At 34.2% G+C, this 72089-nt stretch overlaps 3 protein-coding genes and 2 long non-coding RNA genes across 5 annotated transcripts; 1 reads left to right on the top strand and 4 right to left on the bottom strand.

Annotated features, from left to right (window-relative positions):
- Positions 1-862: 862 nt before the first annotated feature.
- LOC123557542 (uncharacterized) lies at positions 863-6251 on the bottom strand. The gene is made up of 2 exons (XM_045349053.2): positions 5597-6251; positions 863-5426 (listed from the first exon to the last, which is right to left on the bottom strand). The coding sequence occupies exons 1-2, from the start codon at positions 5844-5846 to the stop codon at positions 4519-4521; spliced, it is 1158 nt and encodes a 385-aa protein (XP_045204988.2). The 5' UTR covers positions 5847-6251; the 3' UTR covers positions 863-4518.
- Positions 6252-14386: 8135 nt separating this feature from the next.
- On the bottom strand, positions 14387-42192 carry LOC123557540 (uncharacterized). Its single transcript, XM_053543865.1, has 5 exons — positions 42139-42192; positions 20112-20202; positions 19382-19447; positions 18012-18153; positions 14387-16553 (listed from the first exon to the last, which is right to left on the bottom strand). Exons 2-5 carry the CDS (start codon positions 20145-20147, stop codon positions 15316-15318), a joined length of 1482 nt encoding a protein of 493 aa, XP_053399840.1. The 5' UTR covers positions 20148-20202; positions 42139-42192; the 3' UTR covers positions 14387-15315.
- A 4102-nt stretch (positions 42193-46294) lies between these two features.
- Positions 46295-48448, bottom strand: LOC128557498 (uncharacterized). Its single transcript, XR_008371191.1, has 2 exons — positions 46996-48448; positions 46295-46650 (listed from the first exon to the last, which is right to left on the bottom strand). It is a non-coding gene; the product is annotated as an uncharacterized LOC128557498 (long non-coding RNA).
- Positions 48449-49629: 1181 nt separating this feature from the next.
- Positions 49630-51957, top strand: LOC128557497 (uncharacterized). Its single transcript, XR_008371190.1, has 2 exons — positions 49630-51121; positions 51640-51957. It is a non-coding gene; the product is annotated as an uncharacterized LOC128557497 (long non-coding RNA).
- A 13609-nt stretch (positions 51958-65566) lies between these two features.
- On the bottom strand, positions 65567-68641 carry LOC128557496 (uncharacterized). The gene is made up of 2 exons (XM_053544891.1): positions 68372-68641; positions 65567-68236 (listed from the first exon to the last, which is right to left on the bottom strand). Exons 1-2 carry the CDS (start codon positions 68619-68621, stop codon positions 67860-67862), a joined length of 627 nt encoding a protein of 208 aa, XP_053400866.1. The 5' UTR covers positions 68622-68641; the 3' UTR covers positions 65567-67859.
- Between the last annotated feature and the right edge of the window lie 3448 nt (positions 68642-72089).

Here is a 72089-nt window from a genome sequence, read left to right as displayed (position 1 = left end):
TAGGATAGCGTAAGTGGGATGATAGGATAACGTAAGCGGGATGGTAGGATAGTGTAAGCCGGATGATAGGATAACGTAAGCGGGATGGTAGGACAGTGTAAGCCGGATGGTAGGATAACGTAAGCGGGATGATAGGATAATGTAAGCGGGATGGTAGGATAGCATAAGCGGGATGATAGGATAATGTAAGCGGGATGATAGGATAACGTAAGCAGGATGATAGGATAACGTAAGCGGGATGATAGAATAGTGTAAGCAGGATGCTAGTATAGCGTAAGCGGGATGATAGGATAGCGTAAGCGGGATGATAGGATAACTTAAGCGGGATGGTAGGATGATATCGAGTTTTCATCATCGTGGTTCATCGTAGTTTCGTGATTTCGACTTTCATCATTGCGGTTTCGATTTTCATCATCGTAGTTTCGTTATATCGACTTTTGAGGTATAGGGTTCAGGAATAAAAATCTCGATGCTCCAAACGGAACACTGTAGAAGCCAGTTTCCCTTCTTTTCTAATACTTAACACCAGCGAGGGAGCTACATGTATCTTGCTATCACATGGCGTGGGAGCGAATCCACGACCTATCGCATTCAAAGCCGTCGCTGTGCCACTAGTCTTTCTCATATATAGAAACGACTTTAAGATAACTTACTTCGTACATTTTTTCAGCCGAAATGAATTCATAATTCAGCAACCAATAGACACGTTTCCTTCCCTTATATCACGCAGATTTCACCAGCTCACTTGATATTATACCTATGGCTTTACTTTAAAGATGCGCCACAAAATAACTGTATTCTTTAAAAATTCCATTATGGTAATTGTAAATGCTTGCATGAAAAAATGAGAGTAACAACTAACAAGTATCTAAATTCAAATTAACAGTGACATATATAAGGCCAAGACAATACAATGTGTTTAGTGTCTAAATATGTTATTGAATTAATTTAGTAGTTTGCACAATGCTTGATATTTTAAGGTGAGTTTAGACCACAATTTATTTTACAGTATAAGATAGTTAGTGTTCTATATTTTGAAAACTTTATTGAAAAGTGATTGACTGAATATTTGTGCAGATGAAGTTGTGAAAACACATTAATTCAGGGAGGACCTTAATTGTACATCTGTCATCTTGTTTACAAGAATTAGCAAAATGATGTGCACGAAATTCATGTGAAAGGAAAAAGTAGGTCACTAGGATGTCAGGACTCTTGCTTGTTAAAATTTGGAAGAAAAAAAATGGTGGGAAAACCGACGTTACAGTTTCGTCATCATCACTCAATCATATGACACAAATGTCAAAACCCTAGCATCGCTATCTCATGAATTTTGTCCCCTTTTAACTTAGTTTCGGTTGAAAATTTTGGGACACTTTCACTCTATCTCTGTTACAGAGATAGAGTGAAAGTGCAGTCTGTTATTACTAAATGGGTTTTCATCACTCACATCATATGGCAAAAGGTGAATTACTCTGTCAGAAATATTCATTAAATTGTGTCCCTTTTATAGTTCGAAATTCTGGTTACATTTCGTACACACATTGACTTTGTAATCACTAAATGGATTAACTTTAGTTGTTATCCCACATAATCATCCAAGAAGGGGGTATTATTCACTCCAGTGATAGCTCTAGTTTCCTAGGCTATTCAAGCATCGAAATTGTCGAGGACGCTGTCTCTCTAGCATCTTTTTGTTTAATGCCCACTAGCTGTCTTTAATGAAGCAAAACTTTCATCAATATTGTTGCATGCATCGTTAAAAGAAACTTCTTCCTTTCAGTACGCCTTTCAGTTAAAAGTGTTCATATGAAATGTACTCAATCAAGGCGTTGTAGTTCTAATGTCGTTTTGCGGTTAGTCAAATGGAAGTTTCTGCGTTGCCATGCCTTTTTTGTTTAAATGAATCTTACTTCACCAGGTCTAACTATTCTAATGGGACCAGCCAGGGAACCACCCGGCTGCGTTAGAGTGGTTTCAATTTTCATATTTGATTGGATGTACTTTAAATAGGAACTTTTAATATTTTCAAAACAGTATAATTAGGTCTGAATTTATCGTCAAAAACGATTTTGATTATAAGATTCGGCCATTTTGATACAAAAAGTTCTAAACTTAAAGGATATCTTATTTAGTATAAATCAACATTTTTGTAAAATTTCAAAAAGATTATAAGATTCGGCCAGTTTGATACAAAAAGTTCTAAACTTAAAGGATATCTTATTTAGTATAAATCAACATTTTTGTAAAATTTCAAAAAGATACTAAGAACGTATCATTGGCCAGAATTTTACAATGGAGAAATATCAATCAACATTTTTAAAACTGAAAATAATTCTACTATAACGCCCGTAGATCTTTAAAATGATGTAAAACTGAATCTTGAATAATAACAAAACCGCAATTCACGAAAACCACATTGAATAATAAAACAATTCTTGAAAACCACATTGAATAATAACACCTCAATTCACGAAAACTACACTGAATAATAAAACAATTTTTGAAAACTACATTGAAGAATAAAACAATTCAATAAAACTACATTGAATAATAAAGCCGCAATTCACGTAAACCACATTAAATAATAAAACCGCAATTCACGTAAACCACATTAAATAATAAAACCGCAATTCACGTAAACCACAATTCACGTAAACCACATTAAATAATAAAACCGCAATTCACGTAAACCAAATTAAATAATAAAGCCGCAATTCACGTAAACCACATTAAATAATAAAGCCGCAATTCACGTAAACCAAATTAAATAATAAAGCCGCAATTCACGTAAACCAAATTAAATAATAAAGCCGCAATTCGCGTAAACCACATTAAATAATAAAGCCGCAATTCACGTAAACCACATTAAATAGTAAAACCGCAATTCACGTAAACCACATTAAATAATAAAGCCGCAATTCATGTAAAACACATTAAATAATAAAACCGCAATTCACGAAAACCAACATTGAATAATAAAACAATTCAAGAAAACTACATTGAATAATAAAACAGCATTTCACGAAAACCACACTGAATAATAACACAATTCAATAAAACTACATTGAATAATAAAGCCGCAATTCACGTTAACCACATTAAATAATAAAACCGCAATTCACGTAAACCCCGCAATTCACGTAAACCACATTTAATAATAAAACCGCAATTCACGTAAACCACATTAAATAATAAAGCCGCAATTCACGTAAACCACATTAAATAATAAAACCGCAATTCACGTAAACCACATTAAATGATAAAGCCGCAATTCGCGTAAACCACATTAAATAATAAAGCCGCAATTCACGTAAACCACATTAAATAATAAAACCGCAATTCACGTAAACCACATTAAATAATAAAGCCGCAATTCACGTAAACCACATTAAATAATAAAGCCGCAATTCACGAAAACCAACATTGAATAATAAAACAATTCAAGAAAACTACATTGAATAATAAAACCGCATTTCACGAAAACCACACTGAATAATAAAACAATTCAAGAAAACCACATTGAATAATAAAACAATTCAAGAAAACCACATTGAATAATAAACAATTCAAGAAAACCACATTGAATAATAAAAAAATTCAAAAAAACTACATTGAATAATAAAACAATTCAAGAAAACTACATTGAATAATAAAACCGCATTTCACGAGAACCACATTGAATAATAAAACAATTCAAGAAAACCACATTGAATAATAAAACAATTCATGAAAATTACATTGAATAATAAAACCGCATTTCACGAAAACCACATGGAATAATAAAACAATTCAAGAAAACCACATTGAATAATAAAACAATTCAAGAAAACCACATTGAGTAATAAACCCGCAATTCATGAAAATCACATTGAATAATAAAACAATTCAAGAAAACTACATTGAATAATAAAACCGCAATTCATGAAAACCACATTGAATAATAAAACAATTCAAGAAAACTACATTGAATAATAAAACAATTCAAGAAAACTACATTGAATAATAAAACAGCAATTCATGAAAACCACATTGAATAACAAAACCGCAACTCACAAAAAATCACATTGAATAATAAAACCGTAATTCACGAAAACCCCTTAAACAATAAAACATCTATTCACAAAACTCCTCTAATGATAAAACAAAAATCTACGTGAGCCTCTTCTGGATTTGGTTGATGAAACAGTGACAGTTATGATACTGATATACTGTGCCGTCTGCACAATGATATTGGTTTCTATTGTACTGTAAGGTGTTGATCACATAATGGACATCCTTGGTTGTCCGTCTGAATTAATTTTCTGATAACTGAAGTTCATGTTATTCCAGTTCATTCTGAAAAATAACATCACTAACGTATTTCGTCACTTGCGAATTGATTACCATTATTATCTTCAAACTCACCACGCGATGGTGTTCTTCTTTCACCGCTTGTTTCGTTTTCTGAAGTTGGAAGACAACAGCAACGGCTATCACTTGAACAAGAACCACAGCTAGGCCTACAAATCCTGCAGTTATTCATACAATAATATGTTTATTGTATTCTTTAAGTAGCATAAGCATGCGAAAACCATCAATTAACCAACCGATACCCAGACACCCTAGGGTACAAGCATACAGGATTCCCCATTTCTTATTCTCAAGATAGAAATGATGAAGTCCGAATATTCCGAATGGAAACCAGTACAGGTATGCTTCATCCGGATATTTGTGTTTGTCTTTGGCGGCGTAACGTTCGTATAGAACTGGAAGTCTAAACACATCAAAAACCCAACCGAACCCGAATAGTCCCAAAGTTGCAACATAAAATCCACCGTTCAAGTATCTTTCTAAATAAAAATGATGAGCTCCAAAGAGTCCAAGTGGGGACACACACAAAATGCACGCAGTGACTTTTGTTGTTCCGTAGTCACTTGTTGGGTCATTCGAAGCTTTGACGAGACCCTTCATTCTAAACAGATCCGTAATCCAACCAATCGTGAATATTCCTAATGTAAATGTATAGACAATTCCTAACAAATAATTTCCTAAATAATAATGGTGTGCACCAAAAAGTCCGAAGGGAGGCATCGCCATTATGTACGAAGTTACAATGGATTTCATATTCAATCCGACATTCCGTACTAGTCTTGGCATGCGGAACAAGTCAACTATCCATCCAATTCCAAACATTCCGAACGTAAATGTGTACACCAAACCCAAGCTTACATTGCCTAAGTAATAATAATATGCTCCAAAAATACCCAAGGGAGGTAACGCTAATATGTAGGCGGTTCCGAGAGATTTTTCCTCTGTGTGAGCATTGTGGTTTTTTACGAGATACTTCATTCGGAACAGATCTACTATCCAGCCCATGGTGAACACTCCAAGTGTACATGCGTAGAAGATGCCAAGTTTCTTGTTGCCAAGGTAAAAGTGATGCGCACCTAGAGCAGTAAAGAATGAACTAGTTTACATATTTATATTGTATATATTTGACTTTAAATAACTAACACTAAACTGTTAAACTAATATATTATTTTATCACAGAGTTATTCAAATATGTAAAAAAAAAAAAAAATAAAATAAACGGTATAATAATCAACATTTAATTTACCAAATAGTCCTCCTAACGCCCCTATCAGATATCCGTCGGACACCATTTTCACTTCTGACTCCTGTCTGTTTGCATGTTTCACTAACCACCGCATACGTATCAAATCATATATATATCCGAGCCCGAATAGACCCAGTGTACAAACATACAAGATACCGAACCCTTTCCGTCCCAAATAAAAATGATGAGCACCGAACAATCCGAATGGAATCCCTAAAATGTAGGCCTCGGCTAATTTCTTTTTACCCATGTTTTAATTTCCAGATGCCGAAGAAACTCGAAATTCCTTACAATACATTAATATGTCCACGAGACAAATCATAAGAGTCCTGTATTTACTGCTGCAGATATTTTTAGTTTGCGCACGCATTTCACTTAAAACTCATTAAACTACGTTTTACAAAACTTGTCAAATCTTTAGTATAAAAACTGTCATATTTTCAAAAACATTATACAATATATGAAAGTACTTATATGAGCAATAAACTTGTAAACAAAGTAAACTCGAAACTATCTTGAACTCTTCTCAAGCTCCGGTAAATCCTCTTGAGTTTTTTTTTAAGTGTAAAAGAAACTTAAAGGAGACGAAAGTAAAATCTCTATAATAATTGTGTTTTGATATATTCGTCGTGTGCAATTTACAAAGAGGATGAATTGGGTCTATATTTATCGTACTTTCTTGTCAATACACAAAACAAGCACGCATGCGCAACCATTTTAATTGACACTTTACGTTATCTACCGAGTCAAACCTGAATAGAAAACGTGCATACTGGTTCAGAGTTCAGGGGCACAGAGATTGGGTGCGCATGTTTTTGTTCGTGTTATAACATCTGCATAATCCCACCGAATTATCACGTTGAAATCCGCAGATACCGGTACTATAAAATGAAACTAAGTATAGGTATGAGGTTTTGATAACCGGGCAAAGCCCAGTTATCAAAATGTCTTACCTACTTATTGGCAAATATGTGGGGGTGAAAAAATCTGACCTTCCTAATCAACCATAAAATTGCTGTTGTCAAATTTGTGTGATATTTTCACACTTCATAATATCAGTTTGTCACTGCATTCCTGTAAAGTACACCACAACAAATGAGTCTGATAAATAAATTGCCTTTATGACTTGATTGTGGTCTTATCATGACCTTCCCATTTAAATCTGTCAGTTAAAATTACGAAATAAGAACCGGGTTCTTACTGAATTTTTGGGGAATCATGAAGAATTAAGAAGCAGTTTGCAATTGCCGCCGCGATCAATAACATTCGTGAATGTTCTAGCATAAAACATGTATAAAAGCTAAATCAAATGAATATATTGTCTATAAGCGTTTATTTCTACTCACATCTGTTTTCATCCACAACGCTATTGGATCTTATAGTGTAAGCAGATGATATATAGGATAGTGTAAGCGGGATGATAGGATAGCGTTACCGGAATGGTAGTATAGTGTAAGCAAGATGACAGGATAGCGTAAGCAGGATGGTAGGATAGTGCAAGCAGGATGATAGGATAGTGTAAGCAGGATGATAGGATAGTGTAAGCGGGATGATAGGATAGCGTAAGCGGGATGATAGGATAGTGTAAGCAGGATGGTAGGATAGAATAAGCAGGATGATAGGATAGCGTAAGCAGGATGATAGGATAGCGTAAGCAGGATGATAGGATAGTGTAAGCAGGATGGTAGGACAGTGTAAGCAGGATGATAGGATAGTGTAAGCGGGATTATAGGATAGCGTAAGCAGGATGATAGGATAGCGTAAGCGGGATGGTAGGATAGAATAAACAGGATAGTAAGATGGATGATAGGATAGCGTAAGCAGGATGATAGGATAGCGTAAGCGGAATGATAGGATAGCGTAAGCAGGATGGTAGGATAGTGTAAGCAGGATGATAGAATAGTGTAAGCAGGATGATAGGATAGCGTAAGCAGGATGATAGGATAGCGTAAACAGGATGATAGGATAGCGTAAGCAGGATGGTAGGATAGTGTAAGCAGGATGATAGGATAGCGTAAGCAGGATGATAGGATAGCGTAAACAGGATGATACGATAGTGTAAGCAGGATGGTAGGATAGAATAAGCAGGATGATAGGATAGTGTAAGCAGGATGATAGGATAGCGTAAGCAGGATAAATGGATAGCGTAAACGGAATGATAGAATAGTTTAAGCAGGATGGTAGAATAGTGAAAGCAGTATGATAGGATAGTGAAAGCAGGATGATAGGACAGTGTAAGCAGGATGATAGGATAGTGTAAGCAGGATGGTAGGATAGCGTAAGCAGGGTGATAGGACAGTGAAAGCAGGACGTGAGAATAGTGTAAGCAGTATGATAGGATAGTGAAAGCAGGATGATAGGATATTGTAAGCAGGATGATAGGATAGTGTAAGCAGGATGGTAGGATAGCGTAAGCAGGATGATATGACAGTGAAAGCAGGATGGTAGAATAGTGTAAGCAGTATGATAGGATAGTGTAAGCAGTATGATAGGATAGTGTAAGCAGGATGATAGGATAGAGTAACCAGTATGATAGGATAGAGTAACCAGGATGATAGGATAGTGTAAGCAGGATGGTAGGAAAGTGTAGGCAGGATGATAGGACAGTGAAAGCAGGATGGTAGAATAGTGTAAGCAGTATGATAGGATAGTGTAAACAGGATGAATGGATAGCGTAAGCGGAATGATAGGATAGTATAAGCAGGATGATAGGATAGTGTGAGCAGGATGGTAGGATAGTGTAAGCAGGGTGATAGGACAGTGAAAGCAGGATGGTAGAATAGTGTAAGCAGTATGATAGGATAGTGTAAACAGGATGAATGGATAGCGTAAGCGGAATGATAGGATAGTATAAGCAGGGTGATAGGATAGAGTAACCAGGATGATAGGACAGAGTAACCAGAATGATAGGATAGTGTAAGCAGGATGAATGGATAGCGTAAGCGGAATGATAGGATAGTGTAAGCAGGATGATAGGATAGTGTAAGCAGTATGATAGGATAGTGTAAGCAGGATGGTAGGATAGCGTAAGCAGGGTGATAGGACAATGAAAGCAGGATGGTAGAATAGTGTAAGCGGAATGATAGGATAGTGTAAGCAGGATGGTAGGATAGCGTAAGCAGGGTGATAGGACAGTGAAAGCAGGATGGTAGGATAGCGTAAGCGGAATGATAGGATAGTGTAAGCAGGATGGTAGAATAGTGTAAGCAGTATGTTAGGATAGTGTAAGCAGGATGATAGGATAGAGTAACCAGGATGATAGGATAGTGTAAGCAGGATGGTAGGATAGCGTAAGCAGGGTGATAGGACAGTGAAAGCAGGATGGTAGGATAGCGTAAGCGGAATGATAGGATAGTGTAAGCAGGATGGTAGAATTGTGTAAGCAGTATGTTAGGATAGTGTAAGCAGGATGATAGGATAGAGTAACCAGGATGATAGGATAGAGTAACCAGGATGATAGGATAGCGTAAGCAGGATGATAGGATAGCGTAAGCGGAATGATAGGATAGCGTAAGCGGAATGATAGGATAGTGTAAGCAGGATGATAGGATAGTGTAAGCAGGATGGTAGGATAGCGTAAGCAGGGTGATAGGACAGTGAAATTAGGATGGTAGAATAGTGTAAGCAGTATGATAGGATAGTGAAAGCAGGATGATAGGATAGTGTAAGCAGTATGATAGGATAGTACAAGCAGGATGGTAGGATAGCGTAAGCAGGGTGATAGGACAGTGAAAGCAGGATGGTAGAATAGTGTAAGCAGTATGATAGGATAGTGAAAGCAGGATGATAGGATTGTGTAAGCAGTATGATAGGATAGTGTAAGCCTTATGGTAGGATAGCGTTACAATGATTTACTTCTTTCTCCACATTAAGTTTGGTTATTTATCAGGATGTACAATAAATCATGGCATAAGCCACATCATGATGTCAATAGTTGGTTTAAAGCCAGTCATTACTAAACGGATGTTAGTCCTATATATTGATATTGCTATCACTGTCATAAAAAGAATGCCCTTCATTACACATTATATTTTTGAATATATGCATACATGTTATTGCATTAATATATACTTGCTTAAGTGAATTTTGATGTTAAATTCAGATATCATAAATATGAATATTTAAGATACCAAACACTGCAGTAGTTCTTCTACATGTAGTTTATAGTTTAATGCAATGTAATATTATTTTCTTTGCCCTCTGAAGTATAAATTCTATACACATTCGTCAGATGAGATAAGATTTTGCTTAAAGCCTGGAAAATATACAAGCCGTCATAATAAGCTAGATTTTGCAAACACAGTAGACGTCTAGATTTTGCTTAAAACACAAAGCCTATATCATAGAAATCCTTCCTACTTTTCATTACATTCAAATGGATGTCAGACTTTAAGTTTATACAATGGACATCGGTTCCCGCCCTATCTCACATCAATTAAATATATATCATTCTATTTTTGTTTTTGTATGTGTTCAGACATCTAAAATGTCTCTGAAGTTAAAGTCAAATTCAAACAATGCAGTCAAGAACGGATTCCATTAGTTTGAATACCAAATAGAACACAGACCTCACTGACATTGACATTGGCCTGATGCCGACATAGCACTACGGGTATCTGCACATACATGGTGCCATAAAGCAAAAATGGGGAAAAGGACGATAACAAATGTGAGGTGCCATTTCAAAATTTTGCAAACAAAAACAGATAAACCTTGTTGAAATACTTCTTCTTTCTACTTTTTTAAGAAATAATAATAGATCTCATTTAAAGATCTGTCGTTGAATAAAATCATTGACTTGAGTTCAGATGCGAAGGAATTAGATCACAATGGCACGCATTTGGACGACAATGATTTTATTTTAACAAAGGGAATCACTGGTTGAGATATATCATTTTGATTCTAATCTATTATCTACATCTTTGAAGATATAAAACATGCAAATATATTTTTTTCTTTTCTTTTTTCAGCGGACCGCCATGACGTTTGATGCTATGACGTAATATGACGTAATAATTGTACATCGGGTGTGTTACATTATAACACACAGTTTCAGTATTCTTTGTTTGATAGGGAAATACGTCCAGTTATATACTACGAAGAACAACGGTAAATGAACTACAAAAAATCTAAATTAGAAATACGCCTGAGTAGAAGTAATTAAATACTTTTTTGGAACATTTATATTCAAGGAAACCTAATCACACCAGCAGAATGACAAAGACTTTTGCAACAAATACACATATGCAATGTAATTTACTGATGTGTATCAAAAATATGATGAGTAGGGAAACAGACATAACATACATGACCATTACGCACGCGCAAAGACAGGTTAAGCACATTTTCTTAAAACTATCAGCGAGTCGCTTTAAACCATATACAGTCAAACCTGTGTTAAAGACCACCTCTGAACAGAGACCACCTGGCTCTAAAGACCATATGTTTTGTTTCCACATTTTATTAAACGTTTACAATGTATTTTAACCTGTTAATAAAGATCACCTCCAAATAAAGGCCACATTTTGGCTTTCCCAAGGGTGGTCTTTATAAACAGGTTTGACTGTAAAGTCAATGTTCACTGCAACATTACAAACATGTCAAAACCTAGTTCCTAGTATTCTTGTCTATTTTGTCATGGGTTGTGATGAGACACTTTGTGTGACTTGCATGAACTTAGCCTGAGCAGTCAGAGTAGCCAGGGTTAGCGTTAGGGTTGGTTTCTGGCTACTCTGGCTGTTCTGGTTGCTCTGGCTAAATTCCCACACATCTTTGTGTGTTCTATTTTTGTCTGGTTATGTTTATTGTTCTGCGGCAGTTTATGGTCTGGAAGGTAGACTTTGTTGTAGATTGCGTTTCTTTCTGTTCCTTACATTGACCATATAAGTACAATTATAATAGATTATGTTCGAGGTGACACCTACCGTTACACTGATACTGGACCAGTTTATTAATGCTTATTTCTGGTAACCGTTATATATACAAATATAATGAATATTATTTTTTGTTACATACCTATTTATGTACTGATTCCGGGGACGCAGCCTTACACTTGACCTTTAGCCTGCTGTCGGCAAATGATTTTGCCTTTGTGACCAGTGCAGACCAAGATCAGCCTGCACGTCCGCGCAGTCTGAACATGGTCTGCACTGTTCGCTATTAAATCAGTAAATTTTCAGTGAACATCCCTTTGAATAATAAGTGGTAGAGCTATGACCAAAACTGAATGATGGACCAGTCCATCTTAGAAATTTAGCAGGGTAAGGGTTAAAATATGATATCAGGTTATGAAATATTTGATTTAGTCACTGGATAGCCAAGAATGTGTACATTTGTGCTTCCAAGACCAAATCCTCGGCGTAAAGTCGCCGTTTCACTTCAAATACCTTTATCATAATTCTTCCGAAGGGCTATTTCACTGCATCTAATACGAATATATCCAGTGATAAATGACTACAGAGAAATCTATGTATATTTCTATAACAGCATGTTGAAAACATTGTTCGGTATAAACACGACTCGTCTAATTGACCTAAATGCAGAGACCTTGCAGAATTGTTCCACCTTTTGTATCATGCTTACATGAAATATTGATATGTTTAAACCTTAACTGTTAGGAATGAAGTCCAAAGTTTAAAACCATAGCTGTATCTTTTTCAACTTGTTGTTCGACTCTTCCTATTGTATATTCCAGCGATCACCACATGTATGAAAGTGCAAACATGTGGCTTGTTGTAGAGACTTACTCTAAAATAGAAAAAGTGGAAACTCCACAGGTCGCTCAACACAACAAAAACGAAAATGTTGCAGGCTCGGTTTGATTGAGCCTGTTCACGCCCTCTAGCCCCGGGTTGAGCAGAACTCAAAATTTACACCTGCTAAAAGTACAAAAAAACAATTTAGAGTCATCCGCAGATGTGTTCATACGGCGGTGCACATGGAACCTTCAATGCTACACTAGTGTGTAATTCCATGAAAAGCGGCGTATGGTCCCCAGTTAAAATAATGGGTTTGCCCTAAACGAGAAAACAATGAGCAGAACTAAACAAACTGGAATTTAGAAAGGGGATCTGACATTATGGAGCCTGCACTAAGCCCTCTTTACACAAAGAGTGAAATTGTTGAATGAAAATCGTTTGTCAATCATAATCCTGTGATTCCTGTCCATGTTATATCAATGCAACGGAAAAGTAAGATATCTAAGTATATTACCTCAGTCATGCATCTAACAGTCCTTAAATTGTTTTCTTTCATTTTCTTATATTTGTAGATATTTTCCCATACTTTGACGCATATATATTGGAAGCAGAGATTATAATTCTGTTTCCAGCAATGGATTACTCAACATTTTAACCTTGTGAAATTCTGTGGGTTTTAACTTTTATAAAACTTGTCTGTTTGTTGACATACTTCACCACAAAAAAAAAATCACACTTTTCCTAGGGCATTAAAAGATTTGATCTTTACATATTTTTATTTTTATTTACAAAGTGCTGATCTTTGCAGTAATTATGCATAACTTTTTGTCTAGAGGTAAAACGTACATGGTTTGCAAGATATACTATGTACACATTTGCCTAAGCCTACCATAAAGTTTAAGCGGATCGAGTCGCCTCCCTTTTATCCAAACATTTTACCCAGCATCTTTTATTTCAGCTCAAATAACTCTGAAAATGCTGTTTTAAATATTTTTTTCAGACTGTGTACTTTTATGCAGTTAGCTACACATAAGTCTAAAATTGGTAGTGCGTTTTTACATCAAATGCCTACTTGTTGATTGTACTCAAACAGATCAATGTGTTTGATTATCAATAACCTTAATGGACATTCCAATACTTACATACGATTTGAATGGAAACATAAAGAATACTTGCCGTAATTTAAGTTACTTAGCGGCAACTGGGTTTTCCTGGATTCTGTACTATTATAACTTCCAATTTCCCCACATGAATCAGAGGTGGAGAGGGAATGATTTAAAATGATTTAAAATACATCTTTCATCACTTGTAATGGAGAACATACGCCTCGCCCGGGGATCGAAGTAACGACCTCGCGATCCGTAAATCTGCGCCCTTCCTATTTCCTATAGAGTGCAGACAGAAAATTCTGATTCACTGTGCATTGTATTAGTAGACAAACTATATAGTTCTGTATTTTCTGAAAAATATTCACCTTATTCAGCTGTAACCATGTAGTAAACAGCACATTTATTCATCATTGCAATGGGACACGTTGTCTCTGTTTGTAGTGACGGATGAATACATGTGAAACTATAGGATAACCTTTATTAACTGAATCTACTTTTCTGATTGCCTTCCGCTTTGGCTGCTATTTTGCAATATCAAACGTATTATTAACTGTCTAAATCGCTAAAATCTTGTTGTTAAAAGCTTATTATTTGTCAGAAAACCAAAAACAACCACAACTGTTCAACTCTTACATGTTGGATAGCTGTCGGTTGGTTCGTTCAGTGCAATATATTGAAAACCTTAAAACGTACATAACATATCATTAGAAGTATGTTGTCTTTGAAATTCATTTTATTCAATATTTATCGTCAGGGAATGATCAGTGATAATTCATATACATAACGACACATGCGATCTGTATGCCATTTTCTTTTGACGTATTTATTCGCAACAAAGTTGTCAACACAGATGTCATATACATCATATATAATTCCAAAGCTTGATTGGACAATGAACTTAGTAACCGTTTACACCAAGAAATTGTCAAAGTTCCTTTCTTTCATAACCGTGGTACGATAAGGATAAACAAGAGAACAGAAGCTTTTCATTTCTACAAGATTTATTGACAAGTTTTGAAGTTACCATTAAAACTCAATTTAAGCGTTAGTATAATTTATAATAATTTCAATCATTTTCAGAAATTTTTGAAATAAAAATTCAAAATAGCACATTTGACTTTATTTATTGTTCTATTCCATGAAATTACTCTGGATAGTTCAGTAGGAATGACAGCAAAACTTTGTTAAGGACAAAATACCGGGTATGTAATGTTTAGACATAGAATTGTATTTGTCCAGTGATATTTAACAAAAAGTTCTTCACTTTCAAGTGTGTCCAAGATCTTTACTCTCTTTAAGCTCTGCAATACCTTGAATCTGAAGACCTCAGTCGTAAGTATATGCCAAACAGTTAAAAACAGTATTTTAGACGTCAGCAAACTAAAGTTTATCTATCATTCAAAATCCTATCATCACATTGTAGAAAATCCTGAAACTCATTTGCAGTGTTCATAACCCTCGTCAATTGTAGAAATCCCTTAACCCTTAGCCTGCTGGCGGCGACTGGTTTTTGCCTTTGCGACCAGTGCAGACCAAGATCAGCCTGCACATCCGTGCAGTCTGATCATGGTCTGCACTGTTCGCCATTCTGTCAATAATTTTTTGGTATGCACCCCTTTTAACAGTTAATGGTACTGTCCAAATTGAATGATGGACAAGTTCATTATAGAAATTAAGCAAGGTAAGGGTTAAAGATCACTAGCGATGTTTATAAGCATCATAATTTGTAGAGCATGGGCATCATCGTCTGTAGCTGTCCTCTAAAGTTCACTGACAATGTTCATAATCATTTTTTAATTTGACACTTGTAGCAGGCCCTAACTTCAATGGACAATGTTCACAAAACATTATTTGCAACAGTCCTATTATGTTCATTGTCAATGGTCTTAAGCAACATCATCTGTAGCAGTCCTTAAATGTCATTGGCAATGTTCATAAGCATCATCATTTGTAGTTGTCCAAGACAAGCGCTGTTATCAGACTGATGCGATTTTCCAATTTTCATAAGCTCATTTTCAATAAAAAGTACAAATCGTGATATATTGATTTGTGGGGTTTCGAATATGTTCTTTTTTACGTCTGGAAGAAAAATAGTACTGACTCCTCCTTTGCGTTTTTTGTACAGATCTTCTAGTTTATCACAAATGTCGCACAGACAATTAAATATGTAGACCTTTCCCATGCAGCTATTTGCATGCCTCAATAGTAACGTTTTTAAGATGTATGTTTCAACAATTCCACCACAGTTTTCAACTGCGAAGAGAAATTTCAAAATTCTGTAGCACCGCCGATGCGATGCAGATATCTTTCGCATAAGTTTTACCTCCGTTGTAGTAAAGGTATATTTGAAACCATCTTCTCCTTCTCCGTATACGATAAAATGCGTATCCTCCTTTAGTAGATCAGGTATAAACTCCTGGCACGGCACATCTTCTAGTTCTATAACTTCTGTCACACCTCTTCTTTCTAGGGCTAATGATGCATCAATAGATATTTGTAAACGCTCGCCCTGCTTTGGAATCCATAGGAGTTCAAAAGTGAAAGCTGGCCCATTACTTGTAAACTCAAGATCTGTCTCTGAGTTAGACAATTTTCCCGACGGTGTATCAATGTCAACGTTCCATTCACATTCTGCCCAAGTAAACGAATGCATGTCAACAAAGTCCAACCAGTTGCAAACTGTACCATTGTCCTGCCACTCCTCAGTCTCAGTTGCTTTTGCATTCCACCATTCTAAATTTCTGATCTTAATATGCGCATGAGGTTTGACATCAGCTATGTCTTCACAGTCTTTCATACACCTGTCTACGCTTACATTCTCTTCATTGAAATACTTCAGAACAAGGATGAAATCAAACTCATCTGGTTCTTTCAATCGTGTTCCTTCAGCAAAGCTTCCTACGGCATGCTTGTGGGAAACTGCCAGAAGTGGATATTTTTTACCAATGTATTTTCCAAAGCTGTCTACTGCCTTACCGACTGCATCTTTTATGTCATTGACTTCAGTATCTGAACGCTTAAACATTAATTCTTCTCTATCTAAGTAAATCAAAAACTCGTTTATCCTCTCAAGTGCTTTGTCTGACAGATTTGCAGCATCAAATGACACGGACTTCTTGTCAAGTTTTCTCGCAGTAGAATTTCCTAGACCTAAAACACATATAAATATATTTCTGAGTATCAAATCTCTTGAAATAACGCCACTGTCATTATGTTGGCTAATTTACCTTTAATGAGTCACTTATTGCAAAATTTTAATCTCAATATCAAATCAAAATGATTATCAACTACAGTAATACCAAATTCACAGAAATAACTCATTCTTGACTTTCTATATACGTCGATGTATGGATGGCTAAATGATATAATGATATTATAGTTCTCAAAACATGTCAGGACAAAAAAAGTATGATGAAAATAATCGTGTAAGTTTGGAAGAGGAAATGGAATAGAAATGCACATATTGCTAAAAAGATTTTGTTTTGTTTGCTTGTGTTGGGTTTTACGCCGTTTCCAACATTATTTCAGTTAACGGTGGGCAGTTAACCTAAATAGTGATCCTGGATTCTGTACCAGTACAAATTTGTTCTCTGCAAGCAACTGCCAACTTCCTCACATGAATCAAAGGTGGAGGACGAAAGATTTCAGACACAATGTTGAGGCATTTTATGATCTGTGGCAGTATATAGTAAATATATAAGTGTGTTTCAACAAGTTTGTACCCATTCAAAATTCCAGTGTCTTTGTTTATATGTGCCCTTTTCCCATTAATGATCATTCATTTTACCAGCTAACAATCATTTTTCTTTGAAACACGTCTAATTTGATGTAATCCTTTGACAATATTGGATTCAATGAAAAAAATGAAAACTCATATTATTAATAATTCTGTATTATGTGCTACACGCTGTGATAAATATCTTTCTTTTACATCTTATTTAATTTTGACTTGAAAAGATAATAGATGGAAATGACCCACATTGAATGAAAAGTTTTGTTTTAAAAAATCCTCTGTGTATTTTTATGTCATTTAAAGACAAAGAACAATTTTCTTTCTTGAAACATTTGCTAATGAAAAGCATGCAAACAGTAAGTATCTCCGCATTAACTGAGGCCCCGACATAGTTTCTTTCTTGCATAGTAACTAAAATATGAACGATTGAAAAATATGGAATAAAATATCTTATTTAAATATTTGTCTTCATAAACAGAAAAAAAAACTTGAAAAGTTAAAATGTTTTAACAGAACTGGAGTGAAAAGACTTCTGTTAGATTGCTGTTTGATATACCTTCACAGTTTTGTTTTCTGATAAATGAAGTGAATGGTGTTATGTAAATGTATATAACATTTAAATACATCCACAATACATTCTCTACAGCCTCTTATGTAAAATAAAATGTGAAATGAATTCACTTATGTGCAGTAGATCAAATAATCTCATATTAATTGAATTCAAAGCGATTTTACTAAAAGATGTTCTTTGTCACAGGCATTTTCATCCGCAATTATGCAACAATTAGAAATTCTTCAACTTTATAAGTTATTAAATCTTCCATAAAGGTCGTAACAGTTACAGTGAAAAAAAATCATGAATGAAAGTAAAATACCCGAAGATGCGACTGATGCCATTGCGAGTAATTTCGGATCTGTTTGCACTGAAAGTTCGACGGGACCGGATCCCTGTATCACTGGTTGGAAGATGTTAAACGAATTCGGCTGATTATTCGTCTGTGTATAGCTGCTGTTTGACTACAATTTGGAAGGTAAGTAGTTTATGGCTGATATCGACAAATTCAACACAAGTTTAAATTAAGGTATTGGATCCCTAAAAGCAATGTCTAAAAAATGGTATTTGCTTGGTATATTCTTAAAGTTGACCATGTTTCGCACGGTGTTGCAAATTTTAAACAACTTTTACCGTGCCGTTTTTTGTAAATTTTGTATAATTTATGGTATTTCCTCAAGCTCAAGTAGAGACAAATTTCAATGTGATGGCCACTATCTAAAACGTTTGCAGAGAATTCATTACAGCATTAATTATGATAAAAGAAACATCAAACCATTGTTAAACAATTATAAAACACAAAATAAAACTGTAAAAATCATTTTTTCTAGGGTGCCTCAAGTAAACAGATTTAATGAGACAGAATTCTAACTCCAACATTGAAAAATTAAGGTCGAATCCTGTGGGTCTGTTTTGAATTTTGCTCATTTCATTAAAAAATAACCTTAGGGCAGAAGTAAAACATACCTGCATTTCTTCCACAATATGTAATCTAAAGAATGAAGGCAAAATATAGAACTTTTACCGCATGTAACTCAGTATTTTCAAAGATGTCTAACTCTACCCATCCTGATTCAGAGGTAAATTCACTTTGAACAGCAAGAAATCGCTTATAAAATGAAATTTTTCCACTTTAGTACAATACATCCATAATAAGTCTTGAAAGAAGTAAAAACTTACTAGAAAAAAAGGAAAATATGAAAAAAAAAATTTTGGTCCCAATGGGGCTTGAACCTATGCCCCCCTGAAAATTGCAGTCAAAGTAGGTTTATGGTAGGAATTGAATACTCTTCAAAAAGGAGGTACTCAATTATGGGTCCAGTACCTTAAAATAGATTATTAAGGTTATTTTACCAGCAATTTGTTTTTGGTATTTTACAGTTGCTAAACTGTGTGTTTGTTTCATTCGTAACTTTGTATAACATTATCTTGAGATATAATTATTACATACTATACATCAAATATGGTCTGCCGAACAGTTGTTTTAGTTTTTTTTTCTCTAGTAATTACATAATATGGATGTAAGAGCAGTATTACAAACAATTTCTGTTTCGTTTCATTTAAAGTTATAGAAGAAATGTATTTTATACATGTACTTGTATGCATTTTAGCTGTATGATTATTTGAAAACTTGTGATGTGACAAGGGATAAAATCAAATTAAATGAGAAAAATAAACTTAGGGTAGAATTACCACTGGGAGATAGCCATGTACAGGCATACTGACTTGTCGAAAGCTAAGCAGGGCTGTTGGTTGTTCCTGAAATGGAAATTATCTATATGGTTTTATGGGTTAAGACACCCAACATGTTATTATCACAAATGAATGTGAGGCCTAAAGTGTAATCGAAATTGTCTATACTTGCAGATTCATAATTATCGCGTTAGTATAAAATACTAAATACTGAAGAAATATAAACTAGTGTTGATTTTTTTTTTAATTTTCTCATGAAGGCATCTTTTTAGAAATAAAGAAGAATTGAACACATCCGATTGCTCTCCAATTGCTTTTTGATTTCAGTGAACTATAAATGCAGAGTGTAGCTTGAACGAAAAGAAAATTTAGAAGACTAAGACTATTTTTTTGACGTGATTTAACCAAAGAAAGAATACAGACTGAACAAATTTGACTAGGTTAAAACTGGATGACTAATCACTAGACTGATAATAAATTCATTTCTACACTTCCCCATTTTTTTGTCGAATTCAATTTCACAGAAAAAAAAAGTCAGAAATCAAATAGATGTATCAATGTGTGTCCGTTCAGGCTTAAGATGGAATGCGCCCCCATATTTTTTGCATGCAGAAAATGCTACTCAATGGTACAAAATTCAGCGAAATAAGATTGACGCAACAGCGTCTTCAAAGATGAGCATAATAAATACTGAAGGTAAATTTTTATTTATAAGTAATCTAATACTTACAGTCGGCGGCCTCAGCGAAGAGTTTGCACAACCCATTTTCTTATTTCAGGATATGAATTTTATCAAAATGTTTGCTTTCGTCAATGTTTCTGAAATAAGATATACAAGTGTTGCAATTGATGCTTTGTCGTTTTTACTTTTTATCATATGCTGGATTTAGTTGTATTCTAACCATTTTAAGATTTTCTTTTATATAAATAATGAAGGATTTTACCGTGTATTGCCTTGTCGATTTAAACACGTTTCGCAAAATGATCTCCGGTTTTCTCCGTCCATTTACGCCTAAAATGGATCCCAGATTAGTAACCCTTCCTGATGTAATTCGAACGTGTTAAGGTATTAGGCCCATAATAGAGTACCTCCTTTTTGAAGAGTATTCAATTCCTACCATAAACCAACTTTGACTGCAATTTTCAGGGGGGCGTAGGTTCAAGCCCCACTGGGACCAAATTTTTTCCCCTTATTTTCCTTTTTTTCTAGTAAGTTTTCACTTCTTTCAAGACTTGTTATTAATTTATTGCATAAAAGTGGAAAAAATATCATTTGATAAGCGATTTCTTGCTGTTCAAAGTGAATTTACCTCTGAAACAGAAGGGGTAGAGTTAGACATCTTTAAAAATACTGAGTTACATACGGTAAAAGTTCTTTATTTTGCCTTCATTCTTTAGATTACACGGGAGGGTTCCAACATATGTATTCCCAAATGGGCACCGCTTAAAATCATATGTTGTGCTTCCGGTAGTACATATGTGGTAAACATTTCGCAGAAAAATACGTGAAATTTTTATTTGCGATTGAATATTGTGAAAATGACATTGTTTTACCAAAAAATCGCGATGCAGTGCAACCGAGTATACATTACCTAGCATGTAAGTGCATTTACCTTACCTGTATTTGTAGAAACGACGGAGAAAAACGTATCCTCCGTGAAGCGGTATGACTGAAAAATAGCAACATTTTTATCAACAGGTGGAAATATGTTGTTTTGTTGTCCTGCGCCTGCTTAATTTTGCGCTCGCAACCTTCCGTATGCTAAACCCCATCCTGAAGAAAAAATATTTGGCGATCACTTTGCTAGAAATATATTTTGGGGCGAAAAACCGAATGGGATACATATGTTGTATATGGGCTACATATGTGGTGCATTAGATTCTTTAGAACTTCACAGATCTTGAGCTTAAATGGTACCTGGATAAAGAAACGAACAGGAAATACGTGCCAAGTATATGTCACTTCAGTCCAAAAATTATATACATTTGTATGAAAGTGATAACTTATAAACGAGCACAGCTTTAAGCTTCTATTAGATGTTGTAGAACATTTCCACTCAGGAGTCAACGCATCTCTCCTAAATCCGCAGGCGTTAATGTGGTGCTTATGCGTGTTGACATGTGAATGTCGGAAATATGCATGTATATTTTCACACACAAACACCTTCAGATTTAAGAGAGATGCGTTGACTCCTTAGTGGAAATGTTTTACAGCATCATATGTAAGCTTAAAGCTGTGCTCGTTTCTAATATGTTATCCCTTTCATATACATGTATATAATTTTTGGAATAATGTGAGATATACTTGGCACATATTTCCAGTTCATTTTTTTATCCAGATACCATTTAAGCTTAAGATCTGTGGAGTTCTAAAAAGTCTAATGCACCACATATGTAGCCCATGCACAACATATATATCTCATTCGGTTTTTTCGCCCCCAAACATTTTTCTAGCAAAGTGACGACCATAATTTTCTTTTTTTCTGGGTGGGGTTTTGCATATGGAAGCTTTCGAGGGCAAAGTTTAAGCAAGCGTAGGGCAATTACAACATATTTCCATCTGTTGATAAAAAATTGCTAATTTTCAGTCATACCGCTTCACGGAGGATAAGTATTTCTCTGTCATTTCTACAAATACAGGTAAGGTAAATGCACTTACGTGCTAGTTAATGTATACTCGGTTGCACTGCATCGGGATTCTTTTGGCAAAACAATGTCATTTCCGTAAAATTCAATCACACGGGAGGGGATCCAACATATGTATTCCCAAATGGGCACCGCTTAAATTCATATGTTGTACTTCCGGTGGTACATATGTGGTAAAATTTCGCAGAAAACAGGTGAGGTTTTTATTTGTGATTGAATTTTACGGAAATGACATAGTTTTGCCAAAAAATAAGCTTAAATGGTATCTGGATAAAGAAATGAACTGGAAATATGTGCTAAGTATATCTCACATTATTCCAAAAAATATATACATGTATATTAAAGGGATAACATATTAGAAACGAGCACAGCTTTAAGCTTCCATATGATGCTGTAGAACATTTCAACTAAGGAGTCAACGCATCTCTCCTAAATCCGAAGGGGTTTATGTGTGAAACTATACATGCATATTTTCGACATTCACATGTCAACACGCATAAGCACCACATTAACGCCTGCGGATTTAGGAGAGATGCGTTGACTCCTGAGTGGAAAGGTTCTATAACATCTAATAGAAGCTTAAAGCTGTGCTCGTTTATAAGTTATCACTTTCATACAAATGTATATAATTTTTGGACTGATTTGACATATACTTGGCACGTATTTCCTGTTCGTTTCTTTATCCAGGTACCATTTAAGCTCAAGATCTGTGGAGTTCTAAAAAATCTAATGCACCACATATGTAGCCCATATACAACATATGTATCCCATTCGGTTTTTCGCCCAAAAATATATTTCTAGCAAAGTGATCGCCAAATATTTTTTCTTCAGTATGGGGTTTAGCATACGGAAGGTTGCGAGGGCAAAATTAAGCAGGCGCAGGGCAACAAAACAACATATTTCCACCTGTTGATAAAATGTTGCCATTTTTCAGTCATACCGCTTCACGGAGGATACGTTTTTCTCCGTCATTTCTACAAATACAGGTAAGGTAAATGCACTTACATGCTAGGTAATGTATACTCGGTTGCACTGCATCGCGATTTTTTGGCAAAACAATGTCATTTTCACAATATTCAATCACAAATAAAAATTTCACGTATTATTCTGCGAAATGTTTACCACATATGTACTACCGGAAGCACAACATATGATTTTAAGCGGTGCCCATTTGGGAATACATATGTTGGATCCCCTCCCGTGGATTATATATTGTGGAAGAAATATAGGTAGGTTTTACTTCTGCCCCAAGCTTATTTTTGAGTGAAGTGAGCAAAATTCAAAACAAACCCACAGCATTCGACCTTAATTTTTCAATGTTGGAGTTAGAATTCTGTCTCATTAATTCCGTTTACTTGAGGCACCTTAGAAAAAATGATATTGATAGTTTTATTTAAAGTTTTATAATTGTTTACTAATAGTTTGATGTTTCTTTCATAAAAAAAAATGGTATAATAAATTCTCTGCAAACGTTTTAGATAAAGGCCATCACTTTGAAATTTGTCTCTACTTAATTTGAGGAAATACCTTAAATTACACAAAATTGATAAAAAACGGCACGGTAAAAGTTTTTAAAAATTTGCAACACAATGTAAAGCACGGTCAACTGTAAGAATATACCAAACAAATGCCATTTTTTAAACATTACTGTTAGGGGCCTAATACCTTAAAATAGAAATAAGTTTTAGTTTTGCATGCTTTGTTTGCAAATATAACACGTTTTTGTTCAGATGAGTCGTAATTATTTACTCGGTCATTCGGCTTCCGTTCCTAGAACACTACGCATCTGAACTCAAAACCGTGTTTTATTTTCCAGCAAAGCACACAAAACTAAGATCTATTTTCCAAATAACTTGTAACAGTAAATGTTGAACTTGATCTTTATAATGCAAGGAAGTTAAAATATATAATTTACTGTACCTAAAAAAGGCTATCCATATCAAATCAGAAAAAAAATCGCAAGACCATCCTCACATAATTGAGGAATAAACTTATGCAACTTGAAATCTTTAAGTCATTGTGCAGTACATGTTATATATTGTTCAGTTATCAGTAAAAAGCTTATAATCTCAAATTGTTAACTTAAATAAACCTCTCCATGCGCCTGATGAAAGGAATCTTATCTTGATTGTAGGTGCATGATTGTACAAATACCCAATGATAATTTGATTCCCGCACATACGCGCAAATTTTCAGATAATTGATAGCAGAGCAATTCATATTGCGTGTACATTATTTGTTAAGTAAATATCAGTATTTCTTTCGTTTTAACTGTTCAATATGTAAATGACAAAATAGCTCACTCGTGTAAAAATGCAGATACCAGTACCGTATTATGCGAATTCGAATCTTCATAAAGATACATTTTTTTTTCAGATGTTTCTGTTTTTTGTTTTGTGTTTTTTTTTTTGGTTGCGGGTTTATCCCTCTACCAAAGTTACAAGTGTATTTCTGACAATCAAATAGCATCTTTATTTCATTTCGGGATACGGGATATACGCTGTCTCGAAAACCCATATCAGGCGAGAGCGATATGGATTTCTCGACAGCGTATATCCCATACCATGTCACCAACGAGCAGTGTTACTAATATTATTACATACTCGTATCTATTCCTCGTTAAGTTACACTGGCACCGGAAACGTCAATATTTTTCCATACACTGACGCCTTAATTTCATATCGGGTGCACGACGTAATTGTAGTGTGTGTTGTTGCACTATTTTTTTGTATTTAGTTCAGTATTGTCAATCCTATTCAGGCTATTGAACATATTTATGATATTTACATAATATTTATACGTGTAGATGCGTATGTAATAAAAAGGTTATTATCTTTGCATCGGGAAATATGCTCTCGTTCTTCAGCGGAAGAATATTGCGCTCCTAAAGTCGCGCAATATTTCCGCTGAAGAACTCGTGCATATTTCCCGATACAAAGCTAATAACCTATAAATATTCAGCAAAGAACTGCGAGTGAGTTGCGTAGAGACATGAGCATGCGTATTTGACACTGCTGGTTGCGTTTCAAATAATCTAAATAGCCGTGCCACCGTACACTAGAGTTTAATAGAAACCTATATGACTTTCAATGAACTTAGCTTATGCACCAGTTTCCAGTGTTTGTTTTTTGTTGTTGTTTTTTTTTGCATATTATGTCGTGAATAAATTGTTTATTAGGTATTGTGATACAGAATGTACAGGCGTAATCTCGACCAGCTTCAGAATCAACAGACTAATTATTCATTCCTCGGTCAGCTGAAAGATATGTTGGTTTTGAAATTATATATGATCATTAGTTACATGGCTTGTTGGTGACCGGGTACGTGATATACGCTGTCGAAGTAATATTTCAGGTAAGAAGCTCTAGTCTGATATGGATTTTCGAGACGTGCAGTCACCAATAAGCCAAATAATGATTATCAGTTTGCATTTGTCCAGTAGCTTCTAATAACGAATCGGAATAACGTTATCTTAGTTATCAACAAAATAATTCAGACGAAAAACCTTTATAAAGAGTATGTCCATATCGAGGGCTCAGAGCGAAACTAGTCTAAGTGTATATAGAAATAGAAGCTACAGAAGTTGGTCTCTAGCAATAATAGGTGTTTGTGACTAAAGAACTTAAATCTATAATGATGCTTCGCAGTAGCTGCAGTTGGTACGGAATATTAATATGATCATAATCATCACTGTTTAATCCACCAAATCCATAAAAGGGGTTTTCGTGAATTGCGGTTTTATTATTTAAGGGGTTTTGTGAATTGTGATTTGATTATTCAAGGGGTTTTCGTGAATTCCGGTTTACCTTTCAAGGTGTTTTCGTGAATTGCGGTTTTATTATTTAAAGGGTTTTCGTGTATTGCGTTTTTGTTATTCAAGGGATTTTCGTAAATTCAAGGGGTTTTCAATGGGTTTTTCTAAATTAAGTTATACATAATTCTAAAGGTTAATGAGTGCGGCAGCAGTAGCTTTTTTTTTGAGTGTCGAAAATGTTGATTGATTTTATGACAAAAATGCAGTATGTATCCTCCATTTTAAATTACGGCCCATCAAACGTATTTAAGAATATCGTTTGTTAAAATTTGATCAAAACTGCACATGGAAATGTTGCTTTCATGCTAACTAAGGTATCATGAATGTTTAGAACTTTTTGGTATCAAAATGAAAATGTCTGAATCTTATAATCAAAAGTTTATACTGTCATGAAAATCTCAAAACCTACTATGACCATCCTAAAGTGACGGTCTATGTTCGGGTGTTGGGGGGTGGGGGGGGGGGGGGGGGGGGGGGGGGGGGGGGGGGGGTGCGAGTACTCTTAAAGTCTCCTCATCACATCCCACCTTTATTTCAAGTTTTCAAATATCAATCATTTTTAGCAAGAGAACAGAGCGCTATGGGTCTTATCCACAAAGTCTTGTTTCACCCCAATTTCTCTCCTGAGTATAGATATTGAATCGCATTTTTATTATCCTGTAACTTATAAATAAAAATATGTTCAGTTATTTCTTTTTGACAGTGCTTTTATCTGATACTTGGAATTCATAATTTTAACATGTCCGAAACATTGCGGAATGATGCTAATTCCACCTGGGTAATGATTACATTTTACTTGAACTTTATCATGGACCCCCTGTGTAAAATCTCAAACTTCAAACTAAAATAAAGGTATTAAATCCATATAATATTACAATGAAACTTCAAAGTTTTGATGTTTGTAACATCATCTGCAGCATGTGCAGTAAAAAATCTTAATTTTATATTTAAAATAGTGTGATATTTATTTCTAAATTCGCTATATGTTCATTGTAAATATGCCTCGTTATACCCAAGTGGAAACTGGCAGGTACTCGAAAATGCAGCTCTCTGATTAGTCAGTTAGAACCCATAATGTATGGTGATGTCATGATAAAATTATGAATAACCGAATAGTTTACTTTACTCTTCTTAACAGGAAGTTTGTAAAACAACTTTCACATAGTTTTAATTTTGTCTTAAGTTTACTTAGTAAAACTGGGGTGTCAGTTTTCACAGAATTAAACAAGAGTGCGAAACTGTCTCCGAATACGCCCGTAATGCAGGTAGAATCACAAATAAACATTAAAACTATACTCCCAAAGCTAAAGGGAAGTAATGTTTGCTGTTGGTCATCAAACTTGCGCGTGATATTATGCCCATAAATATTCTGACCAGGTTTGACCATATCTAAGTATGTATAAGAAAACTGCTCTATCCGAAAACAGATAAAAGGCAGACTTTGATTAACTTCAATTCATTTTATATTAATATACAAATACAAAATATTGTCAGATTTAAATCCAATATTCATTATGCTACTCTGTCCTTAGCTAATATACACTTTACCAAATACGATAATTTACGGAAGAAACCTTGTACCTGATCATTAAACGAACAAGTAAATACACTTGACCAAATTGTGATTTGTATTATTACCGAATTTAGACCAGTCATACAATATTGACTATCTAAGTTGGACAAAATTTAAAAATTGTTTTTTCGTTTTACTATCCAAATACAGATAAGCAATTATGCAGTTCAAAAAACCTAGCATTGGCTTTGCTATTTGAATTGAAAAAAACTATAAGTTTTGCATCTCATCAGGAATATATGAAATAGATCTTGTGTATGTATTATCGTTGTTATCCGAATTCGCCTAAGCCATAGCGTAAAACGATCTGGAACTGAATAGAAGAGAAACAGTGCTTTGCGTTTGCTAGCCGAATTCAGATAAACACCATTTGAGAGCAGGCAGTAGAAAAAACAGCATTGACTTAACTATCTGAATTATATAACTCTAAACAGAGGAAATAAATAATCAATAATGTGTCAATGTTGCTATCCGAATTTCCGATAAGCCATTACAAGCGACCTACATGTATGTTGATATTGTATCATCTATCTTAAATCAGATAAATAAAATGATTTGATAACATTGCACTCAAATTCTAGACATTCTGAAATCTGATGAAAAGATGAGTATTGCTGTTGCTATCAGAATTCAAACACTGTGTTAAGCACTGTGTTATGAATCATACATGTATATTCATTGAATAAAGAAAAAAAATGTACAGGAAAGCTAAGATAAGGGGAAAAATTTCTGATAAGTGTTCAGAAAACTGAATGTCCAAGGTAACTGATACTGTGTAAAATAGAATACAAGTCCTTATGAAATTCAACTTTCTGAAAACAGACAAAATACATGTTGTTTGCACGTATTGCCATTAGTCATCATAGAAATAATTACAAATTGTGAAAGATTACAAGATTTTCAATATATTCCATCATGATTTTTGTCACTGTTTGCACATCTTACACAACTTGATATGGTTAGAATGTAATTATTGAATGTTTCTGTCCTGCCCATTTTCGGAAACGTTATCTTTTCACATTACGAAAACAAATGTCCATATATTTGTAATATTCAAAGTAATACGAAAATACATCTACTTGAAAACACTATTCCAGTTAGGTAACGTGGTCGCTTTTAAAGATCCAACCTGAAAGTAATAAAAACATAATATTAAACATGATTTTTAAAAGAAAAGTAGTTACTTTAACACAGTTTCATCATGCACGGTTGGTAAGAATAATACGGCTATTTTGATGTATAGGCTCTGATGAATTCATGGGTATTAACTTCCAAAATACTACCTTACCCTTATATAATTCATAAAGACAATTTATACGCTTGAGAATTCCTGGTTTTTTAAATATATGACGCATATTTTCTCCCCACCTATCACACTTTCATTCTATAATGCAAACATTTATTGTATAAATTGTGAAAGAAATTTCGGAGCAGTTTTTTGTCAAAACCAGCTTAAAAACATGTTATTACAGAAGTATGAACGTTTGAATAAAATGACTAAACACCATTTTAATCATTTTTATACACCTGAATAAAATTTTGAATGTCAAGTTATTATTGGACAAAAGTGAATCAACAAAATCGGGTAATATAAAGGAGGAAGACATTTTATTTACTTTTATTTATAATCCACAATGATCTGGTAAAATCTCTGTTAATAACAGCAAATGTTGACACAGAATGTAGTTTTCTGCAACAATTATTTTAATACAATTAGAACAGAATAATCACATAAATAATTATTAAAATACATGTATAGCTTCGTGTTCAATACAAGAAAATCCTTTGACTTTTCTACAAAATTTGAAGAAATTGGTTTTGAAGACAGCAGTTTATTTTTTTTGTACCATGTATGTTTTTTTAGATCTTGTAATAGAAAAACTGACTAAACATTTTCATCTGAGATAAAAAAATTTCAGTTGAGTAATCATTTTTACAACTCTTGTATTACATGCTCCAGTAGTTTATTGACTCTTGTGTTATCGGCAACTGTATTGAACGCACCAAATACATATGAAGCTGCCGCATGTGTATGTTTTAATTATATCGTATTCTAAACAAAACCATATATCAAGATTTCAAACTACGCCATCGTTTTTCTTCCATATTTCAGAAAGTATGCTTGATGATTTCATTAGACGCCAAGTTCTTTACTAAAAAGCTATTGTTTGAAAAGAATTAAATTGAGAAATTCTTCAATGAATTTCTGCGCAAACGCGAAAATAAAATACACCCATTTTTTTTTAGTATTTTATAACACTCGAAGTATGTAAAAAAATTAGAAAGATGTTAGAAAACCCAAGATTTTATGATGTATTTTTTGTTTCCAAAATAAAGAACATACTTCTTATCGGATGTTTGTCTTAGATTTAAAAATGAAATTTGCAGATTGACAGAAACACTATGTTATACATATTTTTTCTTGTTTTCATTGTTTACTTTAAAGATTTTTCTATAATCTCAAATTATTTATACATTCATAATACATTATATTGTGTTAACATTTCAGATAAGGCATAATAGATAACGCAACCAAATTTGAAAATATCAACAACCGCTCTAACTTATAGCTATGAAAAACATAATATTACCAAGTTATGCATACTTTGATTTAACAGTACTTTGAATAGATAAAAACCATACACTGCAACTTTTACTATAGATGAAACACAATATATATTTGATTTTATCACTTATGTTAACTTCTAAAAACATTGATAAAATCGGTTTGTAAGTGTTGTATATAGCTAATAAGGAAATATTGTTTTCTCTGGTAAAACCCTTTAACATACACTGTTAATAATCTAGTTAACTAGTAAATTTAGGCACTAGAATTTTTTAGTAGACCCCGAAAATAAATGAAGCTATGGTACAAAATTTTTTTAATTCTTTTTTTTTTCTCCATATTTTTCTTTATTTCTTTATTTAAAATTGTATACAAGTACAATTCTTATTTGCATCAAACGATCACTAGTTGTAATTTTCTTACTTAGTATTGCATAGTACACAAGGCCCCCAAATACCAATGAATCTGAATCCAGTATGTGGGAACTAGCATGCGAACTCTGAAATTAACAGTACACCTTTCACAAAGTAACAAATACAGCGTCCTAGCAATGGATTTACTAAATGAAAGTAATAATTATAAGTCCCACTTTTTGAACAACAGATCAGTAAAAATTAAATAATGAGCATTTTAAATAACTAAGTGATACATACTTCATTTAAAATATTTTACGGAAAACAAACTTTTCTTCTAAATTTACTAAAAAAAAGAAATCTAATTACATATACATATAGGGATACAAACCTTCCGAAAAATATCCATCTCAGAAACGACAAGAAAAAATAACGATTTCCTGTAATTCTGCATAAATAATGTCCGCTAAAACCGATGTATTTTATCCGAAATAGCTTTCCAGTGCGTTTTTTGTAGTTAGCACTTTCTTTATCAATTAAATTTTTTTGGGCGCCCTAATTTACAAAATAAATTTCAGTTGATTTTCTTATTTTGTTTACATTTTGGGAACATAAGCAGTGTCCGTTGGTTTGAAGTAATGATAAGAATCTTGTAAAAAAACATCTTAGTTATTATCTGTGGAAGCAAAAGGGTTTTAACACGAAAAATAATCGTTTCAGGATAATGTTTCCGACTTGAGTCTAAATATTAGGTGCTACGATTTCCCATGGATAATGTTCATATCCGTGTGTAAAAAACATTCCGATGGATCGTCCTAAATCAACACTGACAGTGTACAATGTATATAATCTATCATCATTTCGAATTGTTCCTTAATAAAAATGATTTCTTTTACTTTTTAGGTATTATTTCGTTTCATTATTTCTTGATTATACCTGGCTAATCCTAATTGGATGTTTGTTCCTTATAATTTTTTTTAAACTGAAACAATTAAAATCAAGATAATAAACCGGAACATATATCCAACTTTGGTTTTTTAAGTGGAACTGCAACAAGTGTGCTATAAATCATATATCATTGATTGTCAATGAAAATAAAGCAGAGCAAAGAAAATTCTTTTAGCTATTAACTAACACTAGACTGAAAATAAACAAAGATATTAAAACTTTAATTTTTTTAAACAATATTATGTAGTTGCACAGGAGTCAAAAGCCAGTCAGTTTCTGGAGATATTCCCTAGGGAAATGATTGTAAGGTTTATCAGTCTTGTCTGAAATGCTCTGAAAAGACATAATCGGCATTTGATTACCCACAGTTAATGTAGAACATGTTTGAAGCCAAACTACCTCAAAGTGTTATGCAGCGAACAGTTTCATACATTTCCCAACCCATCAGGTATTGACAGTTCTGACCGAAGAGAGAAAAACTTTCCTTTCATGGGGAAAATTAATCATTCTGTTATTTTCGAACTGACATGAAAAACATGTACATCAGTTTCGTAAGTAGAAATGGCCGATTTTGTATTGTTACTTGTATCGTTACTTGAATACAAGAGCCGGATGTTGGTTATAAGATTTTGTATTCAACTGATTATCTATGATGCTTTTTGAAAAGGGGACTCCCACGAATTAGTAAATGTTGTGAAAAATGAATGAATGCTTGGACATTGTTCCCAAGAGACAGACCTGTCCAAATTTCCTGAGATATCTAAAATCAACCATCAAAGCTCAAATTATTATTTTTATTTATTTATTTTTTATTTATTTTTTTTGAAAAAAAATCACCTATTTGAGCAAGGGTCAGTAAGTTTGAATATTCCAAAAATAACACTGATACGTGCGAAAAAATCATAAAAAAGTCCAATATTGAAACATGTCTGTTTAACTCTACCACAATTAACAGTATTTTATTGTACAATTTTTTGACCTGTCAAAACATGGACCGGTTTTCCTTATTTTCTGCTCGAGCCTATATAAGATTAACATGAAAGTCGGGAACATTTTTGACGGGTCAATTAAATAGTACAATAGTACCGTAAAGCATCATTTTTATTATTTAGAGGATGGGGACATTTTTTATATTTCCCAAATGAGCGAACTGCCCATATATTATTATACGTTAAATCACGCCAGAAAATGATTAAAACATTTACATTTTTGTCTCATAGCAACAAATTTTAATTTTTTGCTCATTTTATGCATGAGGGGTGGGAAAGTTTAGACGCTCACATACAGACATCTTATCGTGCTATTGAAATCACTTGCATCTGGTTTAATTTGCGAATGATATATAGAAGTTAAAACCAGTAAAACTTGCTTTTGTTCATAAATAGCAAAATCATAAGTGAAATATTTTGCGCGTTTGTATATAGTTTACAACCGCTTGTTTGATATTTTAAAATTTCTGGGGACTACAAACGCTAATTGACGTCACAGCAGCAAAATTGATGCTGTTTTTTAAAAAAAAATCTTCAACTTAGTAACGTAAAAGATTCTTTTTTATATTTTAAACCATCGTAGGCAATTGTGCATTTCGTCATTCGGGGGACGTTTAGAGTGTGTGGACCTCATAAAATATGCAAATAGGGAGATGGGACATTTCATTTTCACAAAATGATGCGAACTGCCCTTTATATCATTCCTAATTACGAAATATATTAAATTACGCTAGAAACCTATAAAAACAGATTTAACTTTACATTCTTTATCTCATAGAGACAAATTGTAAATTTTTGGCTAAATTTGCCGTGAGGGTAGGCAAGTTTAGACGCTCTTATACAGACATTTTTTCATGCTATTGAAAACATATTTATCTCAGACGGGTTTTAAATTTTGGGCGGGAAAGATATACAAAAGTTCAGAAACTAAAAAACTCTCAATTTTATTAATTGCAAAATCAAGTGGCAGGGTCCAATTGGTATTTGACCCAGTACATATTTAGAATGAAACAGGTAGATATATTTTTAAAAGCATTATATTCAACTTGTTGTTAATGGTGTTTATAGAACTAAGGATTCCTTCATACAAGTAATTCTTGTGTAAAATAAATATATGCTTGAATCCTTTTTTCCAAACGGCCGGGTCTAAAATCGTACATGATTTAAAGGAAATTAAACGGAATGGAAACTGTCATTCATCCATCCATCCAGATTAGCTCAAATTTGTGAAAAAAACGGTTTTGAGGCACTTTTTTCCCAGATTATTTACGTCTGGCCACAAATATTCATGCGTTAAAATATCGTATAAATCCCTTTTTTCGTTAGACTAGCTCATAGACTATGAAATATCTTTTTACATTTTTATGATTAAATTGTAGTGAACGAGCCAGTCTAATCCTATGTCCAATATCAAATTTCAACATCAGTCCTGGTGAAAATCTTTAAATAGACTGGCTTTTGCCCAAATAAAAATTGAATTTGTCAAAAAAGGGAAAAATAAGAAATATATTATTATCAGTCTAGTGGCTAGTCTACTTTTTCGTGTCTGTTTTGCATGACCGTATGTACACTCAACAAAATTTCTAATTTATTTGGTCAGTTTATATTTTTTACTATTTTGTTGATAATGCATGTATTCACACGAAATTTCACATACCGACATTTGAATGGGAAATGCAGCTAGTTATTGATTTATTTTTGGCGACTCACAGCCAAAGTAACCGCATTAGGCGTTTGACTAAACTTGCTTTTTGCACGTGCAGGGCATGTGCACCAACAATGCACGTATTCGTTTACACTTTTGGCATTACTGACGAAAGTCCTCTTAGAAAAACACATATCATGGTGAAATTGACAAAAAAGCAACCGATCAAGCTGTCAAAATTTTGCTACCCGGGGACACATTACGACACGTGTGTAATTATTTTTGCAATTTCAAAGAATTTGATACAATTTGTTTATAGCTGTTTCTTTGATGGTATATTCCATTTTTAACCTTATTTCCGTTTACAAGAACCTTCAATCGTTGATTATCTATCATCCGCGCTCTTTTTGGCAAAATTTAACCCAAGGACAATTCATTGAAATGACCGATTTTGAGTTTTGTTGTAAATTTCCCACAGCCCGGGCGCGTTGCCCTTGTGTCAAATTCACCAATAAAATGTGTTTTTTTCTAGTAGGACTTTCGTCCCGTAATGCCAAAAATATGTTCACTAACAAGTGCATATTGGTGTGCATGCTCTGCACGTGCAAAATATGCAATATTGGTTAAAACGCCTAATGCGGTTACGCTGGCCGTGAGTCGGCGAAATAATAAATCAATAATCAACTGCAGTATCTATTCAAATGTCGGTATGTTTAAATTTCGTGTAAAACATGCATTAATAACAAAATAGTAATATAATATAAACTGACCAATTAGGAATTTTGTTAAGGTATTAAATAACCCGCAACAATTCTCTAGGCGCTTGAGAAATTAATCTTCTGCAATTTATGCACAAGACAAAAGACTGCATATTTGAAATTCGCGAAAAATACAAGCCGCCATTATAATCCGGTTTAAATTAATGAAACAATCGGGAATACAGAACCCGAGAAATATGTCCCATCAAAGTGAGAAAACAGACACCACAAAAGTAAGGTACGCTGAAATTTAATACCACCACATTTTCTGAAAAAAAAAAAAACGTATATTAACCCACAGAAAAAAGAACTTATCGATATACGTCTGTTTAGGTCAGTCATTTGTGAATAATATGGTACCGGTAGGGGAAGGTGCCCTGAACCGGTGTTTTTTCCCCGTTTCATCATCATCATCATAGAAACCCAAAGGGTTTATCACGCTTAAAATGTCACACGATAAAGTGCTAAGAAATACAATATATTCGCTCAACACTTCCTGGGAAATTTGTCAAAAAAGAATTATTATCACTTTTCTCCGCACTGGTATCAGCGCATAATACATTAACCAACATACGAAACTGGCCCCGGGCCCCTTAAGTGTGGGGTCATTTTTTGCCCTCAAATTTTATGTCATGAAACTAAATATTTTTTTTTTCTCAGCAGTATATAGTTACAGACGAAGAAAGTTATTACTCGCAGACTGATCAAACCCACTTAGGGAACTATATGATTGCGCTTTTTCGACCGTTATTTCGTTTTCAGGGCCGTCCGCCTTGTCCATATTTTATTCATCATGGGGTTTCAATATTACTTGGCACACATTTTCTCAATAATAAGGACAATGTGTCATGCACATCTTTCAAACTCCTAACTTTAAATGGCCAAGATCACACTTGGCAGTTAAATGCTAACATGGGATGAACAGATCGGTTTCGTGCCCGGTCGACAGCTCTGCCCTTTTTTCAAAGGGATAACAATATTACGATAATCAGACGACTTTCATTTTAATTAAACAGGACCATTTCATGTTCAATGTCACAGATGGAATTCAAAAGTTTTTTTGCTTTCAATAACTTTGTAATATTACTTGGTACAAATGTTTCCCATAGGGTGTGATGCAACACCCTTATCCCTAACTCAGAGGTCAAGGTCACAGTCATAAAACAAACGTCATTGACCTGATATCAGAATTAAGCTCCTACCATATTGACGGACTCATTTTTACATCAGTTTCTTTCCAGACTGAATTTTATTACAGAGTCCAGTTTCGATGTTGCACAACTTTTTTTTTCTAAACAGATTAAAGTAATCTTAACAAATTTTCCTTGAATATGGTTGTCTCTACTTTTATCACACAGACAATAGCACTGAATGACGTCATTGTGAAACGTTCATGATGACACACAAATTTTTCATGGATCGATTCTTGGAAAGGTTTACAATACACACAGTACACTGTAGGATATACTTATTCTTGATTTATGCCAAATTTAAGGCATTCACATTTTATTAAGTTTAAGTCTAGGATTCACTTCAGTGACATTTTTCTAGTTAGAAAAATGTTTTCTAAGTGTTTGTGTAAATTATTATTCTCGGTTTTAGTTAAAATTAAAATTCATGCATCAGTGTAAAAGAACATGTATCATAAGGCACAATTTTAGCCCCAAATTTCGAAGAAAAAGAAAGTAAAAATTTCATCCGATATGGATTATTTGAAAGAAAAAGGGTAATCTTACTTTTTGAAAATAAAAATGTATTAGTTTTGCGTTAAAAGTCATGATCCATGGTCTAGTTTTTATGTCATCAACACAGATTTTGTACATTTTTAGATGTTTTCATGCCCTTTAACACAAAATACGATACGAGGCAGGGGAGAACAATTTTAGTTTTTGGATGTGTTGAGGATTACAAAAACACGGTGAATAATACATGAAAGAAAATTGTTCTAAGGTGCGCTCGTAGTAAATTTGAACAAATACGGTATTTTTTCCAACATTTTTTCTCTAAAAATACCATATAAAGGGACAAAACTCTTGCTTTACTTGAATAGCTTGGGAAATGGTACTTAAAACATCTTGTGACGTCATGGATAAGTCATTTCTTTGAAAATGGGGCGCGTGCGATCAAAAACTAGGTCAATAGGTCTAAAAATAGAAAAACCTTGTGACTTCTCTAGAATCCATACTCAATAGATCTTTATGAAATTGTCAGAACGTTCACTTTGATGATATCTAGTTCAAGTTCAAAACGAGGTCACGTGCCTTCAAAACTAGGGCAGTGGATCAAATAATAAAAAAACCTTGTGCCTCTCTAGCGGCGATTTTTTCATGGGATCTGTATGAAAGTTGGTCTGAATATCTATCTTGATGATATCTAGGTCAAATTCGAAAATGGGTCAACTGCGGTCAAAAACAGGTCAGTAGGTCTACATCGCCCGTGTGTCCATGCGTAAAAATTTTGCTTGTGTACAGTTTTGCACACCAATCTTTAAACTGTCTTTCATTGACCATAAATGTGACCTACTTTCTAATATTTTAGAATCATTTGAAACATGTGGTTCAATATACTCAGATGAGCGATACAGGTCATCATGATGTTTCTTCTTTGTTGCTTCATAATTGATTACAAACAAAAGGAATCCTTATTTATATTTTGTATGCAATAAATCTGGAAAACGTACTAAATTAGAAAGGCAGCGCTTTTGAAATGCCATACCCTACCCCCTCTTAACACAGTACTTTGGCAGATGCCTTCAAAGCTTGGTTGATTGGTAAGAAGTCGGTTTCAGCCCCGATAGTAAGAAGTATACTAATGGGCTAAAATAAAGGGTAACGTGTGATTTATTATTGGATGCAATATGCTATCACAGAAGGGTGTCAGAGTAAAATAACAAAGTATGAAAATCTCTTCAATATCAATGTACATTTTAATAACTTGTTGCCTGTAGAAAACATTTTTACATTCCAAATGTTTGGCCATTAGGCATTCCATTGGCCATCAAGATACAGACATCGCTAAGATAGTTTCAAATGAATGAAAAACGAAATGATCGGTATTATAAAAAATATTTCAGGCGTAACAGTTTAAACAAAAGTAAATGATATAATAAATTTAATCAGTGGTGCAGCAACAATTACACATTAGACTTTTAATAAGTTTTTAACTAGTTTACTCCGAAAATTCTTCTGCATCTTATATCAGGAAATAAGATATTAAAAAAATTTTACAACATGCGATGTCTCAAGAGCCAATACGTTATTTAGAAGTCCCTTGTTTTCCCTTCAAGGGAAAACAATCATCTCAGTTGACTTTAAATGATCGAGAACAATCCACTAAATTTAGATTCGCTTTCGAAGAATTCGTGATCATTAACTGGAAGTAAAGGCTTTAAACACAATGCATCTCAAGTGCTGGGGGTCCGTCCCTATTTCAAAAGTCCTTATGGACTAATTGTCTTTAACTATGACAAAAGTAAAACAAGGAAGACAAGTGTGGGATTCTAAGAAGACGGCTTTAAACACAATGCATCTCAAGTTGCTGGGTCCTATCCCTATGTCAAATGTCCGTATAGACTAATTGGGCTGAAAGAATGACAAATAGTACGGAATACAAATGCATGTGTATTCTAAAAAGAAGAAAATTGAACAATAAATATACTTAAAATAAATGAAATACTTGCACTTGGGATGGGAATAAACATTTTCGTTTTATCTTTTACACACCATTAATACTGAAATCTAAATAAAGATTAAAGGAATTAATACAATCCTGTGGGATCAATGTAAGTCACTAACAAAAAGCCAGGTATCCATTAGAAAAACCTTTCCAGCATAAACACAAAGTTTTCAAAAAGCATTTTAATATGAAATAATCTGATCTTAATTGATGATCATCAATGAGGAAACGCTTAATAAAAAGATAACTATATGGGAATTTTACCTAATTTCATGAGTCCAGTTCCTGATCAATAAAATTTCAGGAGGACTTCTCTTGCGCACTTGAATAAAATGAAGACATGCAGTATGTATTACACAAGCATCTAGTTTCAACCACTATTTTAAACGTAATTGCAACGGAAGTAAATGGTAACGTATATAATTTTGCTCTTTACACCACAACTGGTCAATTTTAGTGTTGTGTTTCAACTCAATTGTTTGTGCATATTCATAGTAAATTATTTGAGTTTCATGTATAAACAGAAAACAAAATATATTCGTACTCTGTTACTAATATTGTAAACCTTTCCTGTCTTATTTTTCATTTAAAAAACTTCACAGCGCAAAGGGTTTGGATTGTTTAATTATGTCTCTTTGAAAAGTTAAAATTGTTATGTAAGAATTGTGGTACCCTTGATTTGTGTTATGAGCGAAATTTGGGCTAAGTCACATGAACCCGTCCTTTATTTTGTCGTCCTGTTCTAACCGCTCATACAAACATTCCACACTATCGTGTGTTCAATTTTGCAAACAGCGCAATAATATTAAACTACTCAAGGTTGAAGTAGGGATGTCAGGGAAGATATCCACAATACTATAGTCTGGAAAAAGGATATTGGGGTTCCAGTGGTGACCAGAGATTAACCTGTAAGACAGCTAAGATAAGGCGTTATTGCCTTTAAGGGGATGAGATAATCTTCCATGGCCGAATGCAACCAGTTGATTGAGATTTTATACATTAGGAGGTCGGGTGTAAAGGGCCGGAGATGTGCCTGGGCAATTTTAGACTGTATACATGTCAGGTGACAGTGATTGCGGCCAAGTCAGACATAGCCTAACTGCTGCCCGTCTTCGGACCGCTTCTGTTTTGGTCAATTTTGGTTGTGGTAAAGAACAAGACTTCGGAATTATATTCCAGCTGTGGTCCTGACGAGGGTCTGATATCCCCTGAGTTTGATTTGTCTTTTTGGGTGACCATTTAAAATGGCGTCCCACGACAGATGTTTGAGATATCAAAGAAAGGTTTCTGTTTAGCGCTATTCTTTGTAATTAAATTTTGCAGGTGGTATTATGAGGTAGGATATTTCCTCTTTTACGCAGATAACTTGACATTGGAAGAATTGAAATTTCCCTTTTCCAATCCCGCTGACACTTTTCTCATGGCTCCTTTATCAAATGCCCTTTTCGAAAATTTATTAGTATCAGTCAACCGCGTTTGTTTAAACCCTTTATTTGACAAGGTAAAATTTACAAGCATTTGAGGAGAAATAATGATCCTTTAAACAAACAATGCTAAAAAGTCAGTCCTGTTACCTGGTAACAAGTAATTTGATTTGTAACCATGACAAGGTTTTAAACTTCAAATAAGATAAAATAGATATAAAAACAATTAAACATTTCTTGGGGTGGGCTTTATTTTGGAAAATTGAGAAAATACAACGTTTACCTTACTTTCAGCTGTTTTGAGTAAAGAAGAGTTATCTCCCTTTTTATTTGTTTTTCTTATTAAAAGATTATAATGGATTAAATGTCAAAATAAATTTTACACTGTATTAGCAATAGATGATCAGGTCAATTCTAATTTAAGTAAATAATAACTTCCATTTACGGCACTTTTTAAGCAACCCCCTCATAAACCAAATATTCACACTCTTGACGTGTATATATAAATCATTTTTTTTTTTTCTAAAAATACTGCTTTATTAAGATATTTGGCAATAATAAGAAAATAACATATTTTATAATCTAATATGCATTAAAAACAGAAATGGATCGGGGGCTCAAAACACCCCTTATCATATATGGTCCTTTAGTGATTTTAAAAAACTTTAAAAATATCCCTGACCTGAGTCTGGATCAGGGTTTGGATGAATGGGCGGAGGGGTTTGGTTCTTTTCACTGCTTCCAGCCCAAAACAACCTCGATCTGATAACATTGATATTAAAAGACAGTAGCCTGTTATTCTCTATAAAACAATAATCAGCAACAAAATATAGAAAAGAAACGAGATATCAATACAATAGTAGTATTAATGGGGTACCCCGGTATTATGTACATTTTGTTCGTTTTGAACCATACATTAATGTTTGTATTGTGTGAGAAACACATGAGATAGCTTACATAAAAATTGTATTAAAATAACTATGCATAGAAGAGCCTTGAATTGGTAACTACTGTCTAGAAGATTCACAGAATGGAATAATTCCGCATAGAAGATTAGATCACACGAATGAATTACTACAGCTTTAAAAGATCCACTGAAACTGATTAATTACTCCTAGAAAGATAATTACTTAATGGATTAAACCCTCAAATAAATTTTAGATCACACTGAATTTTAATATACTACTGCATAGAATGACTCACAGAAAATTTTATAACTATCTGCCTGAAAGATGTCACTGAATGGAATAAAACCGCATAGAAAGATTAAAATCACACTGAATTTAATGTACCACTCGTAGAAGGGTCTCACGAATTAGATAAAAGATTGTCTAGAAAATATCAAACCCAATTGGGCTAACTGCCGCAAGAAAGATCTAGATATCACGAATTGAATTACTACAGCATAGAAAGAACTTAAAATGCATAGAAATGCTAATTCGACTGGAATAATTACTGCCTAGAAAAGATCTCACTGAACTGAATATCTACTGCACAATAAGAGCTCACTAAATTGAAAAAAATAATTACTCATCTCACTGAAGTGAATGATTACGTCTAGAACGATCTAACCGAATTAACTAACCATGCATAAAAAAGCCACTGAATTGAATACTACGCATGAAAAATATTACTGAATTGGAAAAGTACTCAGTAGAAAGAGCTCACTGCTTTGTATTACACTGCATAGAAGGAGCTCTCTCAATTAAAAAAACTACTGCCTAGAGAGAGCTCATTTAATTGCATAACTACTGCAAACAATGAACTCATTGAGTGGCTTCTTAATGTTGATAATCTGTTATGTGCAATTATAAAAACATTATACTGTTGTTTTCATGTTTAAGATACTCAAATAGATCAGGAAGTATACATTTTCCTTTTCCATGTTATCATTTGTGTTTAAATATGTATAGTATTATGAAGTTATTAAAGGTCTGAGATAAATAGTCTCAAATCCTTTCCTTTCGCCAGTGTGACGCCAAATAACAAAAACAGGATTGTCCCTTTTTTTGCATAATATTTGCATTTTGTTAGTGTTTTGTCTGAAATGTTTTTGTTTGAAAATTAATGGTTCCCTTAATAAACACGCTTTTCTATTAAAGTTACCTCGGGTTACCCGAATTCATTTTGTCTGTAGTTCACTTAATATAATATTGTACAATCTAGTCAGTCAATTTTATACAATGTTTGTTGCCAAAATAGTAACCGTCTTTCATCGTTCAGGTCAGTAAGGCAGAAATATATAAAACGATATATCATGGTCTAGGAGCTAGTCTATCACGGACGCATAGACTGGATCCATTCACCCAGATTTAGATATAAAAGACAGTTGTCCTAGCTACTCTACCTGATAATCGAAACTTACCTTTCCGAAATAATTGCCTTGCGTGTTTGAATGTTGAAATTCTTTATTGATTCTCCCCTGTATCAATAAATTTGTTTGTTTTTTTAAACAGAGTTTTCCCAGGAGCAATTATTAATTCTGAAGAATGACAATTGACGCTAAATTTGAATCCTAAGACGTTTATATAATTGAATTGCAAAAAAGAATCCCAATATCTTATCATGCACAGTAAGCACAGAAGTGTTTCATTTTGTTAATAGTTTAAAACGAAAATACTATATGTGTTACACTAACAGGACCACTTTAAATCGTGTCATATACTGCCCAGATAGCAGACATGCGTTGGCCCAACGTTGGGCCAACGGCAGACTCTTCGTTGGCCCAACGAAGATTTCAAACGTTGGCCCAATGCCATTTTGCTAACTGGCGCAACGTTAACCCAACGGTTGGTACATCGTTGGTCCAACGACTGGAATCCTACACTTATCGTTGGCCCTCCATTGGGCCAACAACTTGTATCCTGCACTTATCGTTGGCCCTCCATTGGGCCAACAGCATTTTTTCGTCTATCATGGTTGGTCCAGCGTTGGGCCAACGCTATCCCAACGATTACGAAACTGAAAAAAGACTAAAACTAGCATTATTTATTACGCAGTTACTGGAACAGACCCGGAGAGAGAGTATAAACTACTCGCACCCTAGGAGGCTCCAATTACATGGTAATTGAAGTGATGGCCAGTTTACCGGCATGCAGCCAATAAAAAGCAATAAATCACATGTAACAGTGTTGATAAGCTTAGGCCAGATTTTCCTTGATGTAGGAATAAACGAATATTAACATGTATAAAATGATAGTGTGCTGTTTATAGTGCATGCATGTGCATTTAACTGCATGTCTTTTAAATTGGCCCATTTTTTCCCAGAAAACTTGATATATGGATATTAGACAAAATTAATCAACATCCACTTTAATCAATTTTGTGCAAAATATTTAAACCTATGAAATATAATGGGTCCTATCATTAGAATATAATAACTTCCATCAGGAAATTTGATAGTAAGAAGACTATATTGAAAATACCTATATACATGTATGCTATTCAAATTTCTACATTTGTATGTCTATCAGTCAAATAAGGTAGATCTTGCTGCGACTTTATAAAAACAACATGTTTTATAAATAGATGGCAGTCTGAAGAATATGCTTATCGTTATATTTCATCCATATATTAAGTATGTCTGTCTGTCTGTCTGTCATTTATTGAAGATGGAATCTATAATTGGATAAAAGAAACCATTTTCAGATTGGACCAGATGTTGTTTATTATGCATGCCGATGTACCACGTACAGGTTTTTATTTAAATTCTTTTCTGCTCTGTTCTATTATAAAACTCTACTAAACAGTGGTTTCACCTTACACAAAAACAAATAATGTAATGCACTGCATTTATTCTCTTATAAAGATCGTATACTAAAATGCTCATGTTGAAAGCATATTAAAAAACATTTTCCTTGCAAATTTAGAGAAAGTTCAAAAAGAAAAAAGAAAAGAAATAAAGTCAACGCCTTAAATTATCTATACTCTATTCTTGAAACACGTAATACGAATTTTGGAACAAAAAACATGTCGTACACTGGTTCATGTAAATTGATAAATTACCTCTACTGACATGAATTTGCATTATGTAACAATTATTTTGTTAAAATAACAAAATGAATACACATGTTTGTGGATTCAATTTCGGTAGTTCTGCACATTGAAGGTAAAATATAATCCACAATGTAGAATTTGATAAAACCACTCCGTTTTAGAATTTCAGGACATACTAAGAAAAAGTCGCAAAATATATATATTCTCGTTCTTGCATTTTTTACTAGACTGATTTGAATGAAGCTGGACCTTAAGCAAGATTTTGTAATTGGAGTTTACAGGAAAATCGCATTTTTTGCACTACATTGCAGATTTTATTAAAAAGTCTCACAGTTTGTGAAGACATTATTGGAATTGTTTCATTGTAAATATTGTAACAATTGAATTTCATTTTAGCAAGATTGTGACATTGCCATTTAGTAAACACATGAACATCAGTAACACATACATAGGCTTTATTCTATGTTATCAAGAATAATGAAGTTACTTCATTACTTTCGGTTTATAAAATTGTGAAGAACTAAGATATGAAAAACCATGCTTAAAATTGTTCATTTACATATTCAGATGTAATATAAATTTCATTCAAACATCACAACAAGAGGGTGATGATGACCCTATATCGCTCACCTGTAAAACTTGGCCTTGTCCCCACATAAACGAGTTTCGAACTTGTCCTAGAAATAATCATGATAAACATTGTTACCAAATTTCATGAAGATAAGGTCATAAATATGGCCTCTTGGAGTGTTAACAAGCTTTTCTTTTGATTTGAGCACGTGACCTAGTTTTTGACCATACATGGCCAGTGTCACACTTGGTCTAGGAATCATCAAGATAAACATTCTTACCAAATTTCATGAAGATAGGGTCATAAAAGTGGCCTCAAGAGACAAGCTTTCCCTTTGATTTGACTGGATGGCCTAGTTTTTGACCCCATATGACCCAGTTTTAAATTTGGTTCAGGAATGAAGATAACCATTCTGGCCTTTAGCTTTTGATCTGGTCAGTTTTCGAAAGGAACTGAGATATTATGCACATACAAGCTGTGTGCAAGTTTGATTAAAGTTTATTGCAAAATGTGGTCCCTATCGTGTTCACAAGCCAAAATACCATATATTTGGCCTTTTAAGGGGCAATAACCCTTGAACCCATGATGGGATCGGATCTGGCCAAGTTTCAAAAGAAATCGAGATATTATGCCAATACAAGTTGTGTGCAAGTTTGATTAAAATTGATTTCAAAGTGCGGTCTCTTATCGTGTTCACAAGACATTGTGGACAGACGACGAACGAAGGGTGATCACAAAAGCTCATCCACAGGTGAGCTAAAAACAAAATGCCTCTTTGCTGAGCTTACGATTAATTAGCAATGGATAGAACTAGCTATGGTTACACAGTGCTGTGTACATGCTAACAAATTAAAACGATAAAAAAAATCAATGTAATGAATTAAATACATCTTAAAATTACGTTCACATTCATTCTGTTCATTTTTTTCAAAAAGGCCACGGAGAAGAATACCTTTTTTAAATCAAACAGGAAGAGTAAAACAATTAATCCTATATACTTAATTAACAGGTGATTTACACTTTAAAAGTAATCACATAAAATATACAAAATATGCAGGCTTTTACCAATCTTGTTAGGTCATTCGGATACTCTCTGATAATAGACATAGCAACACATTTGAAATTGCAAAGTTTTTTAACTTTCTTATAATTATATATCATGGAACATTGTTGGTCCAAATATTTAATAATAACAACAGAACAGAATAGAATTGTATTAAAGACCTGTACATGGTACATCGGCATGCATAATAAACAACATCTGGTCCAATCTGAAAATGGTTCTTTTAGCTCTTGCTTGTCGTCACAGGATAATTTTCCATTTCAAGGACATGTTATTGCATATTCCATCTTTAGTGACAGACAGACAGACAGACATACATGTATTATAATGATAAGCATATTCTTCAGACTGCCATCTTCTTATAAAACAGGTTTTAATATGTAAAAACAGATTTATAAAGTCGCAGCAAGATCTACCTTACTGACTGATAGACAGGCAGACAGTCATACACAGCTAGAAAATTAAATAACATAGATATTTTCAATATTGTCTTCTAATTAGAAAATTTTGTGATGAAATATATTCTGTGCTTTGAATTATATTCTAATAATAAGACCCATTTTATTGGCATAGTTTTTAACTCTTTTTGCACAAAATTGATGTAAGATGTATTTTGTCTTATATCCATATATCAAGTTTCCTGAAAAAAGTGGGCAAATTTAAAAGACATGCAGTTAAATGCACATGCATTCACTATAAACAGCACACTATCATTTTATATATGTTATTCATTAATTCCTGCATCAAGGCTTATCAACACTGCTACATGTGATTTATTGCTTTTTATTGACTGCATGCTGGTAAACTGGCCATCACTTCAATTACCATGTAATTGGAGCCACCTAGGGTGCGAGTAGTTTCTACTCTCTCTCCGGGTCTGTTCCAGTAACTGTACGTATTTTATTTTCAAATAGTTGTGATTTTGTTAAAGTTTAACAAAAAGAAATCTAACATTTATTTAAAGTTTGTTTGCAATTTTCCTGAAGAAATATAACAGAATATTTCATCACTACAACATGTCAAATATTGATCCCAGCCTTTTATAAATCTAAATATTTTTTCTTTTTTTCAGTCACTGATTAAATCCTACTAAAGTGAATTACTGTCTGTATATTAATTCATTATATATCCAAGTTCTGTTTGATTGTTTTTTTTTCTCACTGACGTTGCTGCTTTCTTTTTTTCTTCTTGTTTTTTCTTGTGCACCACAGTGCTAGGCACTCCATTATTACTCTCTTGAACAGCACCCTGTAAAAAAAATTATAATGTTGATTAAACCATCTACGTCAAATTGATAACAATGTAACTAAAGAAATGCACATAAACCTCTGGACATAAACTTGCGTAAAATGTATGAAATTTATTTTTGTCTGTATTTAACCGAGAAAAATATGTTAGAATTAACGAGAATATGAGTTATTTTATTTAAAGAATTTAATACTCAACACAAGTGCCATCCGCTAGCTTTAGATAAAAGTATTTAACATATGTTCAAGTCAAATGGATATTACTTGCATATAGGATAAAATTAAGAAATTCTCTGTTTACAAGATTCCACAACTTTATCAATAATATTCAAAAATTTCTACTTACAGTTTATAGCTGGTAGACCGGGTTTTTGTTAACTCTAGATCTATCACATGTATAATAGTTTCCTTTACTTCACATATATGCAGCTAGAAATCTGGCCTAGAGAGTAAAATTAACCACATTTTCTGGGATTTCTTACATAACCCGGGTTAACGAGAGTTCATGTTCTGGAATACTCAACAGATTTATTGTAAACATTTTATGACTGTATAAAATTAGATATTTGTTATAGAGTTAGTAGTGAGTTTGTTTTGTTTTTTTTTCAATTTTTTTCACAATTTTTTTTCAAGGTAGTAGATTTGAAATAGTTCAAAATGTCATTACGGCTGCAGATAAGTTTAAGGTTTAATTAGCCCAAATTTAACTGATTACGAATTGGTGCAGAAAAGTATTTAATTATTAATTAAATATTGCATGTTACACACACACATAACGTGTATACCTGTAGGGGCTTGTGATAAAACAGTCTCCTGTAAAATATATAATTATCTGAAAATCAATATTGGCCCAATGTAAATATATCTGTGACTGAAATTCAAAGTTGGTTCAACGTTGGCCCAACAGCTGTATTTAAATACTTATTAATCATTGTTGGGCCAACAGTGGCCCAACCACGATTATCCTTTGACGGGTTTCCGTCGTTGGCCCAATGACTTCATGTTTACAGTGTGGCAACTAGGTCAACATTTTAGGACGATTTCGGCCATATTATCATTAACCAGCTGGAACACGTATTGTAAAAATGTATGTTGTTTTGATGTTTTTCAGTTAGTATATTTTAATACCCTTTTCACTTAAAAAATGTGTTTTCTTACATACATAGACGCATAGAAAGTGAAGTCAATTTAGATATCAATTAACAATTTGCGAAATATTAGTTGATATATTCTATTATATAGTTTTCTCAATGTTTTTTTTTCTTATGCTATCTAAACTTCATTCTTTTACATGAAGAACTAAATAATCAAAGCTATCAGCACACAGAAAACAGGTTTAAAATATCAGAATGTAAATAGCTTTAATTTTCCATTTCAAGGACATCTTTAATTGCATGTTACGATATAGATATACAAATCATTTGTGATATCAAAAAATGAACATGAAATATCAAGTTAAGTCATGATATCATTAATGAGTGAACTATATGAAGACATCTAGATATCCCAGAAATGATATCTTTCTCTGGTGTTTAGGCATATATGTTATTTAATCTGTACGGGAAATCAGACAACTACAATAAATTCAATAATATTCACATATAATTAATACAACCGATGAGAAAAGAAAAAGTATTAAGTATTAAGATTTTTAACATAATTATGTTAATCAGTTTCTACTTTCCTACTGATAGCAGAATCAAGAACAGGAATTTGATATAAGTGTTGTATTTATATGATTCTGTTTTTGAAGAATCTGAGAAGATATACAACTATTTGCAGTCTGCCAGAACACTTCGCTTTAATTGGCCTAAGTTGGGTTGCATGTGTAGGTAGCAACCATCTTAAGTGTTTTCATCAGCGTGGTTTCAACTTTCACAATCGAACTTTCAACTTTCATCCTTGTAGTTTCGAATTTCAACATCGTTGTTTCGACTTGAAAATCGAAATTAAGATGTTGAAAATCGAAACTTCGATAACGAAAGTCGAAAGCACGATGATGGAAACATGAAACCACGACAGTCAAAACGAGAAAAGTTATCGACTTTCACTATCGTAGTTTTGAGTTTTCAAAGTAGTGATTCGACTGTTATTATCATCTCATCGTAGTGTCGTGATTTCGGCTTTCGAGATATGTGGCTAAGTAATAAAAAATGATGGTCCAAACGGAACAAAGTAAAACAGTTTGACTGAATAACAAATGTAAAAAAGCTAGCACATAATGTTTTAAAAACAAGTTAACGCGGTAAAGGCCTAAAACTACGTTCATGTGATTATTAGCTTTTGGTTGGTCTTAAAGGTTAAGGAGTAAATAGTTTATCAAACAAAGAAATATTTGATAAACAAACAACAGCTTTACCGACAGTCTACATTACATGTACTGCAGTGCTGTCCCGTACGATGGATCCTTGAAATATTCTGAAAAAGTTATTCCCCTTTAAAACTAAATGGCATGGGTTAACTAATAACAATTAATAACTGTTGAGTATGGTGGCACATGAGATGATAGGTAGCTACACTAGCCACTAGACTGGTAATAAATATATTTCTACATTATTCCCTTTTTTGTATAAATCGATTTCATACGGACAAAATCCAGTACATTTAAGAGAATTACACAAAGGAATGGTGTTTCAATTATCATATTAAATTATGATACTGGACATAGGATAAAGACTGGCTCAGTTCACTACATTCAATCATAAAAATGTAAAAAGATATATCATAGTCTAGGAACTAGTCTAATAAGTAGCCAGCGCAATACTTTTAAGAAGTTATCTTGATAAAGCGAAGTTATCTTAAAAGATTATCTCAATAGTCTATATCAATGCAATAATTTAAATTAGTATCTCGATTTTGTGTGTGTGTGTGTGTGTGTTAGTGCCCACAGTTGCCATTACTTAGCAAGACAGCTATGCCGATACTTTCAGCAATTATCTTGATATTTCGAGCTTTCCTGAAAACATCTCTCAATAGTCTAGTTTCCTAAAAAATGAAAAGAATATCTTAAAAAGTAATTTATTACGATAATGTTTTCAGGAAAATGCACAGCATTTCTGGAAAGTTTAGAATATTATCATGACAGCTACCAGGTATCTCGTGGCAGTTCCAAGAACTAACACGGCGTTTTTGCGCTAAAACATTTTCAAAAATGATGCTGGAAAGGTAACATATATTAGCAGAAACGTAAGTAGTCTGGTTGATTATGTCATATGTAGTCCGTCAATTGTGGACTTATTTCAGAGTTTTAATGTTCAGGGACCATGTATCTTGTCCGATCATTGTGTTTAGAATTTTACTTTACATTGTGTTATCTCTACAGATGAAAACAGAAAAACCGATACCTCTTATAAATGGGATACTAATAAAACTGAAAAATATGAAGAAAAATAAACAGCGAGAATTTCATCTCAGAATTAAATAATTTAACAAGCTGTTTAAATGATGAAAGTAATCCATCTTCAATCGATAGAAATCTTTTACATTTTTCAAACATTATGCACAGTGTTTGCGCACCATATTTTAAAAAAGATTATAAAATCGGAGTTACGTAAACCTTCCGCCACGGATTTAAAATAAAACATAGTTTGATGAAGAATGTTCATTAAAAAGAGACAGATTTTATTGTGATTGAAATAGGTTTTGAGAAAATAGGTCAGATAGTAACAGAGTAAAACTTATTAAATCAATGTCGGATTATGAAAAGACTATAAGACAGAAACAATTTAATGAACGTAAGCGTAATACAAACAAATAGTTAAGAAGAAAATCATTTCAGCGTTTTATTCAGAGTTTAGAATATATGAATGTTAATAATTTGATATATAATGATTAAGTGACCTTGTGAAATCGATCAGATACAAGCTCTTTAAACTCTACTGAAATAAGATCTAAAATTCTGATAACTTGCAAACACATCTTTTTCTGTAGGTACTTTTGTACATTATAAGATATATTATTATTAAACTTTGCTAAAGATATGTTTATATGTATTACCAAGCTAGTGTTTAGAGTTTTGGATGTAATGATAAGAACATAATTATTGGGATGCATTAAGTCCTCCATAGGTAGATCAAATTTACAAATGGTCTTACAATTCTCTTTATCAGCAATATCAGAACCACATGTTTGTATTTATAAACAGAACTACTGGCCCCTTAAAACTCAAAATAATCTTCTCACAGATAACATCAGCATCAAAATGCATGATGAGTGGCTGAGGTTATCTACATGTAACATAGTAACAGTTCAGTCAATCATTCTGTAGTAACCGCCTACTATGCACTTGCCGATGTTATTATCTAGGAAATGGCACAAGATTCGCCGAGGAAAATGTCTAAATCTAATACACGTAGAGTTTTCTAACAGTTTGCAAAATACATGTGACGGAATTAACGAGTAATTTTAACTCAATAAATGATGTTTTATATGATACTACGTTTTGAATTTACTTGGAGAAGCCAATAAAAAAGGTATTCAATTATTATCTTCTAAGATATGGATTCATAAAGAATATTGCATATGCTTGTTTGAATGTAAATAGTTCTTATATAAGTTAGCATATAAAACTCATTAATAGTTCTTACAGATTGTGTTACAATTAATAGTTTGCATATTTATTTATAGAAATAAAGAACAGTAGCAATTAAAAGAAATAAATACATTACCGCGCATATAGTGCAGTTACATGTTATGAGCGTGGCTTATTCCTCACATAACACAATAACATAATGAATCATTTCTTCTGCTTTAAATATGTCCAAATTAAAGAGTGTAGGAAAAGACAAAGTCTGGTTATTGTCAGCAAATTATCAGTATTTTTTATTTCTATTATTGAATACAAATAATGTTGATTAGATCCATGAACCATATTTTCTTAGTATTTTTCCATCACATATAATGTAAGCTTTGTTTGTAGTATATTCATTACATTTTATGTAATACACTTATTAAATACGTTTCACATAGTTGTATCACTTTTAACTTTCAGGTTGATGTTGAACCTTCATATATGGCTACCTGACAGGATGGGAAAAGATCTGGTAGACTGGCAAAAGAAGAATGTGAATATCTGACTATGAGGAATCATGAACTATTTTCTCTAAAAGAGGAATAACGTTATGCTTAATTGTTTTACCATTTGCCAATTAAAGGACAGAAACATGTAGATACTTAATAATATTACAACAATATATTGTTGAGTAAGATCAAAGCTCATATGAAATAAATATATATTAAACTTTATTTCACATAGACATGCAAACATTTTCATAAAGCGATCATTCATAACATGTTTTGTTTCATCTTGTGTCACGTCATTTATTTTGCTTGCTCTTCCCAATACCGTAGCTTATAAGAATTTCGCCAATGACAACTTCCAGATTTTCTTATACTGAATGAGCTTATAAGAATTCAGATAGTAACAACATTACAAAGGTTTTTTCTCTATCCAAATTCAGATAGCAAACATTGTCTCATTGTAATACATTTAACTTTAGTCAACGCTCATTCTTTTTATAGCTAATTGTTAGGTCTTATCTAAATTCGGATAGCAACGCTATCAGTTAGTTTTGATTCATTCGATTTCAGATAGGACATTGTTGAAGCTTATCTGAATTTGGATATTAACGAAAAAACTCAAGTTTTTCTTTAGTACGATTTTAGATAGTTAAATGTTTTTGGCTTATCTGAATTCGGATAACCACTCAAACAGATTATCTGAATTCGGATAGCCACTCAAACACACAGTATTTTTTTTTGCCATTTGATACACATGTACAAAAATCATTTTATCTTAACTACCAAAATTCGTAGTGTGCATTTGTTACGGATGGTAAAACAGAACGAAAGTATGCGCATTATCCGATTTCGGATAGAGCAGTTCTAATATATATAGAAAGACATAAGTAAATTATGTTTTATGAATGAATGTTTCCCGATCAAGATATTTCTTGAATTTTATTAATGCTTATCAAATATACGACACATCTGCTTGTTCTTTTGAATTTTCCGATAAATTCTTGATAAATCAAGCATTTTGACAGTTTGGAAACTGTCAAATACAAATGGATCGTGTTCGTAGCAGGCAACAGTAACTGTGTAACAGAAGACAAATATAGTGTAGCAGACGATGGTTGCAGTTCAGCAGACACGAAGACCCTTCATTTCATCGTCGATGCTAGTCTTATGGCGTGATACCCTATCTATGTGGTAAACAGAAATCTACATTCGTAAAAACTCGTGTAGCACCTCTGAAAATGCTGACGTTACCACGATTAGAACTTATAGCCGCAGTTGTGGGCGCGCGTCTCGCAAATCATTTGCAACATGCGTGTTTAATTGATTCTGGAAATACATATCTATGGTCAGATAGCCAAATTGTTCTACACTGGTAACACACATCTAAGCCATTTAAAAGATTCATTGAGAACAGAATTCTTGAAATTAAGGAGTTGACGGATGTGTGACACTGAAGATACTGTCCCACCCATGAAAACACTGCCAATCTTCAGACCCGTGGAATATCAGTATACCTTCAAAATGACCCTCTGGAATTTACAAGATACGCCAGTGATGACAACAATGACAAAGAACACATGAGAATACAGCACAGAGAACCTTTTATCACAGCATGACTTAGAAACAACAACTACACGAAGTTGTGAAGCGTCTTCATGTCTGCTGAACTGCAACTGGTGTCTGCTACACTATGTCTGCTGAACTGCAACCGGTCACTGCCGTCTGCGCACAGATTTGGTAAGACATTAGTAATGACGCAAGAATTTTGTTCAAATCTCTAGATCAAAAGTCATGCTTGAAAGGTTTCCATTTCGTAGAAAAATGAATACATGTATTGTCTTAAAAAAAGATAAAACATTGTAAAGAAATTGCAAAATATTGTCATTAATAGTCCTAATGGTCAGGCCCATATTCATAAAGCTCCTAAGGAGAAAACTTAGGAAACTCCTTAACTTTGTAAAATTTCCTAAACAACATAGCACAAAAGAAAAGTGTAAACTGTATAAGACTTATTGATAATTTTTATTCATATGCAGGACTCTATGAGACAATATTGTTAGACATACCAAATATCTTGACGATTATCCACAAAATGCTTTGGAACTTTTTCCTTTAGTCAGTCCCTTAGGGAAATTTTCCCTTAGGAGCTTTATGAATACGGGACTAGTGTTGTTCTTGAAATGCGGCTTTGGATTGGTTGAAAAAGGTGTAGGGAAACCCGTAAATTTTTTTAAAGTCAATCAGATGTAAGCTGATTACAATTAGATAAAATGTGTGTCAAAGTCATCAAGCAATACAATGTTTTCTGTAAAATCTGGAATATTTTACGAATGTCTGACTGAATGTCTGACTTTTCAATTGTCACTTTAGAATAGTAGATGTCAGTGGGCATTTTGCCTCTATATGCCCTGCAATAGAGGGGAGGGGGGGGGGGGGGGGGGTAGTTGTGTTTGAAGAGAAATTGTTAAAAATTGGAAGGTTAAGTCTATGTAAAATTACTTTTTTTTTTGGTGTCTGAGATGTTACCTTATTAAAAGAAACACAATCATTGTAATTGTCATCTCCAAATTTTGGGGTTATGTAATGTAGTCATCTCTTATAATGGAAGGCTATGGAGGAAAAAACAATAGCAGTGCCTGACCAGTACGAGAATGCACTGGCACTAGACCAGGACGAAAATGCCTCTGTTCATGTTATACCCTACCCCTAGGTATTCTGTAAGAACCATGGTCATGAACGGGAAAATATATACTAACCCATTTCAATCGCGCATTTCATACCTAAACCGTGCAGTTCGGTAAATATGTACTATTGATATTGAACAAGTGGTAATTTATCTTCCATTGTGTACTGGTCACGTTTCTTCAATATTTTTATCTTCGAGAAACAACGCACAGTTTAGTTTTTTCAATGTTACACAAAAAAACTTGGTTGAACTTCCCTAGTGAAGTTCCGGTCTAGATTACAGAACCATTCTGATTGGCTGATGTGAAAATGTCGTTTAACTACACGTGTACGCTAAAATGTGTATATGCAGCATAAATCTGCAATATGAATAAAGTAAACAGTATAGATGTATACCAATGTATGACTTCAAATTCAAAATCACATGTAAGATGAATTTCATTCATCATTTCGAGTTTTATTGTGAATATTTTGCATTTAGTTTTTAATTTTGTTTTGTTTACGTTTCACCTAACATGTATGTGCACACTGTTGTGACCTCTAGACCGGATGTTCATTAGGGAAGTTCACGCAGGTTTTTTTCTGTAACGTCGACGAAAGCAAAAAATATGTGGAGTATCTCTGCAATATGAAATATTGAGACAATGTGACTGGTGCACGATGGAAGATAAATTACCGCTTGTTTAGTATGCCGGATAACCATTCAACGAACTGTGCGTTTTAGATGAGAAATGTACGATTAAAATAGGTTAGTGCAATTTCCCGTTCATGACCATGGTTCTTATAGATACCTAGGGGTAGGGTATAACATGTACAGAGGCATTTTCTTCCTGGTCTAGTGCAAGTGCGAGAATGCAGCGAATAGGAAATGACATCACCGTGACATTGGCGTCCCGGAAAAAATTTACGATTTATAATATTTGTTGTAACAGGTATGATGACACTAAATGTAGACTTTTTATTTTCAGGCTATATACCAATAAAAGAAATTGTTCTTTGTTTCATATAAAATTCAGTTACTTCAGAACAATTTTGTTACAGTTTCTAGATTTTCACTCCGTCGTAGACCTACTTTACACAAGATACCCATATATTTCCTTCAAGAAAACGAAAAGAAAAATGGACGTTGAATAGTATGCAGTGTAATGCAACTCAATTGAAGTCAGGTACCTCATATTGCCGCATTTCAGAAAGCGGTCCGCAGAATAAACACCCTACTTTCGTTTTCAAGTAAACAACTCGAAAACATGCGAATATTAGCATGGAAAGTGTCCTATTTTATGTAAAATTCATTCCACGAGTGAAATAATGTCCATCTGGCCCCCGATTTACGCGCAAATGCGCGAAAAATGGAAGAAATAGGATCTATTTATAAGGGACTTCTTTCGAAAGTACATTTTTGACCGAATTACTGCAATTTAACTTTCAAGCGAACAGGTCCGCGAATTTTTACTTTCTTTTGAGTGGTGAAAAAAGTTTCTTTCAAATTCTTTGTAATTTTTTTTTCTTTTTCTTTTCTTAGCTGCTTTGAGGATGGAAAACTTATGGTTGATATTTCACACTTGAATGAACAGGTATTGGATATATGGGTACAGTCAAAGGAATCGAAATACCACTTGGGTGCCCCCAACTTGGACTCAGTGATATTCATAATCTAGCTTTTATGCCGATGTTCATGCATCTGTAATTCAATCTATTGTGAATTAAGAGCAGACTGAGAAAGAACAACAATGCGTACCGTACATTGAATATTTGCTGAATAATCAGGTAAATAATCACGTAATGAAATAGTCGACGGTCACGTGATGATGTAGTTGAAATTTGCAAATATTAAAATTCAGGTTTGCAGGCGCTCCCTTTCATTTTTTACCTATCTCGCGTTTGATAATTACATGATAAAAACTTCCCAGAAGGGCTACTTCTGCACATACTTTAGATTTTGATATCATAAAGTAACCAAACAGATTTTTCATCACGGTGATATTAAACATCTGTAACATGATGCAAAAACAGATTTTCTTAAAAGGCAGAATATTGAACATGCGCTAGAAGGAACCGATTGCTAAGCTAAATCCTGCATTAACTGAAGTTCATGTTTCACCTATACAGCCATTCATCTGTACTGTTTTCTCGCTTGCAAACTAATACTCAACATAACCGTAAGTTTGTTTTGTTTTCTGGTTAGATGTCTTCAGCCCTGTTCATGGGTGGTAAACGCGCAATCCAATTCCCGCTGAGAATACGCTTAAAATGGGTTGCGCAACGTCCGGTGCTGGTGTTGCGCGCAAAAAAGACGAAATTGAGGCATGTGAAGTTATGATTTTGCTTAATATGAGACAAGAATAAATTTTCTCGAAAAAAAGCAAAATGCTATTCGACACAAACATGATAATACATCATATAATTTATGTAAAATATCTGGTTTGTAATTTATGATTCGGCTCTATTATCACAAAAACCCAGGCGACACGAAGCGCGAAAAAAGTATGAAATCAACAAAAAATGGAAGTTTCTGACCTCATATGCCTAAACTGAGGACATCTGATGCTTTTTTTGATAACTCAACGGTTATAAAGTAACGAATATCAAAATTATTTGCTTCAAATCCTGCTTACGGGGACATAATTGACAAAAAATCATCGGGAATGGGGTTGCGCACCGGGAATGGAGTTGCTCGTATACATCATAATGTATATACTGTACACGCGCAACTCCATTCCCGGGGCGCAACCCCATTCCCGATTATTTTTTGCCAATCTTTCCCCCAAAAGCAACACTTTCATTCAAATGTATGTAATATTCATGACTGTTTTACACGTGTTTGATCATTGGAAGCGTCACATTTCCAGAAAGAAGGCACAAGAGTTAGAAAATTTGCATTTTTTATGACTCCATGCTTTTTTGACAGTTCGAGCCAGCAGAGTTTTCGTGATAACAGAGCTGATTCTTAAATTAATAAGTTGGTATTTCACACATATGATCTTTATTCATTTTTGTGTCGAATAGCATTTTGCGTTTTTCGAAAACACTCGTAAATGTATCATTATTTACAAAAACAAAAACCCACCTACCTCGATTTTGTTGTATTGATGCGCCACACCAGCACCGGAAGTCGCGCAACCCATTTTTAGCGTATTCCCAGTGGGAATTGCATATTGCGCGTTTACCACCCGTGCTGTTGTTCAACATGTCATGAATTTCTAATTCACCACGTTTATCTTCAATATGTTTGTTATATTCTTTAATTGGCGCAGGTATGCGAAGAACATCAATTAACCAGCCAATACCCAGACACCCAAGGGTACAAGCATAAAAGATTCCCCATGTTTTATTCTCAAGATAGAAATGATGAAGTCCGAATATTCCGAATGGAAACCAGTACATGTATGCTTCATCAAGGTATTTGTTTTTTGGTTTTACCGGCATAACGTTTGTATAAAGCCGAAGTCTGAAGATATCAATTAACCAGCCGAGCCCGAACAGTCCCAAAGTTGCAAAATAAAAAACGCCATTCCAGTATCTTTCTAAGTAAAAATGATGAGCTCCAAGGATTTCGAATGGTGAAATCCACAAAATGTACGCAGTACACTTTGTTGTACCATGGTCACTGGTTGGGTCATTTGAAGCTTTGACGAGATTCTTTATTCTGCAGAGAAAGGTAAACCAACCTATCGTGTAGACTCCAAACGTACATGTATAAACAAGTCCTACGAAATAATTTCCTAAGTAATAATGGTGTGCGCCTTAAAGTCCGAAGGGAGGCATAGCCATTATGTACGAAGTCCCAATGGATTTCTTATTCAATCCGGCATTCCTTACTAGTCTTGGCATGCGGAACAAGTCAACTATCCATCCGATTCCAAAGATCCCGGACGTAAATGTGTATACCAATCCTAATTTTACATTGCCTAAGTAATAATCATACGCTCCAAAAATACCCAAGGGAGGTAAAGCAAAAATATAGGCGGTTCCGAGAGACGTTTCCTCGAATGGATTGTTACGGTCTTTTACAAGATGCTTCATTCGGAACAGATCTACTATCCAGCCAATGGTGAACACCCCTAGTGTACATGCGTAGAAGATGCTAAATTTCTTGTTGCCAAGGTAGAAATGATGCGCACCTGTAGCTGCATTAAAGAATGAACTAGTTTAGACAACTATGTAGCATGTATTTGATTGCAGATATCAAGCTGAAATATCATTTTTTACAAAGTTATCTAAATGCGCAAACAGTAAAACGATATACTTATTAACATTACCGAATATTCCTCCGAGCGCCCATATTAGGTATATGTCTGAAAACACCTCTTCTGACCCTCGTTCGTTTGCATGTTTCACCAACCGCGGCATAGTAACAAATCATATATATATCCAATCCCGAACAGACCCAATGTACAGGCATACAATTTACCAAATCCTTTTCGTCCCAGATAGAAATGATGAGCACCGAACAATCCGAAAGGAATGCCTAAAATGTAGGCCTCTTCTATAGTCTTTTCACCCATGTTTCCAGATGCCGAAATACTCGTCCGATGAGATTCATTACAATGCGCTAAACATGTTGAAGATATAAAATACTAGTTATCTTTCCATCAAGTATTTTATCTTTAGATATTTACTTCAAATGTATAAAGTCCTCATCAAATCTACATGTATTTAACTTTGATATAGTAATCAAGACTGTATATACGATATATAATTAATGTTATGCAGCGACTATGGAAGTCCTAGAGGGAAACTTGACTTCCACACTTCCCACTTTTGACTTTTAACTTTTGCACTTCTCACTTCCAACTTCTTGACTTCCTACTTCCTACTTATAACTTCCGCACTTCTGACTTCCAACTTCCTGACTTTCGACTTCTGATTTCCAACTTCCATACTTCTTACTTCCGACTTCTTTACTTCTTTCTTCCTTCTTCTAACTTCCGCACTTCTGACTTCTAACTTCCAACTTCCTGACTTTCGACTTCTGATTTCCAACTTCCACACTTCTTACTTCCGACTTTTTGACTTCTTATTTCCCTCTTCTAACTTCCGCTCTTCTGACTTCAAACTTCCGCACTTCTGACTTCTAACTTCCTGACTTTCGACTTCTGATTTCCAACTTCCACACTTCTTACTTCCGACTTCTTGACTTCTTACTTCCCACTTCTAACTTCCGCACTTCTGACTTCTAACTTCCACACTTCTAACTTTTAACTTCCTGACTTTCGACTTCTGATTTCTAACATCCACACTTCTTACTTCCGACTTCTTGACTTCTTACTTCCCACTTCTAACTTTCGCACTTCTGACTTCTAACTTCCTGACTTCCGACTTCTAACTTCCTGACTTTCGACTTCTGATTTCCAACTTCCACACTTCTTACTTCCGACGTCTTGACTTCTTACTTCCTTCTTCTAACTTCCGCAATTCTGACTTCAAACTTCCGCACTTCTAACTTCCAACTTCCTGACTTTCGACTTCTGATTTCCAACTTCCACACTTCTTACTTCCGACTTTTTGACTTCTTATTTCCCTCTTCTAACTTCTGACTTCTAACTGCCCACTTCTGACTTCTAACTTCCTGACTTTCGACTTCTGATTTCCAACTTCCACACTTCTTACTTCCGACTTCTTGACTTCTTACTTCCCACTTCTAACTTCCGCACTTCTGATTTCTAACTTCCACACTTCCTGACTTTCGACTTCTGATTTCCAACTTCCACACTTCTTACTTCCGACTTCTTGACTTCTTACTTCCCACTTCTAACTTCCGCACTTCTGACTTCAAACTTTCCCTTTTAGGAAGTCGGAAGTAAGAAGTGTGGAAGTTGGAAGTAAGAAATCGGGAAGTTGGAAGTTAGAAGTGCGGAAGTTAGAAGTCAAAAGTGCGAAAGTTAGAAGAAGGAAGTAAGAAGTCAAGAAGTCGAAAGTAAGAAGTGTGGAAGTTGGAAATCAGAAGTCAAAAGTCGGGAAGTTGGAAGTCAGAAGTGCGAAAGTTAGAAGTCGGAAGTGTGGAAGTCAAGAAGTAGGAAGTAGGAAGTCAAGAAGTTGGAAGTGAGAAGTGCAAAAGTTAGCAGTCAGAAGTGGGAAGTACGGAAATCAATTGTCCCTCCAGGGCTTCCATAGATAGCACATATATATAATAAGTAGCAAAAGCAAATGGGTCTGGCTACAAGTTATTACAACATTAGAAGTCAGCCCTTCCCAAGTGCGTAACATTTATAGCAAATGAAAAATGAAATTAGGTAAATTAAGCTTTCCTTAAAGATATATGATACATTAATGATAAAAATAATAATTACAATAAGAAGAAGATGATGAAGAAGAAGAAGGGAAATAATAATGATGATGATATCAATGATAGTAACAAAATGATAACAATAATAGTATTTATGATAATAATTACACGATGATAATTGATAAGTTTAAGATATAGTTAAGTTATATATGTAGTTGTAATCGTGATAGATGCGTTAATGAAGAAAAGAAAAAATATGCTGCTCCATATCCCTGAGTGTCTACCCAGTAATCACAAACATCCTGTCCCAAAGTAACGTAAAAATGACAAGAGGATATAAGAAATACATTATGTACTGTCGAAACGTCTTGTGTGTTTGATACAGTTTTGAACTTATAAGTTCAAAAGTGAATAAGATAGAAGTAATTTAAGAATTGTGAAAACTGTAAGCAAGAAATGAGAAGTTCGCAAGTTATAAGTTAGAATTGAAGAAATTGGAAGTCTGTAATCGGAAGCGAGGTTGTTAGAAGTTACAATAAAGGAAGTTGGAAGTGAGAAGTTGGAAATTTAGAAGACGGAAAACAGAAGTCAGGAAGTTAGAAGTCAGAAGTGCGAAAGTTAGAAGTCGGAAGTAAGAAGTCTGGAACTTGCAAGTGAGAAGTGCAGAAGTCAGACATGAAAAATAGGAAGTATGTAAATAAAATGTCCCTCCAGTGCTTCCATAAGTGACAGAGGGCAGCCAGTTTCATTGATAGTTCACAATTACATGTAGTGTTATCTATACATGTTTTAAACTTAATGCATAGCACAGTAATATATTATGTTTACATAAGCTATATGAAGAAATTGTTTATGTTTCTAAATATTAAATTTGGATCAAATATCCCTTTAATATGTCCTAGACAGTTTATATGCACTAAGTCATAGAAAGGGAAAGGAATATACTTTTAGTTTACACACCACACGCATAAGAGATAATATACATTAAACACAGTTTTAAACGACTCGAAAAATCTTAAGTATTTATTATTTCGGACCGCCTCGGTGGGTGGAGATTACGAAAGGATTAAAGTCGGACCGGCTGCAAAAGATCTATCTTTCAGGAATAATGTCTCTTCATGCCACCAGCTACTCTGCCTGACTGTAACCTCTCTGTCTCTGTCTCTCTCCCCAGTTTGGCTTAAACTCCGATGCATACGATCCGGAGGCGAATGTTTTACCACTGAGCTGTCATGGCACATCATTCCACTTTCAGTGAAATAATTTTATCTAATAGTAGAACGTCCGTCTCTGTTGCGTGACCAAGGATGTTTATATGCTGACATTTTGTTCAAAGCAAAATAAAAATTTACTTATTATTATTATTATAATACTAGATTTATATAGCGCCATTTTCATGATCAATTTCACGTTCAAAGGCGCTTTACATAGTTCGTACTTCACAGGGCGCATAAATTCATAAATTCATCCTCTACTAGTACAGACACAGAGCGATCTGACCAGAGGGACAGAGTGAGACAAAGCCCCCACGACAGAGAGATCAGAAATCAGATACAGGCGTGTCCGGCTAACTTAGCCTAGCTCGTTGCGAATAGACAGCCTGGTTCTTTAACGTGCCCAGTGTATAGCACTGATACACGCAAGGATTGCCTGGGTTCCTGACCAGTACACCTCTAGTACACCTCTAGTTGAGTGGGAAACACTGAAAAGCGTTTCTGAAAATTCCCGAGTAGCTGCCGGGGATCGAACCCCCGACCTCAGGATTGGAAGGCCAGTGTGCAAACCACTGAGCTATCCGTCCACCCATTATCAGGTTTGTTTTTGAATTTTAAACTACATTGTAGATGCATTTTAATGATTACGAAGTAAATGATGCTTAAAACATACCTAGGGCTAGAGCAGTCTTTTTTTTTTTTGCCTTCGCACATATAGAACTCTTTCTTAGTGTATTTCAAAATAAACTTAACTTTCACATTAAATTGCATAATAAACATAAAACATTGCACCCCAGAACATGATTGTCACTTTCCTCATTTTTGAAAATTTTGTCATGATTAATTAGAAGGTTTTTAAAATCTTGTCAGCTGAATACATTTCATGTCTTTCCATGGAGTACATATATTTGAAGGGCCTGCTCGAGAATCGAGCTTTACGATAACGCAAGTTTACTTATACTCTAAGCCCACACCAAACTGATTACCTTTTCATTGGATTTCCCCGCAACAATTAGACGGAAAATGAAAAACAAAATATTTCAATTTTTTTAGACCGCCCGCACCGGGCGTATTTTATTTTTATTTATTTTTATCATTTATTTTGCGCTGAGTCGAAATCAATAGGAACGAAAAAAAGGAAATTCCGAAGTTTAAACGCACCTTGCTTGTAATCTATCGGAACATTGGAAGAACATGTTGTCTGAAACAGCCAGCTATTCGACTACGTAGTCTCCCTGTCGCACAGAAGGAGCAACTGCCCCTGTAGAATTAGTTTATTTGATTATATTTTTGTAATATGCGATCGGTTTAAAAATCAGACATAACAAAACGGCACCCCATTATGTCTTTCTTGTCGTATTGTCACACTACAATAAATAGTATTCCCTATATATAATATATAAAACTGACATTTCTAAAGAGCTACCGAACATAGCTAGACCGATTTCAGAGAACAAATCCTTACCTCATTTTAAAGAGTTATGATAAAACTGATACAAAATGAAGAGAAAAGTAGGGGCCATGTATCTTCTAAGAGAGATTTCTCTGGTCACATTTTCTAACTGTAAAAAATCACATCAACTAGAATGTGTCTGTTGGACACAGTGTGTGCCCCCACCCCCACTGGTACATTTGTCAGAAATAAGGGGCAATAATAAGTTTGCAGTTTTAAGAGGGAATAGCCTCAACAAACATTTTATAAAAAGGATTCATTATTCTAGACCATATATTTTTTGAGCTATAAGCATCACAAACAAAAAATCCACTATTTTGGCTATTTCAAAGGCCATAACTCTGTAATAAGTGCTAAGATTCTCAAGTAGACTGCCAAGTGTGCAAGGTCACATCATGATAAAGACTCAAGCAAGGTTTCATGAATTTACACAAAACACTTTTTAAGCTAGGCACATAATTAGGTAAAAATGTACATTTTTTACTATTTCAAAGGCCATAACTTAAAAAAAAATTGGGACTGGAGCCAGCCAAATAATAAGAGGTGTGCAAGTTTATATCGTGATGAAGACTCATGCAAGTTTTCATCTATTTGTATCATAATAATAATACTTTTTAAACTAGGTGCGTCACAAGGTGAAAATGTGCATTTTCACTATTTCAGGGGCCATAATTATGAAAATAGGGGGCGGAGGCATACAAAAAATAGGAGGTACACAAGTTCATATCAAGATAAAGACTCGTGCAAGGTTTGATCAATTTATATGCAATACTTTTTGAGTTAGACGCGTCAAAAAGTGAAAATTTTCTATTTTTGACTATTTCAGGGGCCATAACTCTAGAAATAGAGGGCAGGCCCATATGTAAAAACGGAGGTGCGCAAGTTCATATCAGGATAAACACTTACACAAGGTTTAATCAATTTATATTAAATACTTTTTGAGCTAGGCGCGTCACAAGGTGAAAATATGCATTTTTTTCTATTTCAGGGGCCATAACTCTATAACATAGGGGGCGGACCCAAATGAAAAATAGCAGGTACGCAAGTTCATATCATGATTAAGACTCATGCAAGGTTTCATGAATCTATATCAAATACTTTTTGAGCTAGGCGTGCCACAAAGTGAAAATGTGCGTTTTTGAATATTTCAGGGGCCATAACTCTGGAAATAGAGAGCGGGACAAGATGAAAAAAAGGGTGCGCAAGTTAGTCTCAGGATAAAGACTTATGCAAGTTTAATCAATTTATATTAAATACTGTTTGAGCTAGGCGCGTCACAAGGTGAAAATGTGCATTTTTGACTATTTCAGGGGACATAACTCTGGAAATAGGGGGCGGAGCCAGACGAAAAATAAGAGGTGCACAAGTTCATATCATGATAAAGACTCATGCAAGATTTCATCAATTTATATCAAATACTTTACGCATTAACGGACGCACGCACGCACGGACAAGACCAAATCTATATGCCCCCACCACTCATTGGGTGGGGGGCACAAAAATCACATTGCTGTGACCTTGGAGTACTACTCGTACTAAAATTGAGTTACACTTCACAAAATACAACTTCCTCTCCCATTTTTTCTACCAAAAAGTCAAAACTACAATGAAATTTAAACAGAAAACAGCTTTGATTTAGACTCTTTGGCCATGCCACGTAAAAGATTAGTGTTCAAATACCTGTCCGCCATTACGCGTTCCTTTATTATAAGGCCTCACGCCGAGATGACGAACGGCAAGTATTTCCAGCAACAGCTGTTGCTTTTCCAGAGTTTCAGTTTTACAGAGTGGTTTAGGGCTGCTGCGCTAAACAATAAGATGAATCTTTCCATAGATAGTGTGAAAACAATCCCACCGTGCGCATGTGTGTTTCTCAAACGCAGGTTTTTGTTTTTATTGATTGTTGTAACATTCTTAATTTGGTTAGAGTGATATTGAAGATGATACGTGATGATACATCAGAAATTAAAGACATTTGCTTAAATGTAACTCAAAAGTGTCAACATTTGGTTTTTTTATAATTTGTATAGTCAAACCGTCCAAGTGCTGTATTTTCTTTTGATTTTTTTGACAGTAAATCCCAGCCTGCTGATTTAGCACCGAATAGTACCACCTCAGATTAGCAGGTTCAGGTGAGTGCTGTGTGTTCTGCATTTGTAATGGATATATGTTGGTCCAGAACTTCAAGGGTTAAGGTCAAATGTCACGAGCAGAGAAAATTGTTAAGTGATACGGGATAAATAGGACATTTCAGAATGATAATAACGCTGATATATTTCTTACTTTTTATTGTATATATCACATATTGGACATTCAATACTCCAAAGACAATGCTGTCTGAATGTTACTTCAAACACATTTGTTTTTTTCCGGCCTATAGACAGAAACATACTTGATCTAGTGTTAAAACGACTTCAATAAATGATGATTTGAAAAAAAAAAAAAAAAACACATTTTTTTTCGCTCGCTCGCCCCAAATATTTTTGAAAAAAAAATCCGAAGAACAAGACTTTAATTTGGTGTGGCCTACGTGGTGAATTTCAAATACAGAACATTACCAAATAAAATGTAAGCCTCCGCTGGTCACAGGCAGTCCAAATATAAATAGTGTTACTTTCTTTCTTCCTTTCCTCGTGCCCTTTCTCAATAGCCTCCCGTTTTCTTTTACTGTACCACGTTTCAACATTCAGCATGTGCAGCATTCTATCGAAAACGGCATGTTCCTATCGCACGCGAGGTAAAAAAAAAAGGCGGCGTAAGAATTCTATGTTTCGATTAAAGACATTGAAAGAAGTGAAAATGTGTAAATTCATCGGGTTGCATTTTACGAACTGTAGTTTTCTAATATTAAAGTAAACACCCTCTTTTCCTTCTGTTTTTTCTATAGTGTCGATATAGTTCTTTATGGGAATATAAGTTTCTGAAAATCTGATGTGTTAGAAAAAGTCGAAAAACCGTTATAAAATAAGTGGATAATTCTATGTGAAATAGAATCAGCCGGATTTAAAGGTGCTGAGCTAAAAACTTTCGCCTTATCGGAGAGGAAGTAGTTGTCTCTGCAGAGGATACATAACATCATCGATCTATCATTCAAAAGGTTTCCATTTCGTTGAAAGAAATAAGTATTTTCTTAAAAAGAGAATAAATCATAGTAAAGGAATTGGGAAAAAACTGCAATTAATAATCTTACACCAGTACGAGAATGTAGGGAATAGGAAATGACGTCACCGTGACATTGGCTTCCCGGAAAATTTACAAAGTATGATAATCGTTGTAACAGGTATGACTTTTTATGACACTAAATACAAATATTTTGTTTTCAAGTGAATAGGTTCTCGCGAATTTTACATTCTTTTGAGTAGTGAAAAGTTTCTTAGTAATACTTTTGTACAAGTTAAACTTGATTTCTTTGAATTGTTTTGAGGTTTTGCCTGAAGAGGATGAACATAATGGTTGATACTTCACACTTAACTGCACAGGAAAGGAATCAGAACCCCCATTTTAGACTCAGTCATATTCATAACGAATATAACATAGATCTAGCTTTTATGTAAATATGTGTTCATGCATCTTTAATTTATTGACAAAGAACAAATATGCGTACCGTACATTGAATATTTGCTGATGTAGAACGGAGATAAATACAACGTTAATGCATGACTTAAAAAATCCATGCTAAAAATCACGTGATGAAATAGTTGACGGTCAAGTAATGATACAGTTGAAATTTGAAAAATTAATGTTAATGTTCAGGTTTGCAGACGTTCTGAATGGGCTACTTCTGCACGTACTTCAGGTTTTATATCATAAAGCAACCAATTTAAACATCTGTAACATGATGCACAAACAGATTTTCTTAAAAGGCAGAATATATAGCATGCGGTAGAATTCGAAAGAATCGTTTGCTAAGCTGAATCTTATATTAGATATAACTGAAGTTCATGTTATGCAGTCACTATTTCATCGCTAGAACAATGATAATTATCTTTCTCTACACAATTGTTAGTTTGTGTTGTCGTCTGGTTAGATGTCATCAAACCTGTTGTACATATGTCATGGTTGTTTGATTCATCATGTTTCATCTCATCTTCGATACGTTTGTTATATTCTTTAATTAGCACAGGCATGCGAAAACCATCAACTAACCAGCCAATACCAAGACAGCTTAGGGTACAAATATATAGGATTCCCCATTTTTTATTCTCAAGATAGAAATGATGAAAACCGAATATTCCGAATGGAAGCCAGTACATGTATGCTTCATCAAGGTATTTGTTTTTGTCTTTACCGGCATAACGTTTGTATAAAGCCGGAAGTCTGAAGATATCAATTAACCAGCCGAACCCGAGCAGTCCCAAAGTTGCAAAATAAAAAACGCCATTCCAGTATCTTTCTAAGTAAAAATGATGAGCTCCAAGGATTCCGAATGGTGAAATCCACAAAATGTACGCAGTACACTTTGTTGTACCATGGTCATTGGTTGGGTCATTTGAAGCTTTGACGAGATTCTTCATTCTGCAGAGATCCCTAAACCAACCTATTGTGTATACTCCAAACGTACATGTATAAACAAGTCCTACGAAATAATTTCCTAAGTAATAATGATGTGCGCCTTAAAGTTCGAAGGGAAGCATAGCTATTATGTACGAAGTCCCAGTATATTTCTTATTCAATCCGGCTTTCCGTACTAGTCTTGGCATGCGGAACAAGTCAACTATCCATCCGATTCCAAAGATTCCGAACGTGAAAGTGTATACCAAACCTAATTTTACATTGCCTAAGTAATAATGATATGCTCCAAAAATACCCAAGGGAGGTAAAGCAAAAATATAGGCGGTTCCGAGAGACGTTTCCTCGGATGGATTGTTACGGTCTTCTACAAGATGCTTCATTCGGAACAGATCTACTATCCAGCCCATGGTGAACACTCCTAGTGTACATGCGTAGAAGATGCCAACTTTCTTGTTGCCAAGGTAGAAATGATGCGCACCTGTATCATTAAGAATGAACTAGTTTAGATAACTATGTAGCATATATTTGATTGCAGATATCAAGTTGAAATATCATTACAACTTAAAGTTATATTATTATGTAAACAATGAAACGATATACTTATTAACCTTACCGAATATTCCTCCGAGCGCCCATATTAGGTATATGTCTGAAAACACCACTTCTGACGCTCGTTCGTTTGCATGTTTCACCAACTGAGGCATACGTAACAAATCAAATATATATCCAATTCCAAAAAGACCCAGTGTACAGGCATACAATTTACCAAGTCCTTTTCGTCCCAAGTAGAAATGATGAGCACCTAACCATCCGAAAGAAATCCCTAAAATGTAGGCCTCTGCTATAGACCTTTTTTTACCCATGTTTCTAAATACTTGTCCGTTGAAACCCTTTAAAATGCGCTAAACATGTTGAAGATACAGATTAGTTATCTTTCAATTAAGTATTTATCTCTAGATATTTACTTCAAACGTATAAAGTTCTCATCAAATCTATTTAAATTTGCTAAAATGATATACATAGTAATTAAGATTGCATAAACAGCGACTTTAATACTAATGTAATGCAGTGACTATGGAAGCCCTGGATGGGCACTTGACGTCCACATTTCCCACATCCGACTACTTACTTTTGCACGTCTCACTTCCAACTTCTTGACTTCGTACTTCTTACTTCTTACTTCTAACTTCCGCTCTTCTGACTTCTAACTTCCGTACTTCTGACTTCCAACTTCCTGACTATCGACATCTGATTTCCATCTCCACACTTCTAGCTTCCGTCTTCTTGACTTCATTCTTCCTTCTTCTAACTTTCGAACTTCTGACTTCTAACTTCCGCATTTCTGATTTCCAACTTCCTGACGTTCAACTTCTGATTTCCAATTTCTACACTTCTTACTTTCGAATTCCAAAGTCTGAAGCCGGAAGTCAGGAAGTAAGAAGTCAGATGTGCAGAAGTCAGAGGTGCAGATGTCGAAAGTCCCAAGTTGAAAGTTGGAAGTGCAGAAATAAGAAGTTTGAAGTTGGAAGTAAAAAGATTGGAAGTTAGAAGTGGAAAGTTGGAAGTTAGAAGTATGGAAGTTGGAAATCAGAAGTCAAAATTCAATAAGTTAGAAGTGAAGTGTGAAAACTGTAAGCATGAAATGAGAAGTTCGCAAGTCATAAATCAAATAAAGTTATTAGTTAGAATTGAAGAAATTGGAAGTCTGTAGCCGTAAGCAAAGTATTTAGAAATTAGAAGTATGAAGCTGGAAAGGTGGAAGACGGAAATCAGAAGTCAGGAAGTTAGAAGCCAGAAGTGTGGAAGATAGAAGTTGGAAATAAGAAGTCGGGTACTTGCAACTAAGAAGTTCAGAAGTCAGAAATCAAAGGTAAGACGTATAGAACTGAAATGTCCTTCCAGTGCTTCCATAAGTGACAGTTGATTGTTAGAAACCGATAGTTCACATTTACATGTAGTGTTTATCTATACATACATACAGTCTGTACTATTTTAAACTTAATGCATAGTTTACTGTAGTATAGGTATCGCACAGTATTGTCCGTAAGTATTGACCTGGCACTCATTAATCTTCGCCAATATTTTCGGGCGTTTTCGTTATTTTACGCGATGTTTGTGCCCTGAAAGTACCTAGATTTATCAAAATAATCACTTTAGATAACCAACGGTACAGTGGTGTAGTGGTAAGCTCTCCGACTTTAAAGCACGTTACCAGCGGTTCGAATTCTTTTCTAAACATTTAAAAAAAAAATCCTTGTGTTTGAATTTTGTATAATATATTATATCATTTTTATAAAACTTTTCATTTTGTGTCATTAACAACAGTTTTTTTAATTGTCCGTTGAATTAATGAATGAATGCAGGTCCGGTCCTGAAGATTTTTTAACGACATTTTGTAGAACGGTTTTATGTGCGTAGAAGAATGTTAATCGATAGTAGAGTGTTTCGTTGATGAATCATGATAAGTGTGACAAGTTTTCGGTCTGCTAATTTTACAGATAAAAAAAAACAACAATTTGGTCAGATGGAGGTCTCGAACACACAACCCTGAGATTAGTGGAAAAAACGCTTTGTCCGCACAGCTATATCTGCACATGATTAATGACGGTATATAATTGGCTTTTCAATACATGTAGTTATATCGTTATTTAGGTGCGGACACCGAAAATTAATTTACGGAAACATACGGAATATTCATGAGTGCCAGGTCAATACTTACGGACAATAATAAGGCGCTTTGAAATGTAAACAAACAAAACAATAGCATAAATTTAAGTCAATACACAACGTTTACGCTGCAAATAGTAATTCTTCGTTGGCCGAGCGGTATTGGTATGCGTCTTATACATTTTCGTCGGGAGTTCGATTCCCGGACCCGTAAAAAAGTATTTTGAAGACTGTATTTAATTTTTTTTTCAATACGATTCAACGAAAACAACAAAAGTCTGCTAATCTAGTTCTAACTTGTTCACTAACTTATATAATGTCATTGTATAACACACAATCATGTTTAAATACGCTTCATCTTTAATACGATCTAATGTTTTTGAGACTTTTGTGAATAAATTAGAAATCAGAGAAAATTAAGCTTACACAAAGTATATAAATTAAATGCAAAATAAAAAATGACGGATGCAAGGTTCGAACCATCAAAACTATTACTTGATTAAAATGGTTACTTGTCTATCCACCCAACCTACTGTGCCATCAAGCCAACTATTGATTTCTCATTATCATGCCTTTTAAAAGAGATTGCTAAGGACAGTTGCTAAAAATAAAAACGCCATAATATTTTATTTTGTTTACATGTTGCTAAAAATAAAAACGCCATAATATTGTGCGGTACTAATACACACAAATTGTTTAATATTATGTTTACATAAAACTATATAAAGTAAGTTTTTATCAAATATCACTTTAATATGTCCTTAAAAGTTTAAGTATATAATTATACTAAGTCACAGACGGAAAACGGAATATACTTTTAGTTTACACATGCATTAGATTTAATGTTTTAAACAACAGATAAGATTCTACCCCTCAAAAAAAACATTTATTATTTCGGCCCGCCTCGGCGGTACGATATTACGAAAGAAATTTTATATGAAAATCTAGGATGAAGTCCGATAATCTCGATTGTGGAGAAAAGAAACTTAACCAAAAGGTCGGACCAGCTGCAATGTTGTATCGTCATCTGAAGATCTATACCCCACGGATAAAGTCTCTTCGTTGGACCAGCTACTATGCTTGACTGTGACTCTGTCTCTCTCTCCGGTAGGGCTCAAACTCCGGAGAGTACGATCCTGAAGCGAACGCTCTACCACTTAGCTATCATGACACATAATTCTAATTTCAGTTAAATAATTTTTGTCTACTAAGGTAGAAAGTCCTACTCCGTTGCGGGAGGTCACGTATTCAATCCTCGGTCGCGTACAAAGGATGTGAGAAATTGTATCAGTTGCTCCCTTAACATGCTCGGCAGTAGTGGATAGAACAGGCTCTTCTCTCAAACTTGTAATCTTGCATGAATGAGATGCGGAGACTGGTGTCTAAATTGCTAGAATTTGTTTAAGGCTTCGCCATTAATTAATCAGTGTAAAGAAATTTTGTAACATGTAAAGAAGAGTGGTGTAGTCGGTGAGCGTTGATAAATAATTCTGGTAAAATCAGGTAAATCCTTATCTCATCAAATTACATTTGAACGAGCTTTCTAAATATTTAAAACATGATAAAGTAACTAATTCACGAAATGAAATCAACAAAGGGCTTTTCACAGAGCTGAGCTTGTTCGTAATTACATATTTACAACTTGAAGACAATCCTGCAATATA

This window comes from Mercenaria mercenaria, chromosome 5 (genome assembly GCF_021730395.1).
Source record: "Mercenaria mercenaria strain notata chromosome 5, MADL_Memer_1, whole genome shotgun sequence".
NCBI classification, from domain to species: Eukaryota; Metazoa; Mollusca; class Bivalvia; order Venerida; family Veneridae; genus Mercenaria; species Mercenaria mercenaria.
The sequence above is the reverse complement of the archived record's forward strand: the minus strand, read 5'-3'. Positions and strand labels throughout refer to the sequence as shown.

Bases quoted from the DNA above. Each gene is read 5' to 3' on its own strand.
- LOC123557542 (XM_045349053.2), bottom strand. From the start codon at position 5,846: ATGGGTAAAAAGAAATTAGCCGAGGCCTACATTTTAGGGATTCCATTC. The intron at 5,427-5,596 runs GTAAATTAAATG...TTACTGCTCTAG, and splicing joins GGCGTTAGGAGGACTATTTG to GTGCGCATCACTTTTACCTT.
- LOC123557540 (XM_053543865.1), bottom strand. From the start codon at position 20,147: ATGGGTTGTGCAAACTCTTCGCTGAGGCCGCCGACT. The intron at 19,448-20,111 runs GTAAGTATTAGA...TTTCCATTTCAG, and splicing joins CTTCGCTGAGGCCGCCGACT to GAACAACCAACAGCCCTGCT. The intron at 16,554-18,011 runs GTATTTTACTTT...TATGTGTTTTAG, and splicing joins GGCATCAGTCGCATCTTCGG to GTCTAGGAAATTCTACTGCG.
- LOC128557496 (XM_053544891.1), bottom strand. From the start codon at position 68,621: ATGGGTAAAAAAAGGTCTATAGCAGAGGCCTACATTTTAGGGATTTCT. The intron at 68,237-68,371 runs GTAAGGTTAATA...TTAATGATACAG, and splicing joins GGCGCTCGGAGGAATATTCG to GTGCGCATCATTTCTACCTT.